Source organism: Pelobates fuscus, chromosome 11 (assembly GCF_036172605.1).
Source record: "Pelobates fuscus isolate aPelFus1 chromosome 11, aPelFus1.pri, whole genome shotgun sequence".
In the NCBI taxonomy this organism is placed as follows: Eukaryota; Metazoa; Chordata; class Amphibia; order Anura; family Pelobatidae; genus Pelobates; species Pelobates fuscus.
In genome coordinates, this window is record NC_086327.1 from 75,172,639 (window position 1) to 75,244,727 (window position 72,089).

The following is a 72,089-nucleotide window of genomic DNA, read 5'->3' on the forward strand; positions in this document are numbered from 1 at the left end:
AAGGTTTGATTTTACCTGATGGTTAACATATAAACATACCCCACCACCCTTCTTGTTTTTCCTATCCTTCCTAAATAATGTGTACCCATTTAAATTAACTGCCCAGTCATGTGTCTCATCCCACCATGTTTCTGTTATGCCTATTATATCATATTGTTTAGTGTATGCTATTGCCTCTAGTTCCCCCATTTTGTTATATAGGCTCCTTGCATTAGTAAGCATACATTTAGTATTATCATGAGTCTTTTGTACTTTTTGTGAATTATCAATATTACATACCTCCTCTGTTCTGAGCTTTCCCCTCCCCCCATCTCCACCCCCTTTGTTCTGAGTTAAAGCCCATCTCCTTTCCATCCTATCTCCATTTTCTAGATTGCTTTGACCCTCCCCCCCTACCACTAGTTTAAAATCTCCTCCAACCTTCTAGCCATCCTATCCCCCAGCACAGCAGACCCTCTTCCATTTAGGTGCAATCCATCATGACTATACAGGTTGTACCCAAGCGCAAAATCGGCCCAGTGCTCTAAAAATCCCAAACCCTCTTTCCTGCACCAAGACTTTAGCCACGCATTGACCTCTCTAATCTCCCGCTGCCTTTCTGCTGTAGCGCGCGGCACAGGTAATATTTCTGAAAAAATTACCTTGGAGGTCCTTTTCTTTAGCTTACTTCCTAGTTCCCTGAACTCATTCTTTAGGACCTTCCATTTTCCTCTGACTTTGTCATTGGTACCAATATGGACCATGACAGCTGGGTCATCTCAATAATCCCTCCACTCTGTCGGCAACATGCCAGACCCGAGCACCCGGGAGACAGCAAACTGTCCGGTTGAGTCGATCAGAGTGGCAGATTACCCTATCTACTCTCTTAATAATAGAGTCCCCTACCACCGCAACCTATGTGGTGCATAGTTCCTTCTAGTTGTAAACGCCTCCAGAAACTGAATAGTTGTAAGGGGAAATCCTGGAGAGTCTCAAAGGGACCATGTACTACCTATACATGACTTTCATTTTTGTCTCAATTATGTTAAGACAATGAATATGTTTTTTAAGTTCTGAGAGTATTAAGTCCCACGCCCTGCTTATAGAGATAGCCATGTCTCTTTCCCACTGCTTCACAGCTGAAATTTTCGGTGTTGGTTGCTTTCACATCTATAAACTCCATTGAACTAATAGCCAATTTTTGGTTTGTGCCATTAAATGTTTTATTAAGTAGGTCAATTATATCCTTATTATCCTTTAATAAATGTTCTCTAAGAAACCATTGGACTCGAAGGCTATTAAATAAATCTCTTGGGCGGAGGTTAATTTTCTGTTTCAATTTATCAAAAGAATGAAGTTGGTAGTTATCACATATTTCACTTATGGTATAATCACTTTGTTTGACCCAACTTCTTAGTTCAATGTTAGGCATAAGTGTCTCCAACATTCTAATATTTGACTCTTTGTAGATCTTATTATTAATTTTTAATTCTTTCTTTCTTTCTTTATACCTTGCCATTCTTTCAAAGTTTGTGAAATTATTAATGATTTTTTCTAAATACTTAGTATTTTTGTTTACAACTATATCATTCCACAATAGATAAGCAAGGTTATCAGAGCCAACTCTGTGTGCTTCCAAATTATACCACGCCTGATCCTTTGAATCGTTGGTTTGTAATTTATGGACGTGGATAATCATGTTCGCCAGATAGATATTTCTAATTACCGGGAATCCTATTCAGGGCTCAAGTCCGGCGTTCCTGCACTTTTTTCACAGCAGAAACAACGTTCCCCCTGCAGGCACTAACCAGGGGGCGGCAATGCCCCCCGTGTTCCCCCTGTCATGGGGGGGCCACCTGATGGGCCCCTCTGGTGGGCACCTGTCTACCTATCAAACGTGGTGGGGGAGCTATGTTCGCCCAGCTCTGCTCCCTCGCTCGCCGTTTGCTGATACCGGGAGCCGGAATATGACGTCATATTCCGGCTCCCGGCATCAGTAGACCGCCTGTGAAGGAGCAGAGCTGGGAGAACATAGCTCCCTCGCCGCGTCTGATTAGACCAACCTGCCGCCTCACTGCTGCCCCACTGGACCCATCCATGCCAGCTTCCCCAAAAGGTAGGGAGGCTGGGTGGGAAATGTGAATTCTAATATTAATAATTTGTATATATATATATATATATATATATATATATATATATGTCTGTTTCTGTATGTATGTGTGTCTATTAGTGTATGTGCTTCTGTTATTGTATGCATGTGTATGTTTGTGAGTGTCTGTAAAATAAGTGAGTGTCATTTAGTGTGTGTGTGTGTCAGTGAACGTGTGTGTGTCAAATCAGTGACGTGTGTGCTTGTCATTGAGTGTGTGTACAATATACAACCGAACAAGACCCTGTTCAAGCCCAGCAGACAAGTGTCAGCACCACTGACACGGGAGCCAGTCTAACGCTTGTGAAAAAACATTTGGTTCCCGATGCTGACCGAACGGGAGGTAGCGTGGCCGTAGCTGTAGCCGGCAGAACAGTCTACCGCCAACCAACAGCCAAAGTACATCTACTTTGGGGTTCCAGATCTGGAATGGAATGGATGTGGGGCTCATGCAAGCACTACCCGTGGATGTATTATTTGGAAATGATCTGAGACCGTTGATCTCCGCCTTTCTCAACCAATGACCGAGGAAACCTATCTTGTGACTACCCGGCAGCAGGCTCGCACCACGGAGAAACGCTCACACTCTGAGGCTCAGACACTTCTATGTTTGGATTTGGAGCAGTACTGAGCCAGGTCGGAGAAGATTGCGGAGGCCAACCCATAGCTTACTTTAGTCGGAAACCTCTGCCAAGGGAGGTGAGCTATGCTGCAATTGAAAAAAGTGCCTGGCTGTGGTGTGGGCTTTGAAGAAGCTTCAGCCTTATTTGTATGGACAGCTGTTCATCTTACTCACAGATCATAACCTGTTGGTATGGCTAAACCGAGTGGCGGGGGGACAATGCCAGGCTGCTGCGCTGAAGCCTAGTGCTGCAGCCCTACGATTCCACCATCCACTACCATCCTGGGAAACAGAATGGCAATGCAGACAGGTTAGCTCGACACACTGAACTAGAAAAGTGATCCTTGAGTACCCCTGGACATCCCCAAGCCAATTCGTTAGGATCAGACTGTGTATGCCGGCTTGTGGTTAAGGGGGAGCTGTGTGGCAGGCCCTGCCTTATTACCCAGACTTTTTTTCTCCGAAAGAGCTGTTTACTGTCCCCCTGGTTCAGTACCTTCCCTTTTCAGAAATGTATTCGTACCGAAAGCTCTCCCCTGGCAGTCATTTGGCCGTACTACTAACCGAATAGTCCTCAGCGGTACTTAGCTGCAAACTCCCTGGAACTCAACTCTGCTATTGGAGTTCGTTATTCTCCTAACTCAATGTATTAACCCCCTTGCGGACCTGCCAGGAGACCACAGGAGCTCCCGCTAGTTGATCGGCTCAAGCCACAAGTATGCTGGAAATATTTTGGGCTTAGCTCTTGTGTCGCGGCTGGTCAAAACTTTACACCTGTGGCAATCAAACAATTCTTCATGAATCCAGGTGCTATTTTGCCAACTTGGGTGCTCAGACGAGAGCTATCCAGGGATGTAGGATATGTGGAATTCTTGTGTGTTTTTATTGTATTTCGTGTTAGGCAGATATTTGGTATAGTGGTCAGAAACTCAATTATCTTCTGGACACTTATACAATGAAGACCCCATGCTGGAGGTCTGTGTATAGAAGTCCATGCCTGTGGAATAAAAATCAGTTGTACCAGCATGATGTGTAATCTAGTTACTGGGGGAGAGTTATAATCACCTTCCAGTGCTTCTTCTAGCTTAGAGGAGGATTCAGCGGAGATACCTAGTTGGGGTATTAGAGCCCCACAACTGATTCCCAACCTGTGGTATGCGTATCCCCGGGGGTACAAACTAGTTCCTCCAGGAGTACGCAATAAAACAAACAAATATCTGTTATGGCGGAATTACCATCAAAGCAGGTTGGGAACCGCAGGCTGAGAGAGCCCATCAGGTGGCCCATGTACTTAGGACCACCCAATAGACATGTGTCATTGCATCTTTCAACAGTGCTACTGGGGCACAGTAATATTACAGCCAATGCTAACTCAGACCAAGCCGCGTGGGAGGCAGAGAGCAGGACCCTAATAGCCCCAGCTGGCAGAAGCCACCCCCCTACAATAAAAGGTAGGAACCTGGAGGGTGGCTATAATTTTGACCTGTATGTGTATCTTTGACTCTGTATGTCTGTGTGTTAGTTTCTCTGTGCAACTGTATATGTATCAGTGTTTGTATATTTGCATCTGAATGTGTCAGTGTTTTGTGTGTCTGTATGTATGTATGTATGTATGTCAGTGTTTGAATCTTTGGGTCTGTGGTATCCAGGAGGTTAATAAATATAATGGTTCCAACAGTCTCTGTCCAACGGTGACTTGTAACGGTCATTTTATCCAGCTACTACTGATGTTACCATATTGTGTTTCGACAGTTTTCTGATTGGAAATATTAAAATAAATATGGAAGGCTGCTATTGGTAAGCTGTTAATGTTTTAGGAATTATTTCACAATGTCTGTGCATCTGCATGTGTGTGTTTATATGTGTATTAGTATTTGTGTGTGTCTGCATGTGTCAGTGTTTGTATGTCTGTGTAACGAAGTGTCATTGTATCTGTGCATCTGAATGTGTGTCAGTGTTCGTATCTGTGCATCTGCACTGTATATCCTATATCAGGGATAGGCAACCTTTGGCACTCCTGATGTTGTGGACTACATCCCCGATTATGCTGGCAAAGCATCATGGGAGGTATAGTCCAAAACATCTGTAGTGCCGAAGGTTGCCTATGCATGTCCTATATGTACGCCCGGTGCAGAGGAGAAGCAGGGGCGCCAAGGGCAAAGAAAAGGGGGAAATGGGGCAGTGAAAAAAATATATAAATTTGAAATAACAGCAACTATTTTAATTACAATCATTTGGTAATATGAGTGGTACAATTTATGGAACTGGGTTGGCATGGGGTACACAAGTGAAAAAATATATTAGGAACCACTAACATAGAAGACTGAAGAAACTTGGTTAATCTAGATGAAACGCTTCTGTTTAATTGGATTTTACAGAATAAAGCATTTTTTAGATTGATACCCGAATTCCGAATTTAATTCCAAAGAAGAAACCTGGAGACAGAAAGTTTTTGTAGACTTAGTCACATGCTGGAAATATATTGGGCTTTTAGCCACGTGAGTGGATTATAAATTCATATACAGATTGTGTTCCATAAGATAACACTGTTACACTTTTTTCTATTTTGCTGAGATTTCCACCATTTGACACATCTCATACCACATTGAAGGGAGTTGCCGCTGAAACAGGCCCAAAGGCTGCTAAAGTTAGAGCCATCTAATTTGCTCTAACCCATGTGAGTGATTTTATTGCGCTATTATAAATTTGCACTTATTTGTTTCATAATACGCTATATGTTAGGTTTATATTTGGTCTATATCGTTTAAGGCAACACAAGAAATTCTCCAGGCACAGGCAGTTTTAATAGAACAAAAGGAGCAGTAAAGTTTCAACTTGCTATGAAGTCTGTGTCACGCTTTATCGTTTAAGTGACATTGTATCACATAAGCAGATTTTTTGTTTGACATAACTATTGCATTCTTTAGTAATTTGTATGAGCACTATTTAGATTGAAGTGGTAGCAGGGGGATAGCAGGAACCAAAATTGACAAGTGATGCAAAACCTCATTAAAAAAAAAAAAAAAAGTCTAAAATAACCTGCATTTTTTTTATTACAATTTTTTCCCATTCTGCTGACCTGCTCGGCCAATTAATGCATTTAAAACATGGCTGAGCTTCATATAGTTATTGCAGAAGTGTAATTTCTCCATTAAATATAACCGAAGGAAGGGGGAGGTAGTGGTGTGGTTATGGTGCCAAGCTTGCTGCTTTAAATGGCACACACCCAAAAAAATAAAAGTAATAATAAAAAGAAGCAAAATAACCGCGTTACTAAAGCCCAAAAAAGCTCAGCCCTTTCGTATCGCTCAGCGCCAATCCCACGAAGAAGACATTTAGGCGCCCAATTTTGTAAAACTTGAGCAGTTGGACGAGCGAGCACGAAGTCGCACAGATTCGACGTCATTCCTACCCAAAGCCGTTGGCGAATCGCGACTTGCCGAGCGCACTGCGCATGCGCGCTACGTGACCCAGTGCGACTTTAACCGTTTGGATCCTGAAAGAAGCAGGCGCAGCACAATGGAGCTCAGCGAATGGGTTAACTGAAGCCCTCTAGAGGTAAATATCAGAGAATAGTAGTTCAAAACGCGTTTACCGTCGCCGGTTTCCTCACCGCGAACCCTGTGCACTTGTTTCGATTGTTTTCACTGCCAATTAGTTTCTTTAATAAACTAACATGCTGCTCGGGGAGGGTGGGGGAGACTCGGCACAGGCCTCGCCGATATAGAGTCCTCTCTGACCCGACCTACCCCGTGTCTACACATGGAGACCACCGCAACCGATTGCCTTGGAGTTTAGCCACTTCGGTGGGGCTGGTTTACGGGGGCCGCCTATCCTGGGCACTCGCTGGCCGGTGTGGATCTCGCTAGTTACCTCTCACGTTCTCACTCCCAGAGGCGGATACTTGGCCACGAGTTTAAACAGACAGACGGTCGTTCGTTCACTCCGACAGTGGAGTTATGTAGAATTCAATGTAAGAACGATTTTTGTTTTCTGACGATTTAGAATGAATCAAGAACCACTTCCTGTTTGGCGGTGGTGTTTTTTTTTTTTTTTTTTACGTGCTATGGAGGTAAAGGGAAGTAATGTGGCTTTTTTACGTACGTGAGGGAAAGCGTTATCAGCTGTGTAATTGAACGCAGAGCTGTTCATCTGGTTACACCAGTGCATTGTTTAACCCCTTAATGACTGACTTATAGCACTCGCCAGTTTCCTTGAGTTTTAGGGACTTTGTTCTGCATTTTTTTTATACTGTACTTTTGTGCTTTTTCCAGTAAAGTTAATTGTTTTAACGGCAAGCATTTCCATAAAAAAATGATTTGTTTATTATAGACGTAATTTCGATTCTTATTTTTTTTTGTTTGTTTTTTTTCTATTTTGTTTTCTTAACACGTACATCCTTTCCAGTGGCACTGCTTACCACTATGATCCAGGCTATGTTGGTGCTGCACTAATGTACCTTCTGCTCCTCTCCTAAACTATTATCCCTGCTTGAAAAACATCACCAACTAGCACACTGGAAATGTCATATTTTGCCAGAAGCATTTGCGTAATTACCCTGGGTGCACTTTTTTCAGTGATGCTGACCTGCTCATTGCGAGCACGTAGGAGTCGGAACGGGTTATAGGTTAAATGAAAAGTCTCTCGTGTAGAGGAAACGTGTTGACATTTCTAATCTGGACTACTCTTATGTATGGGATCTGCCGTATAGGCTCTCTGTGATGGCACAATTGGGCAAAAAAAATAAATATTTTTGTATGTATATAAACACGTTTTTATTAAGGTGAATGTGGAATAAATTTGTCTTAAAATAAAACACATAAAGAACACCTTACAGAACTATACACACTATACAGAAACCTAGAGAGGTGTAAACATAAAATGTAAACCGCGTTAACTGGCAGATTAACCCCTTAAGGACCAAACTTCTGGAATAAAAGGGAATCATGACATGTCACACATGTCATGTGCCCTTAAGGGGTTAGAGAAAGGAGACTCGCATAGCAAATGTTAAATCTTCAGCTGTCATATGCTTGCAACATAAAATACCACTGGATTTTCAAGAAGCAACTAGCGGCTAGATAGTATAGATTGAGAGACTGGTACATGATTAATATAGATTCTACAGGCAGGACAGAGAGGAGAGATCAGCCGATGCCTACTGGCAAAAAAATGTCTGCCACCATAAGGTGCGAGTCCTCTCTCCCCCCCCCCCAGCCCAAGAACTGTCACAATGCACTCACTGATCCAATAGTGTCTGGCGTCTTGATCGGCATCTAGGGATCTTCCCACCTATTGCATCCAATGCTGTAGAGTGGGGATGTCCTGGTGGTGTGACTGTGCACAGGGGCTTCTCCTTGTCCAGATAGTGGCCTAAGTGAGTGGTGGCGAGGCTGGGAACTGGACACTCGGTAATGTGCTGACCACAGCTTCTGCTCCTGTCTCAGCTCTGTGGTACCTTGCTGGAGACACATGGCGTAAGCTTTTACTTGTGGCATCAACAAAGTGAGGAAGGTTGAGTCTGTGGCATGGAGCGTAGGTAAGGTACCAACAGCTTGTTGGCGAAGCGTAGATTAAAATTGAGAGCATATTCAATCAGTGACTTGAGTAAGCAGGCCCAGAGCAGCTACCATCTTGAAGAGTAGGCCTCGAAGCAACCAACTGCGCTGGACTGCAAAAGTCTCTCAGAGGAGGCTAGGTAAGCTAGCCATGAGGGACCAGAATATCCCCTGCTGGTACATGGCAGGAACTAAAAAAAAAAATCAGGCACATCCTGGACAGAGGATCATCTGCCTTCCCCACCTCAAATGTATCTGCAGGCTGCAGAGAAGACCAACACTGGCAATACCCAGTGGGTCCAACTGAATGCAGACCATACATTTGGCTTGGTATTCCCAGGTAGATCAAGATATCTTCTGAAAATAGTGCTTTTTCTCAGGGTAAAAAGCTTAATATCAGGCTTTCCTTCACGAGCAGCAGCTATATGCGACTGTCTCGGTCAGTTGTCAGGCACCTACCCATAAAACTTTTTTAGCCATCTGAGTAGAGACTAAATGAAGTATACGCTATTTAAGTGGCTCTGTCACGTTCTGGAGTGACCACCAATGGTGACATTGCTGCTTGCAGCGGACCGAGGGTACAGGGGAAGGTAGATTTTCCTTAAATGAAGCTGTTCATGCTGGCAGGTATCATCTCCAAATAGGGTATCCTCTTCAACTCCTGTGCTTTATCTGCCAGGAGCCTGTGTCAGTGCTGTACAACACTGATGTCTAAGAAGGCTTCTGTGGAATCCTCCATAGACCATGCCTTTTTCTGCAAAGCCATCGCTAGTGAATTCTGGGGGAATTGTCAAAATCTGACAGTGATAGCTCTGTCTGTTGTAAAGTTTTGTCAAGCAGAGGGAAAATACATAACACAAAGTACGTGATCATTTTTTAATCAATTTTCTGTTTGAGTGACTATAATCATTTCTGTGTCTTCCAAACCATGCAGTGTATGCATGGTTAACTTTATTATTTCTCTTGCTAAATAAAGTTTTTTTTTTTTTTGGACGAGTTCCAGATACACATTTTGGTAACTTACTTACATAATAGCAAAACTATTTATTGAACGTAAATTAGGCCAAACTCATATATGAAAACTGGCACATATGTGAATTGCTAAGTTAGGTTAAACTGCTGCAAGTAATTCTGTATTTATCATCTGAAATGGTTATCGTATATATGTGCATTGATGCTTATTGAGTACTATGCTTGTTTTTCTTCACAGAAGCCACTGGAATTGTGCAATTTAGAAGAAAGTACTAGTCTCAAGCAAAGAAATCCCATTTATTTACTATAGCTTTTGGACTTGCAAAACATGGCACTACAACCTGAAAAGAAAAAAGGCAGGTCTTTAAGCCTTGCAGGTATTGCACAAATCTCAAATGACATCTCAAGGAAGTTCTTGGACCGCAGTGACCTGTCAAGACTTTTGCGTATCACTTCTAGTTCTCTTAAAGACCACATTCAAGTTCTTGCAGAATTGGATAACTTTTTGATTGCTGACCCGCTTGCCAAAATAAAATTGGTTTTTGTGGAGGACACTGTGTTTGTAAAAAACATCTTTGTAATATCCTCCAATATGCAAGACATTTCTCAAAAATTCCCTGAACATCTCTATATAGATCTCTTAAGTAATGTTTGCCCTGGCTTTGACTTGTACACAGTGTCCTGTGAAGATGGTAACTCGGATTGGAAGATATGTGCCACTTGTATATCAAAAGCAAATAATTCTGATGTATTGCGGTTTTTAGTTGTGTCTGTCTTGCAAAGTATTCCTAAAATGAAATCTCAGATCAAGTATATAACAATACATCCAGCAATAAGAGATTCCCTAGACATGGGCACACTTTTACCAAATGCAACAATAAGACACTGTATTTTGTTAATTGTGCAAGTTGTAGAAAAAAAAATATCTCACCTTCAGTTGGCTACCCAGGCTCAAATTAAATCAATATTTAATATTCTGCTCAATACAAGGTCATTGAAAGTGTACAATCGGCACTTAAATGAGTTAAAGGGACTTTGTCCTGCTGAGGTTTTTCAGTACTACCTTGATACATGGCATCCAAGCAGAAAACAGTGGTATGCAAAGGACAACAAGAAAGCGAAAACGGAGAAGACAATTGTTGCTTATGTTATGTCTTTGCATTATACACTTGGAACAGAAATTAATAGTTCATTTTCATTAACCGATTGCCTTCGTGTTATCCTTAATGACACTCGTGAATTAAAAAGCGTGCCAGATGTTTTACCTTCTGTGGAACCTCAACATGTGCCTGAAGTACCTTCAACTGTTAAAGAAGAGGTAAGTTTCAGTGTTGTAAAAAAATGTAAACCCCTTCAAGGACAGCATTTTACACTGTTTTTGCAGCTAATCCCTATTAGATGTATTAACTTATTTGTCTTGATTTTTGGAACAATACATAGTTACATGATAAGCTAGGTTGAAAAAAAGGCTCAAGTCCATAGCCTTCAACTTTTTTAAAAAAAAATTTGTTTACAATAATTGGCAATTGCATTCCCAATTTGAAGCAATGGCAATTTTCCACATAAAGGGGAAACAATCCATTTTGACTCCATAATGGCAATCCGTTTTTTCATTGAATTGAATCAACCAACTGTTAACATACAAGTTACTTATATCCTTGAATATTCTTTTTTTCAAAAGGCATCCAGGCCTTTTTTGAAAAAAATCTTCAGAATTTGATAAGACATCAAGATAGTTCCACGTCTTTATTGTTCTTACTGTAAAAATCCTTTCCTCTGCTGTAAGCGACATCTTTCTTCCAGTCTCAATGTATAACCTCTTGTCTGTTGCATGTCCCTTCTAACGAACAGGTTAACACCTGGCATTTTATACTGATCCTGTATTTATTTGTACAGTGCTTTCATATCCTATCCTATATATATATATATATTTTTTTATATATATATATTCTTCATGAAATTTTTTTTTTCACCCCCTTATTTATTTTATAATTCACATCTACACTTCAATACAATATGTCTTTTTAAAATTGGTGCCCAGGATTGCACCAACTATTCAAGGTGGAGTTTTACTGTTTATTTATAAAGAGGCAATCTTATATTTGGATCACGTGAATCAAAACCCCGTTTTATACTTGAAAGCACTTATTAGCTTTTGCAACAGCAAACCAGCATTGCATACTGTTGCCCAGTTAGTCATCTATAATTGTTCCCAAGTCCTTTTCATTTATTTGTATCCATAACTCTACCTAATTTAATGTATAAGTGCCTTGTAGGTTCCTTATTCCAAAGTGCATTACTTTGCACCAATCTGTATTGAATCTCATCTGCCACTTGCCTGCTCAGTCCCCAAATTTACCAAAATCCCTCTGTGGATACGTGTTATCATGTTATGACTGTATTATCTTACCTAGGTTTGTATCATCTGCAAACACCGACAAATGATTTTTATTGCCCACTTTAGGATCATTTATAAGCAGACTAAAAAGAACTAGACCGAGGACAGAACTCTGAGGCACGCGACTTACCACTTTGCTCTAATTTGAAAATTTTCCACTTATCTCTTTCTGCACTTTGTCTTTAAATGGTTATACCAAACATCATAACTACTTTCAGAGTGCTGTAGTAGCTATGATGTCAGGAGTACCCTGGCCCGATTCACTAGTAACAGGGCACACCTTTGGCTGTAGAAGTTGAGTCGAGTTAATAAATGGCATACTTCTATCCAAGAACAAAATGTCATGTAAACCAACCAATTACAGCTTTAATAGTAGCCTTTTGTGTGAAACTGTACCAAATGCTTTAGCAAAATCTAAGTATTTTGCATCCACTGAAATATTACAATCTATATACCAACTAACTTCTTCATAGAATACGATTAAGTTAGTTTGGATTAATCATATGAATTGAAACTGTAAAACTATGTTGATTCTAACTAATTATATTGTTCAAAATTAATTATTGAATACTTAACCCCTTAAGGACCAAACTTCTGGAATAAAAGGGAATCATGACATGTCATGTGTCCTTAAGGGGTTTACAGCCTTTCAAACAGTGGTATATATTTTACACTAAGCTCCCTAAGTACTCATGGCTGGCTGAATACAATTTGACGGTGGGGCTTTGTTTATATGCACTTTAATTAACTGTAAGGCTTTTGTAAATGATATCCGAATCATAGACTCTTCTTTTCTATATACTGAAGAAATCTAAATATTTCAAATTTCTTCCTTGTTTTGATTTTCTTAAATTAGCAGACCCATCTCAGATTCCAATGGATCAACACTTTTAATTTTCTAGCTTAGACCATCGAATTGCCCGTTTGCAAGCCCTGTTGGCATGCTTAATTTTGTTATAGGATGCTATTGACCAATCTGATTTTAAATGTTCTTTTCTTATTTTTCATGTGAATGGTATATGTTGAGAAGTGTTTTTGTAGAATTCATTTCTACCTTCCATTTATCCTCTGCGAATTTTGTCAGTTAATAATTCTTGCCAGACGGTGGTTTTAAAGAAGCCCTTAAGCACCTCCTGTAAAATGAGCGCTAATATTTATACTTTATTTATTGCAAATTATGTTTAATTTAGAATTTTTTTATCTCCTGCACTGTTAATAGCGAGCTAGACCTGCAGGAGCCTCCTGTTTTTAATTAAAGTTCATTTAAAAACTTTAAAAGTAAATTACATCTGATTGAAAATTAAACCATTTTGCATGCAGGCTGTGTCAGTCACAGCCAGGTTAGGTGTAACTAGGGCTGTATAAACAGAAACAAAAATGATTTAACTCCTAAATAGCAGTGAAACTTTAGAGGCATGGTCTATACATAAAAACTGCTTCATTAAGCTAAAGTTGATTTGGTGACTGTAGTGTCCCTTTCATTGCTTTTGTCAAGCCTATATCATTTTTCTATATAACACTATAAGAATAGGATGGTGCAAGTAGCATAAAAAAATGGGATTGTTATTAACAATGCAGCTGCCCAATCTAATAAGCCCTGGTGATACAACTCAAAACAACAGTATAATTATAAAAAGATTGGTGCGCATAAAAACAATAAATATTATAAAACCCACTGATGATACTTATGTGAAATACTCAGACCCCACACACGTGACACTGGGTGATGAATATTACATGCAGTGATAGTCAAGAAGTAGTGAGACAAACCTATATGCCAATTTAAAACAATGATCTGTGGCAAAATAGTCCTTGTATCTGGCTGCAAGTGTATCCATCGGATTCCACGCTCACCAGGGTCTGATCCCTCCAGAGCCCTAAAGTGGAGTGGTACTTTTACCACTCCAGTCTTGTGAGTCTCCAATTCTGAACATTCTTTTTTTATCAATTGTGATTTTATTTTACATATTGCACTAGTTTTTTTTCTGTCTATTTATTTGTAGATTCAATGACTGTGAAGCTGTTTGTGTAAGTATATTTGTTGTGAATTTCCCAGCACAATTTTGCTACAGATCATTGTTTTAATTTGGCACATAAGTTTGTTTCACTACTTCTTTAATATCGCTGTATGTAATATTCATCACCCAGTGTCACATGTGTGTTGGTTCTGAGTATTTCACATAAGTATCATCAGTGGGTTTTATAATATTTGTTTTTATCCAGACCAATCGTTTTATACTATGTAATTTTTCATTTATTTTTATTAGGTCTGTGACCCTAAATTAAATCAAATGCTTTCCCACTAGACCAACACTAACCAAAACATTAAAAAAAAAAAAAAAAAAAAGTGAAACTAGCAGATATTAAATGTTATTGTTTGTGTGTATTGTAATTGGCTTGTGCAGGGCAGAACGGCACAAAGGCTTTACAAAGCTTTCTCCTGGCTGATAAATTTCACAGGTGTATATTTAATGTAACTTAAATTTTTATTGTATGTATTCATAGTGTCACCTATGTAAAGTGAACTCCTTTGTCACAGCTTTTCTTTATAATTTAACAAACTTGTTGAAATCAATTAGTTCTTAAGAAGGCTTATATATATATATATATATATATATATATGCATACACACTACAAACAGTCGACAAACTTACACATGCACTATCCACAGCCAGCACAAATCACCCTTTACAGACCGCTATGGGGGCAGAGACATTCCAGGTTATTTACTAAACTCTGAATTTTCACAACTCAAATCGGTTTCCTCCTACTTAAATGTCTACCCATAAGGCTTCAAGATCTTCATCTGTATTATTGCTTACCATTTCTTTACCAATTGGATTAAATTCAGGTTTGATTTGTAAACATGCCATTCTCCCTTTTCTATTGTTTTTATCCTTTCTAAATAATGCATATCCATTGAAAGTAACAACTTGAACTTCATAATCTCAAGTGTGTGTGTTTATGTATGTATGTATGTATATGTGTATGTCTCTTTATGGCTCACAAAGAAACTAAAGATATAATTTACCTGTAAATATAACCACTTCTAAGGCTGTAAATGCATCATTTATCATAACATTGAACCTAGCACAGTTGTATTAAACAGGTAGTTTTATAACTTGATCACTGTTTTCCCTCCTTCTGTTTATGATTCACAAAGTATGTGTAAGTTAAAGTAAATTAGTAGTTTTATGTCTTTTTATAGATGTTTGATGAAAATCCACCAAACGAATTGGAACACATGGAGTTCTACAGTTGGGAAGCTTTCCATTCATTCTTGAGCGCCTGGTGTAAAGAGCGCAAAGTTATTTTTGTTATTCGCCATTCAGAGCTCCTCACCAGTGAGGATGTGAACGAAGAGCTGATTCAGTCTCTTAAGTACAGTGCAGTTAATCTTGGATGCACCAGTTACACCAGGTAAATTAATGTAGATTAGCGTTACTTGTGCAGAGCATGTGTTTGCTACTGCTTGCTATGTGTGTATGTATATACTGTTGGCAGTGCAAATTGCCATATTATGCTCAAGGTAGGTACCATATCTGATTTACCAGTGCAATGTTAAAAAGTTGAATTGCTTTTGGGCACATGTTTTTTTTTTTTTTATTTTATTTGATGAGTTCGGGTATTTTGGATTTTTATTTGGCTTTTTTTTTTTTTTTGTAGTGTAGTAGTGGCATAGCGAGTTGGGACATTAGGGAGATTTCAATTTCCCTTATGCTATTGTGGGTCATATTGACCCCCATAGAGTGAGGAAAGACATGGGGGGCTTAGGAAGTGGCAGGGAGCACTGCTCCCTGCCGCTTCTGTTTTTACATATTACAAGGAGGGAGCTACGAGCCTGTAGCTTCCTCCTTGTAATAAACCGAACAAACGAAAAGGTCTTTGTTCATTCATTTGATATTTCTATTCGTGTATTCGTCTTTCTGATGAATGAATAAATGAAATTCCCGTTCGAATACCCAAGTGATTAACTGGGCATGCGCGGGAATTTCACAGTGCTATCTAGTGTGGGCAGATGACGTGCCCCACAGGGACTTCATCTACCCACACAAAGATGGCGGCGCCCAGGACCTAGGTTCAGGCACAAAATAAAGGTAAAAAAATAGGTAGTATGGGGGGCTTAGGGGCATTTGGGGGTGACTAGGGGGACAATTAGATTTAGTGGTGTCGGAAGGGGGGGTTAAAAAACAAACAAACTGGATTCGGCCATGACAGTGCTGCTTTAGGAGTGTTTATATGCAGTATGTGTGGCCATTATTTTCCAACTCTTCTACAGAATCCCACCATTTTGTCCTGCTGTTACTTGCTGCTTGAATGCAGTTGTCTAAATAAAACAAGAACTTTACCATTGTATTATGTTAATCACTTACCAATCCTGTAAAGGAAATTATGGAGAGGGTATCATACGCTGAATGTTTTAATGTTAATATACTAAATGTAGCCATCGTTTGGAAATGCTGATTATGCGCTTGTACACCATCCCAGGGTTTCCCTGCAGGCTTTCTAGTTCATATACGGTGGTCATGCCCATGGCTATACCACTAGTGGTGACAGATTCTCAACTCCTGATACGGAATGTATGCAGTCTCATGTTCGCTCAAATACCTTAGTATTATTACGGTAATTGTTGATGTAACCCAGAGACTTCTCTCCCAAGTTTAGTAGGATCTGTATATTTATTTTGTTGGCTGCACAGCTGTGCTTGACGAGAGCTTGGAAATCAACCATAGCTCCACAGTTGTTGTATGTCATTGTATCTTATAGCAAATTAAGAGACATTTCCTCAACCTCTAATGGTGGGTGAGGCACTCTGTAAGGCCGCTGGTTTTTTTTTTTTGGGGGGGGGGGGGAGAATTGTGTCCATATCCTGGACAGATAAGTGCTTTCTGTGGAGAGTTCTCAATTTAATCTTTCCTGTAAGTTTGATAGCCAGACCCTTCCACTCCTCATGTGATGCAGCAACTCATGTGATGCAGCATGTTCCACTGCTTCATGAATTTTAATAGGATGTTCACCATTGGTATTGACAGTTGGAGACTGCTCATGTCTACCTCCTTTCCTCTCTTTCTTTTTTTAGGGTTTCTAGTGTTTTGTGGTTTGTGGCCCATTTGCAATATATCTATGATAGGAAAAAAAGGAGTCAGGTGTTTATTTTAGTAAAGAGTAAATCCTTTTTGATTGACAATTTGAATGACTACATTATTTCTCTGTTTGTTCTTGATAGGAAACGTTGTCCTGCCACAATTCATTTGAGATTGGGACCTGAAAAGGACAAACTCATAATTACAAAGGCTGACCTCAATCACATCCATGATTCTGAAATTGACCTGCCGTCTCGTTTTACAAGAAAACCAGTGTCTTATGTGGAAATCCCTAAGACGGTATCATCTGATGTTAATGAAGATAAATTTATGGATAAAAATGACTTGACAAAGCTTTTACGCTTACACTCTCCACTTAGTGAATCACAGTTTTTGGATGAACTCGAATCTCTCTTTAATTCAGATCCAACTGTAAAAGTTAAAATGGTTTTCTCTGAGGAGAAATTCATAGTAAAGAACATTTTTGTGATGACTACTGCAATGCAGAATTTGCTGCAGCATTTTCATGAACATATCTTTGTTGACTTCTTTCGTGCTCTAAATCAAGAATTTGATTTATATTCTGTCCTTTGCCAGGATGAAAGTTTTAACTGGAAAGTATGTGCCTACTGCATTGCAAGGAAGGATTCTTCAGAATCTTTAAAGTTTCTCATGAATTCTTTCTTGCAGAGCAATCCTAATTTAAGCAAAAAAGTGAAATATATTACATTAAGTCCAGAAATACTGAATCAAGTTGATACTGAGGTACTGTTTCCAAATGCTACTGTGAGATGTTGTCTTCCACTTGTTCTGGACAAAATGCATCATAAAATTTCTTTTTTAAGTCAAATGGAGCAATCACAAATTAAGAACTTGCTTGTCAATTTGTCCCAGTCCTCCTCGACTGACATATATCGGCAACATCTTGGCAACTTGAAAACCGCTTGTCCTGATGAAGTTTTTCAGTACTATTATGACACATGGCATCCATGTTGGAAGTTATGGTGTGAAAAGGATAATAGAACCTCTGATGTGGAGAACTCAATTTTTGCTTATGTGAAAACAAAACATCAGTATGTGAAAGGACAAGTGGGGTCATTAGTTTCCTTACATCAGTGTTTACAAGCCATTCTTACAGAGGATCAGGAATTTGTAGAATTCGCCGAATCAAACCATGTTGAGATGTCGGACACAAGTTCATGGGGTCTACAAACCACCACACCTGTGGAGTTTCAAGAACAAGAGCTGGTTCCTGATGAAATTACTCCTGGTGCTATTCAGAAGGTAACCATGATTTTTCTTTACGTTTACAAATATTAATTGCTTGTTATATACAACATTTTGAATAATGATTTATTATTAAAAAAAAAACTTGAGGTTCTCATAGTCATCCCAGATGTCGCTTGATTCCAATTGTGCCAGAACCCAGGGTTTTGGGAGTGGTAGTTGGCTGTTTTCTAGGGAATCTGCTATTGCGTTTGTGGGTAAACTAGATGCAGAAACTTGGAAGTTGGGTACATGCTAGAGCATACAATTTGCAGAAAGTACAGTCCGTGTTGAATGTGGTTAACTGTTTAATCAGGCATGAACAAGTGGAGCACATAACATATCCTAATAAATTGAATATGTACCACAAATTATAATCAATTGAATAGTGGAAAATACAAATGGTTTTCACTGTACATGGTACCATGAAAGAACATATGATTTTTCACTTTAACAGGTCACTATTCCCTTTTTAAAGGGATACTCTAATCAACAGAACAACTTTATTTTTAATAAAACATTTTTCATGTATATATCATGACCTCTGAAGTGTAACGGCTCAATTATCTGCCATTTAGGAGGTAAAGAAACACTCCAGACATACAAACCACTTTAAAATAGTATGAAGTGTAAGGTTTCTAGAGCTTGTTAGAAGTTCAGGGAGGCAGCTTGGACAACCAAAACCAGATTTTCTCCTTACTGTGCAAAGAAAAGGGAATGGGCCAATATGTAATAATAATAATAATTAAAAAAAGACCGTATGCAAAATATAGTATAGTAAGTTTGCAATATTGCTGAGCTAAATAAAAAGCCTGCACTTACAATTTTATGGGGCTGATAATTGGCTCCAATTTAAGGCACCTGGGTGGTACAGTTTGCTCAATCTGTATAGCATGGCTGGTAAATTACCCAAGAAGGAAATTGATGTAGCAATCTTGAGGATAAAATCAGGAAGGTACAATGTATGTAGAATCACTAATTTTATTGAAAATTAAGCATAACATGTAAACTGACATGTTTCACCTAATTAACAGGTATACAGGTTTGAAGACCTTCACTGACTCTATAGTTTTAAAAGCATAAAAACAATATTTACCGTATATACTCGAGTATAAGCCGAGTTTTTCGGCACATTTTTTGTGCTGAAAAACCCCAACTCGGCTTATACTCGAGTCAATAGTCTGTATTATGGCAATTTGCATTGCCATAATACAGACAGGGGCTGTGGGGGCTGTCAGAGAGTTTACTTACCTCTCCTGCAGCTCCTGTCAGCTTCTTCCTCCTCTGCGCCGTCCGTTCAGCACCTCGGTCAGCTCCCAGTGTAAGTCTCGCGAGAGCCACGGCTCTCGCGAGACTTACAGTGTGAGCTGACAGAGGAGGTGCACGGACCGGCGCAGAGCAGGAGAGAGCTGACAGGAGCTGCAGGAGAGGTAAGTAAACTCTCTGACAGCCCCCTCCTCCCCCCCACTGAACTACCAATGCCACTAGACCACCAGGGAAGGAGCCCCCCTCCCTGCTATGTATAAAGCAGGGAGGGGGGGCGAAAAAAAATAAAATAAGAAATATTACAAATAAAATAATAAAAAATAAATATTAAAATAATAAAAAAAAATAATTAAATAAAATAATAAAAATTAATCATAAAAAAATATTAAAATAATAATAAAAAAATAAAAAATTGCCCACTCCCCACCCCACCAAGGCTCTGCAACACACACAAACACACACACACACACACACTGCACACATACTCATACACACACACGCTGTACTCACACACACCCTGCACTCATACACACACGCTGCACTCATACACACACTGTAAATAAACAATTAATATAATTTTTTTAGGATCTAATTTTATTTAGAAATTTACCAGTAGCTGCTGCATTTCCCACCCTAGTCTTATACTCGAGTCAATAAGTTTTCCCAGTTTTTTGGGGTAAAATTAGGGGCCTCGGCTTATATTCAGGTCGGCTTATACTCGAGTATATACGGTAGGTTAAGATGTAGTTGTTCTGGTGACTATAGAGTCCTTTTAAATAATGGAGTACACAATCCGAAAATAACTGTCACATGACCATAAATAAAAGACTTGTAAGTGCAATTCTATTTATCTCACCAATATTACTACACTATATTTTGTATCCTGTCCGTTTTCTTTTGTTTTGTTTTTTAACATATTGGCCCTTTTTTAACATATTGGCTCTTAATGTGCTGTTTCCCTCCCCCTTTTATTTACACAAAACACTTTAGCATGCTTTATTTCTTTATGTCTCTAGAGTCTGTCCATTTTATGACATGGTATGATCCGTGACCAAGAAATCTGTGGTACTACAAGGTTGAAACTGCAGTCCATGGCTGGTTTCTGGTCAATGATCCTTTTGGATCATAGCCCATGTTTAGGTTTTAGAAAGTGCTCTGTTTATAGCAATGGTACAGCATTGAATAAAAATCCTTTTCTAAAACATGGGCCATGTGGGACAAGTACATAAATTCGAAGGTGGGATATTCTGAATTTGGAACTGGTCTTGCGTTTGGCCGGGTAGTGTATGATTTTTATTTATTTATTTTCCTTTTTGTGCTTCTCTTGTTTTCTGTTTATAGCAAATGTACGTAAATTGTATGCAATAACCAGAGGAATGGCCAAAGGTATGCCTGAGCTATAGATGCTATTTTAGTACCCTTGTTTTTCTATGGAAACTTGTTGGGTATAATATTTGCTGCCTTATTCTGCTATTGTATAATTGAATGCTCACCCTATTGCAAAATAGTTTGACTAAAACTGCAGTGTTTTACATTGTAGTGTTTAAGGGGACAGGGACACTGCATCCAGACCACTTCAATGAGATGTCATATTCTTGAGCAGGTCAGATAGGAGACTTTGGCCAGGGTTGTTATTTGAGACTTTATTGGTGCTTTTAGACATACTTGAGAAAAAAATGAATTAAGGCAATATGCCACAAAACAGGATACTTGCAAATAATAAAGGAAGTCTGTGATCTCCAGGTAGGGTTGAAACAGAGGCAGGCTGGTATCAAAGGCAGGTTGGTAACAGAGGCAGAGGTCAAAATCATACGTAAGAGTGGAGCAGGTTTGAAGGTAAGCCTGGAGTAGGTTGGTATGGAGCGGGGTTGAAGGTAAGTCTGGAGCAGGTTCACAAGAGCCAGGAACTGAAGTGATTCAGGTAAATCACCAACTTCAGTGTTAGTTGGATGTAGCCTTTTGTAACTGAGGCAAGTAATTAAACATGAACAGGTGAGATTCCAGAACTAGAGGCAAGGGAGGCCACTAGTGGTAAATCATAAAATCAGAGCAGGAACTTGTTTTAAAGGGACACTATAGTCACCTGAACAACTTTAGCTTAATGAAGCAGTTTTGGTTTATAGAACATGCCCCTGCAGCCTCACTGCTCAATCCTCTGCCATTTAGGAGTTAAATCCCTTTGTTTATGAACCCTAGTCACACCTCCCTGCATGTGACTTGCACAGCCTTCCATAAACCCTTCCTGTAAAGAGAGCCCTATTTAGGCTTTCTTTATTGCAAGTTCTGTTTAATTAAGATTTTCTTATCCTCTGCTATGTTAATAGCTTGCTAAACCATGCAAGAGCCTCCTGTATGTGATTCAAGTTCAATAGAGATTGAGATACAATTATTTAAGGTAAATTACATCTGTTTGAAAGTGAAACCATTTTTTTTTTTTCATGCAGGCTCTGTCAATCATAGCCAGGGGAGGTGTGGCTAGGGCTGCATAAACAGAAACAAAGTGATTTAACCCCTTCAGGACGGAGTCAATAGTGCACGTTCTGATCAAAACAAAACGTAAACAAAAACTGGAATTTGCGCTATGTGTCTGTTCACCCGTAGTTCCCCTCTTTCAAATTATATGCACCCACACTTATTATATATCATTTTGTTCAGGAGAAACAGGGCTTTAATCTATCATTAACTATTCATATATGGAACATCATTTATTATGAATAAAAGTAAAAAAAATGTGAGAAAATAAGATTTTTTTTTAAATTTGCATTTCCGTCTGACATTTTAACTGTGAATGTCATAATACTGTTAGGTTTTACTGCAAAAAAAATGCACATATTTGTAATCAGCGATGTCTCACGAGTACAACAGTACCCCCCATTAACAGGTTTTATGTTGTTTTGGAAAGTTACAGGGTCAAATATAGAACATTACATTTTCAAATTGAAATTTGCCAGATTGGTAATGTTACCTTTGAGACGGTGTGGTAGCCCAGGAATGAGAATTACCCCCATAATGGCATACCATTTGAAAAAGTAGACAAGCCAAGGTATTGAAAGTGGGGTATGTTTAGTCTTTTTTAGTAGCCACTTAGTCACAAACACTGGCCAAAGTTAGCGTTCATATTTGTTTTTGTGTGAAAAAAGCAAAAAACGAATATTTGGCCAGTGTTTGTGACTAAGTGGCTACTAAGAAAGACTGGACATACCCCACTTGCAATACCTCGGGTTGTCTACTTTTGCAAATGGTATGCCATCATGGGGGTAATTCACATTCCTGGGCTACCATACGCTCTCAAAGGCAACATAACCAATCTGGCAAATTTCAATGTGAAAAAAATGAAATGCAAGCCTTATATGTGACTCTCTAACGTTCCAAAACACCATAAAACCTGTACATGGGGGGTACTGTTATTCTCGGGAGACTTCACTAAACACAAATATTAGTGTTTTAAAACAGTAAAACATATTACAACAATAATATAGACCATAAAAGTGCAGTTCGCTTGTAAAAAATGCAAAAAACTTCACTTTTACTTAAAATATCATCGTTGTAATACAATTTACCAGTTTGAAACACGAATATTTGAGTTCAGCGAAGTCTCCCGGGTAAAACAGTACCCCCTATGTACAGGTTTTATGGTGTCTTGGAGAGTTACAGGGTCAAATATAGTGCTTGCAAATTAAATTCTCTGCACTTTCTCCCTGTGTTGTCATGCATGTCAATCAAATTTTAATTAATCAAATCACATAATTACGTTAAAAGATTATTTAAATATACATGTAGAATTTTAATATATATGCATTTATAGGTATTTAAATTCTACGTGTATACTGATGTAATCTTTTATGTAATTATATGTATTTATCTATATATATATATTTGCGGTTATTTGCATTTTATATATAGATAGATATATATAGAATGTCATTCTAAGTGTATTTTGTTACCGATATATATATATTAATAACAAAATACAGTTAGAATGAAATTACATATGCATATATAATTTATATTAAATTTTGTTTCAATATTTTATTTATTTATTTTATTATTTAATTTATTTATTATTTTAATTATACGTATTTATATATAATATATATATGTACATCTATTATATATATAATATATATACATATTATATATATGTAATGTCATTCTAAGTGTATTTTAATATTAATATATATACTTATATTAATATTAAAATACACTTTGTATGACGTTACATATATATAATATGTATATATATTATATATATAATATATATACATATTATATATATATAAAAATGCATTTATTTTATTTTTACACATGTCTAATTATTTTTTTTAATTCTTCCCACCAGCAGGGGGACTGTCTGATATTTCAAACAGTCCCCCTGCTGGCATATCCACAGCCAGCTATAGGGGGCCATGTGATCGCTCTTTGAGAGCGATCACATGGCCCCCGGGGGCCTCATTTGCCGTGGGAGGGCTGCCTGGGCTGTGAGGCAGTCCTCCCGAAGCGGATCGCGGCGGAGGTAAGTATAACTTACCTCCTGGGGCTGCAAGCCGTTACGGCGTGCTATGCCGTCATAACGGCGTTAAAGCCCACTTAACCCGTGACGGCATAGCACGCCGTAACGGCGTTAAGGGGTTAAAGGACCACTATAGTGCCAGGAAAACATACTAGTTTTCCTGGCACTATAGTGCCCTGAGGGTGCCCCCACCCTCAGGGACCCCCTCCCGCCGGGCTGGATGGAGAGTAAAGGGTTAAAATTTACCTTTATTCCAGCGCCGGGCGGGGAGCTCTCCTCCTCCGATCCTCCTCCTCTCCTCCCATTCGGCTGAATGCGCACGCGCGGCAAGAGCTGCGCGCGCATTCAGCCGGTCTCATAGGAAAGCATTATCAATGCTTTCCTATGGACGCTTGCGTGCTCTCACTGTGATTTTCACAGTGAGAATCACGCAAGCGCCTCTAGCGGCTGTCAGTGAGACAGCCACTAGAGGATTTGGAGGCTGGATTAACCCATTTATAAACATAGCAGTTTCTCTGAAACTGCTATGTTTATAAAAAAAAAATGGATTAACCCTAGCTGGACCTGGCACCCAGACAACTTCATTAAGCTGAAGTGGTCTGGGTGCCTAGAGTGGTCCTTTAACTCTTAAATGACAGTGAATTGAGCAGTGAAATTGCAGGGGAATGATCTATACACTAAAACTGCTTTATTTAGCTAAAGTAATTTAGGTGACTATAGTGTTCATTTAAAGGAACATACATCTTGTTTGTCAGGATATGATACTGACAGATGAAGTGGTCTGGTTGCCTATAATGTCCCTTTTAAAATGTCAACATTTCAGTTATTAAACAGAATGTTTATCAGGGAAAAACACAGTTACAAAAAACATGTGTGTATACATATAACAAGAAAAGAGTGCTAACCTCCTGGTGTTTGGCATGCATGCCAACAATTGGCGTGTGGCCAAGGCATGCTCCCTCTTCAGTAAGCCAACTCTCACAGCGGCATGCATTCTAACTTGTGATAGCAACAGTTAAGCAGATTTGCGAGTAAAATGCATCGTGGCTCATGTTAATGAACCAGCACATCGCAGCTGCAATGTCCAAGGAATACTGGCTATTGACTAAATATACAAGCTATCATGCTTATTGAAACAGCATCAGCATTGAAATATAATAATGCCGATAAGTGTAAGTTACCAAAGTGAACATACAATTCATCAAGCAGTGATATACTGGCAAAGATAAACAGGCTACTTTGTTAACCGAGACTTTAATAGTATGCATAGTGAAGGCAGTGGATCCTCGTAATAAGTGCGATAAATGTAAACTGCTTAGGTAGGAGCCATAGGGGTTATTGACGGACACGTTCATGCACTGATTATACAGTAAAGTGAAGTGAAAATACATATATGCTTTCCTTGTGCAGGAACGTTTTGTCCAGGTAACCAGATATTACGAGTGGTATATGACAAAGTGCTAATGGCCTGTGAAGTCCTTCACATTAATATAGTGTTGTGGAAAAAAGACAGGGTCGTGCGTGCTGGGCCCTAAGACAATTATGGTAATTGGTACCATTTGTTTCTAATAGAAATAAATCACGGGTCATTTTATCCAGGAACCTACAAAGGACAGCATCTCCATAACAAGGAAATAGCTGGGGGCACGTGCATGGCACATTGTTCCATGTGAAGGAACCAAACCTTCTCCTGCCTGTACATGATAGCTGCTATGCCTTCTTTAGTGAGGGACAATAAAATTGCTCTGAATAAAGGTATATGGGAACCTACTGAGGGCAGGGTACCATATAACATTACAAGGGAATACCAAGGACACACATCACAGATTATGCAATGTAAAGGAAACAAAATCCTTTCAAGACTTCACATGCTGAGGGTCCCTACTTAGAAAGAAACATGTAATTGCTTCAAACCTATAATGTATTGAATGTGAAAATGATTGAAGGGTGCATAGGGTGAACGTATGATTTCACGTACTGCCCTTAAAACTCCATCAAAGTAGTATAAAGAAATATACAGTATGGAAGATTTACCACAATGGCAAATGGTGAAACATATCCACGTGTGTATTTTTGAGGACAAACAGATGGCATCAAATATGTAAAACAATTTACAGTGCTTGAAAAGCATCAAGGGTATTTAAAAAAAAAAAAAAAGACGAAGAGAGTGTGTTTTTATAACCCCTGGGAGAACTGTATCCAACGTTCTTATCTAAATTGATTCTCTTGGTAATTACAGACTGTGAGAAGGCATACGTTTTTTGCTGTGAATTTTAAAATGGGTAGGATTTTTTTTCCAAGAAATGCTTTTTTTTTTACAACCAGTAAATCACATTTGCTGTCTATGTAGTCTGTTCTAATGCTGGATCTGTGATTCTGCTATTCTCTCGCTGAGGGGTATACCTGTGTTTCCAATTTATGCCAGCCCGCACAGACACACCAGTTTGTATACAACAAAGGCTTTCCTTTGCCTTCGACTTAACATCCATTCTTCCAGTCTAAATGCGTAGCTTTGTGTCCTAGGATAGACTTCTTTTATGAATAGACTCCAGACAATAGTTTATTGGTTTATATTGGCCCCAATTATATTTAATCTCTTCTAAGGTGCCATATTTCTAAACTTAACTGAATGTGTTTTTAAATGTGTTAACCTTTCTTCTTAATTAAATGTTCCTTTCCTTTTAGTAATTTTGTAGCCTGCCTCTGCACTCTTTCTAGTGCCATAAAATCCTTTTTTAGAATCCAGAATTGCACAGCATTTTCTTTCCATTGATTTTTCGAATTTTGTTATTTTTCACCTTTTGCTATTGTGGTACATATTTCAACTGTATATTTCCTTTATACTAATTTATAGAGCTTTCTGGGTTATTTACAAAAGTGATAATCCAAAGTGAATTTCAAATTTTAGTCCAGGGAAGGTAGAATAGAAGTATGGCAGACATCTTTTTTCAGTTCTTTCGACTTTAAAGAGACACTATAGTCACCAGAACAACTTCAGCTTATTGTATTCGTTCTTGTGCGTACAATCAGTCTCTGCAGGCTTTTTGCAGTAAACACAGTTTTTTTAGAGAAAAGGCAGTGTTTACATTACAGCCTAGAGATGCCTCCAGTAGCCACTCCTCAGAAGGCTACTAGAGGCGATTCCTGGGACTGTGCTGCACAGTGTGCAGCACTGACATTCAGTGTTTCCACCCTCTGCATTGAGACACTGAAGTTTCCTCATAGAGCTGCAAGGATTCAATGCATCTCTATGAGGAGATGCTGATTGGCCAAGGCTATGTTTGACTTGTGCTGGCTCTGTCCACAGATGGTGGTTTTAATACTATAGGGTCAGGAATACATGTATGTGTTCCTGACTTTATAATGTTCCTGTATATTTTAAAATGACCTTGGACGCTCACCTTGGTGAATAACCCTGTATGTGCAATCCTAATTCCATCCCATGGAACCCTTCTGTCATAATCATTTGTTTCCCATTAAATACATTATCTATTTGAAGCAATTTCACGTTCCTTTCTAAGTCGGCACCGTCAGCATGGGAAGTCTGGAAAATGTATTTACTTTACACTGCATAATCTGCCCTAGGTATTCCTCTTGTGTTATAAAGTTATATGTGTGGTGCTATTTTATTGTTCCTCACTGAAGTAAGCATTCCTAGCATGTATAGACAGCCAGGAGGTTTTGGTTCCTTCACATGACACAATGTGGCATGTGCTCCCAGCTGTTTACCTTGTAATGTCATAAAGAGATTTTTCCCTCCGTGGATTACTGGATACTTTTGCCTCTGACCCATGTACTTTTATTTTTATGTAATTTTTTTCATTAAAAACAAATGGTAAAAACTATTAAAGGAACACTATAGGTTCAGGAACACAAACGTGTATTCCTTGCCCTATAGTGTTAAAAATACAATTTAGCCCCCTTGCCCCCTTTAAACACAGTAAAAACTCACCTTTATTTCAGCAACGAGCAGATCTGCCAGGTGCTGGTTCCGCCCCCGCCCCGTTATGTCTTGCCTATTTGGCTGACATAATCTGAACTGACAATCTCAGTCAATCCAATGCTTTTTCATAGGAAAATTATCTAAGATCGTCGATTCTGATGTTCTCAGCCAAGGATGCGGGGCAGGGTGCAGAACCAAATGCCATCCTGGCCAATCGGCATCTCCTCATAGAGATGCATTTAATCATTGCATTGCTGTGGGGAAATTTCAGCGCCTCCATTCAGCACTGACCTAAGAAGGTACCTCTAGTGGCTAAGTGACTAAGAGATGCAGTGTTTACAGCAAAATGCCTGCAGGGACTGACAATACTCACCAGAACAACTACATTAAGCTGTAGTTGTTCTGGTGACTATAATGTCCCTTTAATGGTATTTGAGCCCAGCAAAGGCCTGCTGTTTTTTGTTTGTTTGTTTTTCTTCCCAAAACACTATACTCGTGTGCAGGAACTTCACAGGCCAATAGCACTTTGTCATATACCACTCGTGATATCTGGTTACTGGGGCAGCAAGTTCCTGCATATATGTGTATTCACTTTATTGTTTAGTAAGTGAATGAAGGAGTCCTTTAATAACCCTATGGCTCTTAAGCAGTTTACATTTTTCACATTAACATGAGGGGATCTCATGCCTATGTTTTTACAGTTCCTGTTAACATTAACTAAAATGTCTGTTTAAGTTTGCCAGTATCTGACTATTTGCTTCATTGTTTGTTCACTTTGCTAGCTTGATTGCACTATTTTTTTTTTTTTAAAGAAACTCATTGCTCATGTTGGTTCAATAAGTTAAATGTAGTCAATAGCCTGTATGCCTTTCTCGTCGTAGCTGCGATGTCCTTTTTATGTTTTCATTTTTTAAACAGGTTTATTGCCATGAACCATCATTGCGTCTTACTTGCAAACCGACTTAACTGTTGCTATGACAACAAGTTTGAACACATGCCGCTATGAGGGATGGCTTACTGAAGCGGAAACATGGCTGTGTTCTAAGGCTTGGCTGTGCACCAATATTCAGTGTGCACACCAAACACCAGGGTGTGAGTACTTTTTTCTTGTTATGGGTGTTCTTTTTGAAACACTGCATTGCCTTGATAAGTTTGTTTAGAAACTGAAACCTTGACATTTTTAAGACACACTTTTATAGTTATTATGAAGTCCTAGACTGCTATCCTTTTGTTATCTTATCTATCTATTGCAATTAAAATAAAATAAATAACATCTTACATAGGTTAAAATGTCTTGTTTTCTTTTATTATTTTTTTTGTGCGTTTGCATCTTCAGGATTGTGAAAATATTTTACGCGAGAAGTTGGATGGGAAAGAATTTCAGAGTTGGGATGATTTCTGTTGTTTCTTGGAAACCTGTAGTAAAGATAAATTCCAGCTACGCGTGTCCTCATCATTTACCGAAGAAAGCAAAGGAGAAATATTTCCAATTTCAGACATGGCTTTGTCATTGAAATACAGCTGGGCTCAGCTTTCCTGCAGTTGGTGAGTTTAACCTGTCCAGGGACTATATTGTCGGGAATTGTTGAGGGTTTTTATTTTGTTTTGTATTTAGTTCCCTCCCCCCAATCTCTTGTCCACTACTTGACTTCTGAGCCGCAGAGACTGGTCCAACAAAATGCCTCTGAATGAGTAGCATCTCATTGAATCTCACAAGGAAAACCAATCCATGCACTGGATTCCAGTAGTGACACACAATGATCTGCACAGTGCATCCTTCTATATACTAAGATTTGCGATTTGCCATGCAGAGCAGTGTGTCTCACTATAGATCATTTGCCATGCAGGTCATTGTCACTTAGGGAGTAATTACTCTGGTTTCCAGAACACATGCCAGCAAACATTACTTACACTAATTGCATAGAGCCAGCATAGATCACACACCACAACATACAATGTAGTCATACTAAATGTAAAATAGCACGCCCTCCCCTCCCACGGAAAATCTCCCAATTTCTGAACATTCTGCACAATTTTTCAGAATGATGGAGGAAATAAACATTGCTAAATACCTGCTGAGGATACAGGATTAGTGTGAAAACACTTGGAAGCGCTGCAGCAGGACGGCTGATGGAATCTAATGCTCATTCCCAGGCAGTACGCTTTCACAGCCAGCACCAGTTCTAGGATGTCATTAGCAACACCGTGCAATATTTTTTTTTTGCATGCACGATTGAATTGCACATGCTCAATTCAACTTTCTGTGATTCCTAGGGATAGGACACTAGCTGGATCAGTGTCCTCCCTAAGTGGGAGTGGAACATTTAAGTAACAAAAAGCATTTGCTTTTAAATGAGACCTTTATCTAAAAAAAAATGCACGTCACTTTTTAAGCTTGCTTTTTTTTTTTTTTCCAGGGAGGCCACAACAGAAAGAGGTACTCTAATCAAAAACCAGTGTTTTTATAAAAAGAGCTGGATCTTATATTTCTACTTATTTCTTGGAATACATTTGGTTGTCACACATTAACTGTCCTAATTAAAACCACATTTCTTTTCCCAGTAAAGAAACCGCATCTATATCCACATGTGTATGTGTTTGTATGTATTTATAGTGTATTTGTGACTTGTGTTAACTGTATATTTTTTTGTTTGCTTTAGGAATGGCTGCTCGGCTTTTGTTGAACTTGCGCTGAGCCCACAAAAAGATAAACTTATTATTACTCAAAGCAATCTGCAGCATACTCATAATGATGAAGAAACCACTCTCAGTCCTCCTGCAAAAAAATGTAAGGTCTCCGCTACAGTAGGTGTGCCAGTGCAAGTTGCAAACAACATATCCAGAAAATTTCTGGAACCAAGTGATCTAAAACGACTTCTTCGCTTTCGATCTGGAGCATTTGAGGACCGTACGCAAGTGCTTGGAGAATTGGACTCCCTCTTTGTTTCTGACCCTAATGCAAAAGTTAAACTTGTGTTTGTGGAAGACAAACTGCTTGTTAGCAAAATATTCATAATGACATCTTCAATGATAGAGCAGGCTCAAAAATCCCCTGATTACCTTTTTATTGATGTGTGTTTACAGTTTAGTCCGAGTTTTGATCTGTACACTCTTTATTGTGAAGAAAAGGGAGCAGGATGGAAAGTCTGTGCCTATTGCATTGCAAAGAAAGGCATTATGGATGTTTTTGAATTCCTTTCATGCTCAGTTGTTCAGGTTGTCCCCGCATTAATCAACCAGGTGAAACATGTTACAGTACATCCTGAAATCGCTGAACCTCTCAAAGTTGAAACCTATTTACCACATGCTTCCACAAGATATTGTATGCATTTAGTTTTAGATGTGCTGTATCAAAAAATTGCACACCTTGATACCACAGTAGTAGCTCAGATTAAGAACTTCCTTCATATCCTGTCTCAGACATGTTCACATAAAGTATACAATGAATATTTGAACCATCTTAAAGTAGTTTGCCCACCTGAGATATTCCACTACTATTATGACATGTGGCATCCACTCAGAAAAATGTGGGCAAAAAAGGATAATAGGATTGAAGAAGCTGAAAAAAATATATTTGAACTGGTGTCAGTGAAACACGAGGCACTCAAAACTGAGCTGGGTGCTCTTCCCTCTTTGCACCAATGCCTGTGTGCAGTACTTGGTGAACAACATAAAGTGTCAGCCATTAATGCTCTTCTTCAGGATTCAGATATTCCAGTATGCTGGGAAAATAGAGACTCTCCTGCTGTCTCTCCATCTTCAAATGACCAGGTAAGTTCAGAAGTGGCAATGGCTACGTGATGCATTACTTAGAAGCGCAAAATGTTTTACTGTTTAATGCAATGTTTATAGCTTTAAAATGTGTGCTACACTGTATTCAATTGTTAAGTCAAAGTAGCAATTATATTGATGGAATAAACATTATGTAAATGATTTTTGGGTTTATCATTCCTCGTATTACTTATATTTTTAATGTAACTTTTCTATGATATCAACGTAGTAATCTAGATTGAAAAGACTCTGGTCCAACAAGTTCCAACTTTCACACATCTTTTTTTGAAGTTTGAATTTGAAGGTATTTCTGTTTGCAACAAATGGGAAATAAAAATTGATTGTATTCCTTTCCTACTCCATTCCTTTTATTTTATAAAGGACTAAAATGATGATTTATTCACTTGAATTAAAGGGACACTCTGACCGCCATAACCACTTTCTACCTGGCACCGACTCACAGTTCAGTGTTTAAACTGTTTTCAAATGGTTTAGCACTGTATGCTCCAGATGCCCACAGCCTGTCCCTCACTGGAGGTATGGCTAAGATGTAGTTCTATTCTGCCTCAGCCATACCATCTCATACCAGTGATGGGTGGTCATCTGAAACTCGCAGCCCATTGCTACTTGAGCACATGTAGAAGCATATGGGAGCCCAGGGATCCTCACTAAGTGTTAAATTGTTTAACCCGAGAGCTGAAGTGCTCTAGGCCCCATAACCATTTTAATGACATGAAGGGGTTATAGTCCCAAATGAGTCCCTGTAATGCACTTATTTTTGCATGACTTCCATTGTTGTCTGTTCTGTTGCCTATAATTATTTTCACGTCCTTCTTATTTACAGTTGTCCCAAGGGCAGCCACCAGTGCTCCTGGGACTTCTTGCAAAATTATTTGCCATTCCCTCTCACCCCCCAACTTTCACACTCATACACACAGCCACATATATACACAAAGCTACACAATGACCCACACATGCATACTGCCACATACACACTGCCATCAACAGAAATATAGATATGATCTACTTGCATTTCGGCATTTGATACAGTTCCACACAAAATGTTACTAGTAAAATTGAAATCCGTTGATTTACACGAAAAAACTGTGTTCTTGGATAGAACACTGGCATATAGATAGAATGCAGAGTAGTTATAAGTGGGAAATTGTTAACTACTACTCAATTTAAGAACAACCCTTTTTAATCTAAGGCTCTAAACCACTTGCATTCAGTTTGCACATTTAGTATCCGTACAAAGTGTATTAAATAAAGCGGTGAACCGTGCCAAAAGTGCTCAAAGTGAATGTAATAAAAAAATATTTTATACATACATATAGATCTTGATAATGTAACAGGACAAAAGTACAATAGAATAACAGTGCAATATGCTATAAACAATATACACGTATGTGTTTAAAATATCGAATAAAATACCAGATAAAAGACTAACTCACAATTTGTATATCCGCCTGGACGATATAATCCCCGTTTTAGGATATGTGGATGTTGACTGTATGGAATCTCCAAACTCAGCAACAATGTATATAAAAAGAAAAACAAAATACAAAATACAATAGTATAGTATGTCAGGCAAAATTGGAAATGTAAGAAGTAGATGTCCTACTTACGATTTCCAGAGCAATGACTTGCTCTGTTGTTGATAGCTTGTGGTGGTATGATCCCCACCAAAGGATATAATGAATTAGCAGGAATCCAGCAGCACCAGGGAGAAAAAGATATAAAACCAAAAGAGGGGTTTGGAAAAAAGGCTATGACTTTAATACAAATATTAGATTAAAAATCAGCTTCCAGTCCCTCACGTTACGAGTTTCGCCCGGGTTTGGGCTTCATCAGACCTTCAGAACCCGAAGCGCGTAAAGTGAGGGACTTATATCCTTTGGTGGGGATCATACCACCACAAGCTATCAACACCAGAGCAAGTCATTGCTCTGGAAATCGCAAGTAGGACATCTACTTCTTACATTTCCAATTTTGCCTGACATACTATACTATACTATTGAATTTTGTTTTTCTTTTTATATACATGGTTGCTGAGTTTGGAGATTCCATGCAGCCAATATCCACATATCCTAAGACGGGGATTATACCGTCCAGGCAATATACAGCAGAGCTCTCAGTAGCTCTGCAAATTGTGAGTTATCAAAGCGGAGGGAGTGAGAGGAGTTCCCCGTAGAAGCGGGGTCCTTGATCTCACTACCGCTACCCCCAATCTTAGTATCAAAACAATAAGAGCAACAAAAATAACAAAAACTTTAATTAGAACAACTTTAAGGAAAAATATAATATCAAAAGACACACCACCTATTAAATCACCCCACTCTGTGAGGGTTAAAAACAATATACTGCAATGCGACTGTAAATGTAGACTGGCGAACCAGTGTGGCTGGGTACGTATGCAAATAGCAACAGCAATCACAAAGAGTACTGGTGTATCAAGTTTCTAGACACAATATAGTTTGTAGAGATACATAGTTGCTAATCTTGCTTCCCTTGGAACCTCAGCCTATCTGTCACTGATTAATGCCAGGAAACAGCACCAAAGCCGGGGGAATCCCCCAATTGCAGTGTTAATTGTGAGTTAGTCTTTTATCTGGTATTTTATTTGATATTTTAAACACATACATGTATATTGTTTATAGCATATTGCACTGTTATTCTATTGTACTTTTGTCTCCTTTGAGGGCTATATCCTGTTTATTAGGATCTATATGTATGTATAAAATATTTTTTTTATTACATTCACTTTGAGCACTTTTGATACATCTATACATCTATTGGTTACTTAAAGGGACTCTATAGTCACCATATAAAAGCAAGAAAGACAGGTCCCCCAGCCTTCCTTCTTGCTTTTATATGAACTTTCATTCATTAAAAAAAAAAAAATCGGTGGTTTTATATTAAAAACTTACCTCCGTTCCAGCGCCGAGCTCCCCGCTAGGCCGCGCCCCCTTTTTCGTCAAAATGACGAAATCGCGGGGCCCAATGGGACGGCTTCGCGCTGGACCAATCGCGTTCTTCATAGAGCGGCATTGAATGCCGCCCTATGAAGAACCTGAGCGCTTTACCGCGCATGTGCGCGGAATGCGCGTTCGCGAGCTGAGCTGTCTGACTGACAGCTCAGCTCGCTTTCTAAAATTATCAATAATAATTTAGGGCCCCCACCCGCCCTGTGCGGCGGGTGGGGGCCCTAAAATTATCAATGAGGGGGGGGACCTACTGTCCCCCCCCCGGCCCCCACCCCTGTGCGGCGGGTGGGGGCCCTAAAATTATCAATGAGGGGGGGGACCTACTGTCCCCCCCCCGGCCCCCACCCCTGAGCGGCGGGTGGGGGCCCTACAATTATCAATAAGGGGGGGGACCTACTGTCCCCCCCCGGCCCCCACCCCTGTGCGGCGGGTGGGGGCCCTAAAATTATCAATGAGGGGGGGGACCTACTGCCCCCCCCCGGCCCCCACCCCTGAGCGGCGGGTGGGGGCCCTAAAATGATCAGTAAGGGGGGGGGACCTACTGTCCCCCCCCCGGCCCCCACCCCTGTGCGGCGGGTGGGGGCCCTAAAATGATCAATAAGGGGGGGGACCTACTGTCCCCCCCCCCCCGGCCCCCACCCCTGAGCGGCGGGTGGGGGCCCTAAAATGATCAATAAGGGGGGGGACCTATTGTCCCCCCCCGGCCCCCACCCCTGAGCGGTGGGTGGGGGCCCTAAATACAAAGGGGGGGGGGACCCTAGTTAACCCTCCCCCCCCCCAAAAAAAAATATCTCCCTACCTACCCCCCTCACCCTAAAAATAATGAGGGGGGACCATTAACTAAAAACCTGTAAAAAAATGAGATAAAATCAACTTACCATTCGATGTTTTCTTTCTTCTAAAATCTTCTTTCTTCAGCCCCAAAAAAGGCCAAATAAAAATCCATAATAACCGACGCAATTAAAAAAAAAAAAAAAAAAACCGAGCGCAAAAAAAAATAATCCATCTTCACCCATGGAGGGCTCCGCGCAGACTGAGCTCCGCAGGGCGGGGGAAGGCTTATAAAGCCTTGCCCCGCCCTGCAATTAGGCTAAGAACACTCTGATTGGTGGGTTTAAGCCAATCAGAGTGCTCTTTGTCATTTTACAAGCGTGGGAAAGTTCTTTGGAATTTTCCCACGCTTGTAAAATGACACAGAGCACTGTGATTGGATGGATTTCAAGCCATCCAATCACAGTGCTCTGTGTCATTTTACAAGCGTGGGAAAGTTCTTTGGAATTTTCCCACGCTTGTAAAATGACAAAGAGCACTGTGATTGGATGGATTTCAAGCCATCCAATCACAGTGCTCTGTGTCATTTTACAAGCGTGGGAAAGTTCTTTGGAATTTTCCCACGCTTGTAAAATGACAAAGAGCACTGTGATTGGATGGATTTCAAGCCATCCAATCACAGTGCTCTTTGTCATTTTACAAGCGTGGGAAAGTTCTTTGGAATTTTCCCACGCTTGTAAAATGACACAGAGCAATGTGATTGGATGGCTTGAAATCCATCCAATCACAGTGCTCTGTGTCATTTTACAAGCGTGGGAAAATTCCAAAGAACTTTCCCACGCTTGTAAAATGACAAAGAGCACTGTGATTGGATGGATTTCAAGCCATCCAATCACATTGCTCTGTGTCATTTTACAAGCGTGGGAAAATTCCAAAGAACTTTCCCACGCTTGTAAAATGACAAAGAGCACTCTGATTGGCTTAAACCCACCAATCAGAGTGTTCTTAGCCTAATTGCAGGGCGGGGCAAGGCTTTATAAGCCTTCCCCCGCCCTGCGGAGCTCAGTCTGCGCGGAGCCCTCCATGGGTGAAGATGGATTATTTTTTTTGCGCTCGGGTTTTTTTTTTTTTTTTTTTATTGCGTCGGTTATTATGGATTTTTATTTGGCCTTTTTTGGGGCTGAAGAAAGAAGATTTTAGAAGAAAGAAAACATCGAATGGTAAGTTGATTTTATCTCATTTTTTTTTTCTTTACAGGTTTTTAGTTAAAGGGTCCCCCCTCATTATTTTTAGGGTGAGGGGGGTAGGTAGGGAGATAAGTTTTTTTTTTTTTGGGGGGGGGGGGGGGGGGAGAGGGTTAACTAGGGTCCCCACCCCCTTTGTATTTAGGGCCCCCACCCACCGCTCAGGGGTGGGGGCCGGGGGGGGACAATAGGTCCCCCCCTATTGATAATTTTAGGGCCCCCACCCACCGCTCAGGGGTGGGGGCCGGGGGGGGGGGCAGTAGGTCCCCCCCCCTTATTGTGAATTTTAGGGCCCCCACCCGCCGCACAGGGGTGGGGGCCGGGGGGGGACAGTAGGTCCCCCCCCTATTGTGAATTTTAGGGCCCCCACCCACCGCTCAGGGGTGGGGGCCGGGGGGGGGCAGTAGGTCCCCCCCCTTATTGTGAATTTTAGGGCCCCCACCCGCCGCACAGGGGTGGGGGCCGGGGGGGGGGACAGTAGGTCCCCCCCCTATTGTGAATTTTAGGGCCCCCACCCACCGCTCAGGGGTGGGGGCCGGGGGGGGGGGGCAGTAGGCCCCCCCCCCCTTATTGTGAATTGTAGGGCCCCCACCCGCCGCACAGGGGTGGGGGCCGGGGGGGGGCAGTATGTCCCCCCCTTATTTTTTATTTTAAGGCCCCCACCCACCGCACAGGGGTGGGGGCCGGGGGGGGACAATAGGTCCCCCCTTATTGATAATTTTAGTGCCCCCACCCGCCGCACAGGGGTGGGGGCCGGGGGGGCAGTATGTGCCACCCTTATTTTTAGGGCCCCCACTCACCGCTCAGGGGTGGGGGCCGGGGGGGGGGGGGGAGGAGAGTAGGTCCGTCTCCCCCCCCCCCCCTTCAACCACTATTGTGGCCAGACAGCATCCCTGTGGGTTCGGGCTTCAGCTGTCAGCTGAAGCCACGCCCACAGCAGTGCTGACAGGCTGTCAGCACACAAAGCGCGTTCACAGTGCTTTGTGTGCTGATAGCCCGTCTGATGCATTCACCCAGAATGCATCGGACGAGAGGCCTTTTTAGGGCCTCTGAACTCGGAAGTCCCTCTGGTGGCCGTCTGATTGACTGCAACAAGAGGTGTTCCAAGCTTCCAATGTAAACACTGCATTTTCTCAGAAAATACAGTGCTTACAAGAAAAAGGCTCCGGGTAGCTGTAGCACTCACCTAAACAACCTCATTAAGCTGAAGTTGTTCAGGTGACTATAGTGTCCCTTTAATAGAATTCATTTGAGTGAGTCTGACATGATCTGTCCTCTGTAAACTCGTGTTGATTAATACTAATGACTTTATTGTTCATAAATGACTCCTGGATATGATCACTTAATAACCCTTTAAACAATTATCTAGCTACCAATGTGAAGCTCACATATTTGTAGATTTTGATCATGTGTTTTTTTTTTGTTTTTTTTTAATTTGGACACATCTGCTTAACGTTGGTACATTTCCAGAAAGAAAGGTTTCCTGAAAGATTACACCCTGTGATTTGGCCGTTAATACACCAAGTTTACCAAGTATTTAAGTGAAAGGGACAGTACATAAAGGGACAGTGTAGGCACCTGGACCACTTCATCTCATTGAAATGGTCTGAGTGTAGTGTTCCTGTCATCTTAACCCTGCAATGTAAAATATTGCAGTTATTGATATACTGCAATGTTTACATAAAAGTGTTAAGACTGCCTCTAGTGGCTGTCTGCAAGACAGCCAATAGTGGCACTTCCTGGAGTTTCACAGATTTGGAATTATTCTGGACGTCCTCGCGCTTTGCACGAGGGCGTTCATAATGTTAAAAAAAATCCCAAAGGAAAGCAATGCTTTCTTATGTGGAAGGCCTGATTCATGCCACACATGTACATTAGGTCTCCCTATCGGCTGACGCCATCCAGCACCGACAGACATTGGTGATGGGATCCGGTAAGTATAAAAGGGTTTTTAAACATTTTATTTACCGAGGGTACTATTGTGTAAGGAATAGAGTTTTGTATTCCTAACACTATAGTTTTCCTTTAAGTGCAAAGTCAGCCCAGTGCTTTATAAACACAAAAAATACATTACAATCAATATTAGTTTTAGACAAAGAGATATTTGTTAACAGAGCTACTTTGTTTGCTTCCTTATTACTAGGACCCATTCTTTAGGAATCTTCATCTTTCAATGGTTTTGTTATTGATTCCAAAATGAAACCTGAAAGCTAGGTCATCTCTAGCTCATCCCAACATGCTATAAGGAACATGTTGAAATTGAGCATCCGTTAGACAACAAACTGTTAGAGGGGTATATTACCTTGTCTGTTCTCTTATCCTGCTGTAAAAATTACAGGCTTTGGCGAAGCTTACACTGTTTTAGCCAATGTTATTCTATTTTTGGGTAATAATTGCCAGAAGATGAGGCTCAAAAATGTCAAATTTAAGGACAAAACAGTTGGAAAAATTGAGCTATGCTTTCAACTCAGCAGCTGTGGCATTAAAGGAGCACTATAGGGTCAGGAACACAAACATGTATTCCTGACCCCATAGGGTTAAAACCCCCATATAACCCCCTGTTCCCCTCATGCCTCCCTAAATTTAGTAACATTTTACTTGTATTCAAGTCTTGAGCTGCTTGCTTTGTCACGGTTTCCTTTGACCTGCCCACTGCCTGCTCACATTATCAAAAGTGGTAGCCTGATCCAATCACAATGCTTCCCCATAGGATTGGCTGAGACTTACAAAGGGGCAGAGCCAGCACAATTCAAATACAGCCCTGGCCAATCAGCATCTCCTCATAGAGGATTAATTGAATCAATGGAAAGTTCAGTGCATGCAGAGGGAGGAGATACTAAATGTGTGGATGCATTTTAGGCAGCCATCTAAGGAGTGGCCAGTGAAGTTATCACTAGGCTGTAATGTAAACACTACATTTTTTCTGAAAATGCCGTGCTTACAGCAAAAAGCTTGAAGGTAATGATTCTACTCACCAGAACAAATTCAATAAGCTGTAGTTGTTCTGGTGACTATAGTGTCCTTTTAAGTTGAAATTTCCTTTGAATTCTCACTTTAGTAATTAATCTTGGCAGTGTAAGACAGCCCAGGGTATACATAGTGCAAGTGTTATTTCTTTAATCGGTTTATACAATTGGTTTAAATAACAAACCTGTCAACATCATGCAATCCTGGCAAAGGAATACATGAGTTATTGTATGTAGGAGTAGTAGCTGAGCCTAGTATGGCGTATTTAATACAGAAGCATACATCGGGTTTATAAAATACATAAAAAATGAAGTGTGATGTATGAGTTTGTGAGATTAATTGAAAACATTCAAGATTGCAAACAATACCTGCTAGGGATAGTAGTAAATTGGCCAAATGATAACTGTCAAAATTCACCTAGGTAAATGTTTGAAAAATCCTACTTTTGTGTTACAGTTTTTCATTTTTGTGATTACATTTAAATGAAAAGTTCAAGCAGCATCTTCACAATAGCCTGCTGTAATGGTTATGGTGTCAGGCGGGGGGAGCAGATACATTTAAGGGATACCCAAACCTGTCCCTTGTGGGTGCCTCCTACTTCCTCTGGAGAGTCTTCTTCAGCTGAAGCACCAGGAACCAATGTCTTGCGTAGTGCAACAATAGATCATTGAAGTCAATGGAGTAACTGCCGGATTCTCCATAGACCGATCCAATTCCCTGCAGCCATCACTGATGTGTCTAGAAATGTGTCTAGAAATGTCAGTTGTAGGATATAATATAAAGAGACAAAGTAATCTTTCACTGAAGTGACTGATTGCTAGGTTCTACTATAAGAGAGAGGAACTGTTACTGTGGGACTAGCTGGGGAACGTTCTTGCTGGTGAATCGTAAATTAAAAACTTGTCACTTTACTGCAAATACCCCCATTTACAAAATCTAAAAATAAAACTGCAAACAATAAAGCTAGTCCTCTGATGCCTTGCAGACAGGAGAAGCTACAAACCCCATCCATATAGTAACTTACAAAAAAAAAAAGTATTTTTGTAGACTTTAGTTAGAGCTAAATGTTTCAGCTCTCTATCAAATAGGGTTCTAATAGAGACAACACGTTGCCATTAAACTCTGAATAGTCTGCAATTCTGGACACAGACCTTTTTTGAAAGATTTAGGTTCTTGCCTTGAACCCTGGACATTGTTTCTCTACCTCTCTGCTTCCCCCTTGTTTTTTCTTTCTGTTCTCCCCTGTAGTGTGATGTGTGTGTGCTGCCTGGATGTAGTATGCAAATAGTTGTACAAACTAGCTGTGTGTGTGTTGTGTACTTGATGACTGTTGTAAGTGTACTGTATGTTGTATTTGTGCGTGTGTTGTTTGCTGACTGTATGTAGCTAGTGTGCGATCTGTATGTAGTAAGTGTGCGTATGTTGTATGCTGGCTGTGTGTAGGTGGGATGTGTGAAGTGTGTGTGTGTGTGTATAATGTGATCTATGTTTTGTCTCCCTCCTGCTTACATAATCCCTAGTGGTCCATGTTGATTAATTCTCTGCCTGATGGACCACAGGGGGAAAAGGGAGTTAACTCTGCCTCGTGGTTCAGCTGGCAAACTTATTTTTTGCACCTCTGTTGTTTTAAAGACATCTGTAATTTCTACCTCATGGTCTGGCGCTTAGATAGTCAGAGTGCAGCCTTCTGGAATACTGGAGGCTGCGCTCTAAGTCAGCGAGTGGCGGACCGATGGTGCAAACCTTTTATTTCCACAGCTCATTCCTCATGGTAACAACTCTGCTACGTGTCTGCTGCAGGGCTAAAGGTTAAAGCAAACTTCCTGTTGTGCCCTGAACTGCATATCCCAGGTGTTAAGCCATACAAATTAAATATCCCTGCATAAATAACTCCATTTTAGTGTTCCTCTTAGCTCCCTGGTAGTTGGCTTTTCTATGGTTGGAAGCAACTTTTACCCTACCAGATACCATGCACAATTTGTAGCATAAACTGGCTCGGAACAGGCAACAGAAGTTACAATCTTCTCCTTGCAAGCTGAGTGCCTCCAAGCTAGCTCTCCCCTTACTCCATGTGGGCGCTCCCTCCATCACAGATGTTTTATTTATTAATTTTTAAAAACCTAATTTCCTCTGCCTCCCATGCCAGCACGTAGTGCATGTACGTGTTCTGAGCTGGCAATTGATTCAATCACAGCGCTGGGGATGTGTATTTGTTTTTTTGTTTGTTTGTTTTTTTGCTTTGATGGCAATTGCAAAATGTCTGAATTTGCAAAGGGAACTTTCATATGAAGGATCTCAGACTGACGAGGCAAAACTTATTAGGCAAATTGTGTCTCTTGTACTCTTGTATCACAAATATACTGGCCTGAATGAGTTTTAAATGTGTGTATGTGTGTATACATATACCAGCTCTAGGCCCCGTCAAGTGTTAGTGCTCCCTTCCACCCATTACACTATATTACCATTTCATATACAACTAGCTATTTACCAAGCATAAACCATGTATACATAAATACACACGTGCATTCTAACACACAATCTCTTACATACATTGACATGCACAATGACACACAGTCTTGTGCATAGACCTCATTCGCAAAGATTTAAACCTCCCACTCCTTCTCCTGCAACTTTCCTCTGCTTACATAATGGGTAAAATCTGAGGCAGCCTTATCACGGTATGCACCAGCTTCCACATCCCTGTATTAATGCACAGTATATAGTTATTATTTTTTGCAGTTTGAAAATAATGTAAGCATTTGAGATTGCATTTTAAGGTGTGCCTCACAGTGATGACTATTGTCTGATTTTGTAACTGTTTTGTCATATTTTCTATGTATTTAAGTCAGAGTATTTTTGTTTAGCTACAGAATTATGAGCAACCAATGCTTGAAGTTGAAGGAAATGTCCACAGAGTGGATTTCTCAGCACATTTAACAAATGAGGTAAGAAGCTGCTAAATATGTATCAAAATTCTGCAAAACTTACTTGTTGACTCTTAGACTAAATCATTTCTTTTAACAGTTTAAGCCAACCAAAACGCAGTGTCATAAACCACTGGTTTTGGTTAGGGTAACCCTTTCTGGGGTGGTCCACCTTCCATCGCCAAGTGCTCCCTGCAGTCCGATTTTCCTTGCCCAAAGTCACCTTTCCTTTGTTTTCTTATTGTACGTAAGCTGAAGTATTGCAAGTACTTTTCTTATTTACTCATGTCTCCTCATCTATGTACATATCAAAAGCAGATATTATTACTACTTATAAATTGCAAACAAATTCTGCAGTATTGTAGACAAGACAGATATTTGTAACAAAACAAGTTGGATGCACAGGAACAGAGGGTGTTGAGCTCAAACAAGCTTACATTCTAGAGGGAGTATGGGAAAAGTAGAGTAGTTTACAATGAAGTCTAATTTTTTTTGGATGACACAATTGCAGGAGAGAAAGGAATGTGGGTTACCAAGGTGTGTCGTGGGAAAGCTTTTAACTTTTTAAGTTACCGTATATACTCGAGTATAAGCCGAGTTTTTCAGCACATTTTTTGTGCTGAAAAACCCCAACTTGGCTTATACTCGAGTCAGAGTCTGTATTATGGCAATTTACATTGTCATAATACAGACAGGGGCTGTGTGAGATGTTACTTACCTCTCCTGCAGCTCCTGTCAGCTCTCTCCTCCTCCGCGCCGTCCGTTCAGCACCTCGGTCAGCTCCCAGTGTAAGTCTCGCGAGAGCCGCGGCTCTCGCGAGACTTACAGTGTGAGCTGACAGAAGAGTTGACCGGACGGCGCGGAGGAGGAGAGAGCTGACAGGAGCTGCAGGAGAGGTAAGTAACATCTCACACAGCCCCCTCTCCCCCCACTGAACTACCAATCCAACTGGACCACCAGGGAAGGAGAGCACCCCTCCCTGCCATGTATCAAGCAGGGAGGGGGGACGAAAAATAAATAAATTCATAATAATAATAAAAAATAATATAAAAAAAATTAAAATAATAATTACTATACAATAAATAATATTATAACAAAAAATGATCAAAATAATAATAAAATAACAATCAAAATGCCCACCCCCCACCAACACATACACAAACACACTCTGCATCACACACACACACTGCACTCATACACACACTGCACTCATATACACACACTGCATTCACACACACACACACTGCACTCACACACACACTGCACTCACACACACACTGCACTCACACACACACTGCACTCATACACACACTGCACACACACTGCATTCATACGCACACTGCACTCATACACACACTGCACTCATATACACACACTGCATTCACACACACACACTGCACCCATATACACACACTGCACCCACACACACACTGCACTCATACACACACACTGCATTCATACACACACACTGCATTCATTATATACACACACTGTAAATAAATATTCAATTAATATAATTTTTTTAGGATCTAATTTTATTTAGAAATTTACTAGTAGCTGCTGCATTTCCCACCCTAGTCTTATACTCGAGTCAATAAGTTTTCCCAGTTTTTTTGGGTAAAATTAGGGGCCTCGGCTTATATTCAGGTCGGCTTATACTCGAGTATATACGGTATGTGCTTTCGTAAAGAAGTGAGTTTTCAAAGATGTTTTGAAGGAACAGAGACTGGGTAGAGTCTGATGGAGCAGGGAAGGGAGTTCCAGAGAAACAGTGCAGCCCTAGATAAGTCTTGAAGGTGAACGTCAAACATGATAGATACAGGTCTACAGCAAAGCATAGAGGCCTTGAGTGTGTATTAATGACAATAGGTAAGAGGAGTGTTGTGCAGAGATCTTTAAGCAAGCACCAGAATTTTAACTTGAGCCCTATATCTTACGGGAAGCCAGTGTAGAGACTGACAGATTGGAAAGGCATGGGCAGGTGCGGGAAAACAGGAAGATGAGCATCACCGCCTAATTCATTATAGACTGTAAAGGGGCAAGTTGGGAACACGTACGATCACTGAGAAGCACATTGCAATAGTCAAGGTAAGCGAGGGCAGCATGCACCAGGCCCTTAGCTGCATCCTGTGTTAAATAGGGCTATGCTTTTGTGATGGAAATACCAGGATTTGGCAATTGACTGGGCATGAGGGGTGATGGAAATGTCAAAGATCATGTAGGCAGCAAGCCTGCCAGGTAAAGCCATTGACTTGGAGGTAGATAAATAAATATCCAGGCACACCTGAGGTTTCTTCTAAAAGACAGTCTTTTTCTTTTTTTATTTGAAACAAGGTAGTGGAGGCAATGTTTCGGCTCCTCTCTGCACATTTAGCAAGTCTGGAGAGACTTAAATTTCTGTTACAATTTCTGATTTCTGATGAAACTCCCCTTTTATGCTGACAGATATCAGGGACTGATTACTTACAATTTACTAAACAAGTCTGGCATGGTTATATGCTAAACACAGAATTTTGTCTTGTTTGTCCACTAAAAGTAACATTTTATATAGGTAAAATGCCTTTTCTGTTCTTTTCTTTGTTTTCAGATAAGAGTGTCTGCCTCTGAATATCCTCCTCAGGGAAAGGTGGATGGATCCAATCCATAGCCGGGCAAAAAGCTACAACACATTTTTCTGATGTTAAAAGGCTCTGTGAGTCTATGAAGACGTGCAGTATATATTTTTAAACAAGGCTGCAGTGGGGAAGCTTTACACCTTGCATAATTTGATTCTGAAATGTATCATGTATATACTGATTCAATTTAAAAACACAATGTCTAGCTCTGTAACACGACAAGTTGATGGAAATTAGTCAAAGGAAGTACTTTTGTTGAAGGCAATATTACTACCTATACTCACACAATGATCTGCAACAGAGATTGCAGATCACTGTATGATAGAGGCAAAAAACCAAAATGATTGTTCAAAGACCTCTTTTACGTAATATAATATTTTCTCATAGACTATCAGTAGATTTGATTAATTTAAACCGTAATAATAATAATCAATCGAACTTTCCTCTGAAGTACAGTTCCTGTTCAGAAATTATATGGATCGATGGGAAGAGGGGACAAGAATAAAGCCTTAACAGCAACCACATCAGGATTAAACCTAGTTACTGTTTCCATAGTTATATATTTTCAGTCTGGTGACTTGGTTGAAATCAGAAATTCTTCAAACAAGTTACAAAATTAATCTTTTGCTTTCCAGTGCTGTGATCTTTAAAGTGGCGTTGTCACCAAAATTTGTCTATGCACCATCATTTTCGACTTTACAAACTGCCTATACCTCATGTTGATCATTTTTACATCTGTTCAGCCATTTCTTCAAAAACTAAATACGAATTCTAGCAAATCTTTACCATGGGCATGTTGGACACTGTATCATCAGTTTTTCATTTTTTTCTGCACAGTGGAAAGCTGGGAAACAACCCAGCGGATTGCAGTTTGTGAATGGCTGTTATCACATACTCTCTACAGCCATTTTTTTATTATTTAAAGCCAGTAGCTATTTCTGAAGGATTGAAAAAAAAAATGTGATGGAATTCCAGGAAGACCATCGCTACACTGAAAAACAGTCTTCAAGTGGTAATTACAGTTACATTGTTATAGCTTGTCATGATAAAAAATATGTTGGGATTATTTTTGCAAACTGATTTATGATATAAAGAGAATTTAATTGACTATGTTCCAGTATTACTGTTTCATGACTTGTGGGCTTTTGTTTTATTTTGACCTAAGTGTTTTGAAAGCAGTTTGGCTTTCTATTAATTCCTCAAGGTCTTATACCTTGAATATTTTTTTTTTTTTTTTTTTTATAAAAGGTAGCATCTCTTCATACCATGCTGTAGAACAACTTGTCTCTGCACTACCACACATCTGCTAGATCAGCTGGTTCATACTCGTCTTACCATAGTCTGATGGTCTCTTGTAGCAAAAGTGAAAAGGAAAGTCTAGGTTAAAAATGCATTTGAAGAAAGACAAAAGGAACACTCCAAACACAACAACCACTACAGTGTTGTGTACTTGTAGTAGTTATGGTGCCAAGAGTTCCTCGTGCCAGTGTTTTGATTTTACTTTTTTTTACCTGACGTCGGCTGCGCAGCATTTGGGACCGCCCCTGACCGCCTCCTTGTCTTACATAGGAAAGCATCGGATTGGCTGAGATTGTCAATTCTGATAATCTCAGCAAAGGAGGCAGAGCCAAATGCCACCCTGGCCAATCAACATCTCCTCATAAAGATGCATTCAATCAATGCATCTCTATGAGGAACGTTCAGAGTTTCCATGCAGGGTGTGGAGACACTGAATGCCGGCACTGCCCCAGAAAACACCTCTAGTAGGTGTCCCTTGGGAGAAATCTCTTTAAAGACTGTTTACTGCAAAAAGCCTGCAAGGACTGCCTATACTCAGCAGAACAAATACATTGAGCTGTAGTTCTGGTGACTATAGTGTCCTTTTGAATAGAAATTGATTATGTAGCATGCTGTTGTATACTCATGCTATAATTACTTTTTTGGAAAACAAATTTCATTAATCCAAGTTAATTGAACTTGTGTCAATCACGTTTTCATAGCTGAAATGTTATCAAATAAACATAAAAATTTCAGAAAATAGACCATAATCCCATTGTTCTTCTGCAAAGCTATGTATACAAAATGAACACCTTTAATTTAAGGGAACAGAATAGTGTTAGGAATGAAAACCTGTATTCCTATAGTTATAGTGTCCCTAATCATATATAAGTCCCACCCTTTTACAAAAAAAGAATAATAAAATACAAGTTGTACTCCCATTTTCACAGTGCCAAAGCCTTTTGTGTCCCTTTAAGTTTTCTCCAAATATAAGCGATTAACATAATAAACTGGAGAGAGTTCAAAATGTATTTCTACATAGATGGTGCATAACAAAATCAGTTCTGACAGAACTGTTACACTAACCTGAAAAGTTATTCTAAACATGAAATCTTCATCTGTTTGCATACATTAAAGAACCATCAAGAATGAGTTTTACGTTTACACGGACTAGTGATTTAAATCTTGACTAAATCAACTTATTGTAAATTAAATCCACCATGCATGAGGCTACTTTGCACAAGCTGGCCAACTAACAGGAAATTAGATAAAGACTTGTAAGGACATCAATTATTATTAACAAGATAAAAAATGAGAAGGAGGTAAGGGCTGTGCCCAGGACTAGTAACAGTAGTATACAGCAATAAATAGAACAAATGGTCTAGATAGTAGTACAACAACAAGTATGCCTATGCAAATAAAGAAAATGGTAGAGAATTAAAAGTCTCACTAAAATAACAGGATAAAATAGGGGTGTGATCCTCAGGAGATGATCCGTCTGGTAGCGCTGACTCTTCCCCCTTCTTGTGTTGTTCATTGTCTCTAATTTCCTCTAGGGCTAGCTGCTTTTTAACCCTTTTTACTATGTCTAGCTTTGATTTTAGGAATAGTTACATTATTGATGTTGAAATGATACAGAGGTTATTAGCACAATCCAAATTAACTACCCTAGTCAAAGCCAACAAGATCTGTTTACAAAACTAGAAAAGTCTCTTACCACAGAAATAAAGTTGAAATGGGAAATAGCCACTCTAAAAAAATATATTGATGAGCAAATTACCCCCTGAGGCCTAAGATTACTTAAACTGCCCACCTCTAACCAAGACGATCTTGAATTTATGGAGGAATGGAATAATAAACTAGAATTATGTACCCTTGGCCTAATGGAAACGTTAATAGTTTAAAAAAAAAAAAAAGAGTAAAAAACTATAATTTTGTACTCCGAAATCAATAAAAAACTACTACCCTTCACTGAGAGCAAGGCATATAAACAAAACTCTATATTGATCCTTCTCATTTTTTATCTTGTTTTATTAAGGCTCTTGAGGGATTCCCTTTTTTGGGTTGCTGCCCCTATCTAGCGCTGACTCTTCCCCCTTCTTGTGTTGTTAATTATTATTAACAACTTACTTATACAGAAGACAAAAGTCTATCTAGCGCTGACTCTTCCCCCTTCTTGTGTTGTTAATTATTATTAACAACTTACTTATACAGAAGACAAAAGTAAATATGCACACACATGTCCAATGACACCGGAAACTCCACACACTAAATGGAGAAACAAATGGGTGGGCTTTAAGTGAAGTAAATGAAAAAGGAATATATGACTATTAGTTATAATTGGAACTAACTTTCCTTGCGCAGACACCACTAGAGTGGATAATAGTGGTTATAGTGTTTGGAGTGTTCCTTTAAACACAGTCAATCCATGACCCTGTATTACTTGGGCACTTTTTATCCTGCATTCAAAAAGAGTCAGAATACAAAAATAATCCCCACTTACTTATATAATTCCTATATTGTATTTATTACTTGGTCCAAAATTAGCTTTTTAGTAACAATTACATCTATTCAATTCCCCACTTGCAAGCCATCAAAATTGTTGCACAGTTATGCTCTTTTGGAACATCTACATGCAGGATTACCTCTGTTGTGTCAGGCAACCTTTTACACACACACATACATACATCATTTTATATTCCTACTTAATCAGTGTCTGATCGATGAAGAGTTTTGATACACTAGAAGTATGAATAGAGAGAAGTAGAACTTTGCAAAAGAAACCTAATTTAATTTCATTTGTAACCAGTAGTAATATATTCTCTTTCATCTTATTTATATAATTAACTGATAGGTTATCCATTTGTTTGTTCCTAATTTTACTTTGTAGTGTGTTGTATGACATAGGGTGGAGGTGTGTGTGCATAACTGCTTTTATCTGCTGTATAAGCTTATTAAATATTTTATTAAATGGCTCAAAGATTGATGTTCTTAATGAGAGTAGGATATTCCCTGTTTCCCCTTTTTGAGTTTTGTAATATTGTTTGGGTTATGTCCTCACTGAGGGATCCTTTTCTTTGATTCACCGAATTGGGTTCATTTAATATTTCATCTTTGAACACACATTCCTAAGGTAGGCTTGAAAATGTAACTTGTTTTCAGAAGGTTTGCAGGCTAGCTGTGTGGCTAGGACTGCAGAAAGTAATTTAACTCATAAATGGCAGTTACCTGATCATTGATAATTTTTAATGGCATGTTATATAGAATAAAGAGGTGAAAATACTTAAAGGGACTCTCCAGTGCCAGGAAAACATATCCATTTTCCTGGCACTGCAGGACCCTGCAGTGCCCCTCTCCCTCCCACCCTCCATCCCATGTTGCTGAAGTGGTCCCCCATGCCCCATAAATGGGCTGCGAAGCTTGAACAAATTGGTAACATACATTGTTCTCAGTTCTTCAAACTAGCAAATCGAACTGGAGAGGCTGTCACTTCAGCCAAAAAATTGGTGAAATCCAGGCATTGTCCCTTTGATTGTTACCTATCATGAATACAAATTCCTATACATTGTGCTAGCAGAATTACTAACAAATGTGTAAATTTCTCTAAAATCAAATCCAGTCTGTACCAAACCTGTGCCAATCAGCACAGAGATAAGCAGGCTGTGCTCTACATGTCTGTTATCAGGGAAATCCTCTTCAGAGTGTCTCTCCAGTTTGAATCCAGACTAGGGGAAAGCAGTGTCTGTGAGGTGAAGTATAGGGAAGGGGCAGGCTCTATGCAAGGAGACAAACAACTAGAATGGTATATTGCAACAGATGTGGACATTTAATCTGAGAATGGAGAGTGAAAACGGATACATTTTATTTACACAAAGCCAACATAAAATGTTGTGCTCCCCAAACAGGGGTATGCAGGAGGTGTGTTATACAGCAAGCTTAACACTCCCTGAAAACATGATTGATTGGCCTCAGAGGAAATAGGGATAATGGAAATAAATTATAACGTGAGTCAAGCCACATGATTAGAAAACGGCAATCATATATCTGTCATGACAGGTTCACTTTAACCCCTTAAGGACCAAACTTCTGGAATAAAAGTCATGTGTCCTTAAGGGGTTAAAGAGTTCGATTAGTGCTTAGTTCACTGCCCTTTTTTATATAAGTTATTGACTCCACTCCAAATCTAAACAAAGAGTTTACTGACCCACTGTTTTCCCTATGCATGCTTTACCTGGATTTTAGAAGATGCCTATATTTCTAGACAGAACTAAGGAGTAATTGCTTGGTTGAATCCATGTTGACATCCCTTTCCACTGTGACCGTGGCAATTTATTAATGTCTTTTCAATTTGTGAAAATACATTAATAAAATGACTGCTAAGAAAAACATAAGCTGCAGTACTTGTTAAACACATCCATGCATGTTATTTTAGTTTTTGGTGGGGGTTGGTCACAGCACAGACTCCCTTCTTGACATCTTATTAGTTAATATCTGATATAATGGCTACTTATGGACAGCGCACATCATTGCTGACAAGCTATTTGAAATGTTTTATTTTTCTATATCACTCACTTCTGTCTCATCTGTGTGTCTGCCTGAACCCTCCTTCCTGTGTTTTCTACCCCTTGTCTCTTGTCATATCTTCCTCACATGTGTCTCTCCACATCTTGTTCCTCATGTGTGCCTCTCTTTATTTCTCGTGTGCGCCTCTTTCTCCCCCATTTTCTATCTCACTTGTGCTTCCTCTGCCTTCATCTTTAACCTCACATCGCTTCTCTTTCCCCATCTCTCCCTCTCCTCACCTCCTCCTCAAGCCTATACTGAAAAGGGAGCGTCAACTTGACGGCCGCGGTCATGTAGTGGGAGTTTAAGTTAAAAACTAAAATATGAACAATTAATATCACATTCAAAGAAAGATGACATTCAATCATTCATATCTCACTTTAGACTGGGGCTGCATGTTTAATGGCCTGTCGACTCTGAGTAGCATGTGGTTATGTCAAAATAATCTCTGCTACTTCCATAGGATGCCAAGAGCTCTAGCTTTCTTTAGACAGTTCAGCATTTTGGCATTTTACCTCTGTATAAATGGGTCCTGGGACCTGTCTTGCTTTTTGAAATCTGCCCAGAAATTTAAATCTGCCTGGCAGACTTTAGGATGCAGGAGGGGACAGAGTATTAGGACCATGCACAAAGCGCTTCACCTGCACTCAGTGTATGATCTGCTTTGGGGACGCAGTCTTCCCCCCCTACTTTACGGGAGGTCCTGGACACTTTTTGGCTGCAACTGCCCATATTACACTTCTGCAGCCTTCTATCTTGCCTGCCCACCACTGTCCCAGAAGGTAGGCAGGCAAAAGTGTCAGGTATACTCTCATGAAGGGATGTTATATACAGATCACTCAGAATTTAAAAGCTGCAAAGGAATAAGGTAGAACACTTAATTTGTATCTCTGCAGTTTAGAAGTATTTTTTATTTTGTAAAGAGGAATCTCCTGTACTGTAATCAATGTAAGAGAATGTCAGGAAAAACTGTGCAAGTGTAGTGTTCGATGGGGAAATGTTATGCTTGTTATTTAAGTCTATAAATAAGTGGCCCACAAGGGCCATGTTGGATAAAAATGGCAAACATTTACTAAATTAATTTGATAAATTCATTTAACAGAAATCAAGCAGTGTCATGACTAATATTAGATCAACAGCCAATCTTTGTAAGTCTTGAGCAAGCTTGTTTCCATATACACAGAAATAGCAATGTGTATTATAGTGTGTGTGTGTGTGTGTGTGTGTGTGTATGTATATATATATACACAATATAAATACAAATGTAAAAAGTTCCTAAACTCTAGTGGTGGTGCTACAATCACCTTCGTGGGCCACACTACCACAAATAAATCAAGTGAACAATAAAAACAAATAATGGTGAGAGCACTCAAAATAAATAAATAATTATACCCACAATGCAGTTAGTCAATCTAAAAGGATAAACCAAGAGAGAAAGATGTAGGGTGATATAGTTTGGATAAAATAATTAAAAAACAGGTGTTGGTCTCACTCACATATATAGAGCCACTTAACAAGCTGGCTCAAACTGCATGCCTTGAATAAATGGTTTAAAGGGCTTCTGGCAGGAACTTCCAAATATTCTTTATCTGGTACCTCCAAGTTCATTCAGGACGCAAAATGTTTAATTTATTTCCTATCAATTGGAACAATACATTTTTTGTAACCCCCCTACATTCTGCGTCGTGAATGAACTTGGAGGTACCAGTATAATAAAAAAAAAATATATATATATATATATATATATATATACACACAGTTAGGTTCGGAAATATTTGGAAACGGACACAAGTTTTGTTATTTCGGCTGCTAACCAAAATAAATTCAACTTACAGTTAAATAATGCATATGTGCTTATTTGGCTGTAATTTGAGGGTATTCCCACTCAAATTGGAGGAAGGGTTTAGGAATTACAGCTCTTTTTTCAAGCAACCAAATGTAATTGGACAATTGACTCAAAGACTGTTTCATGGACAGGTGTGGGTTATTTATTTATTTCTTTTAAATTAAGCAGGTAAAGGGTCTGTAGTTGATTCCAGGTTTGGCATTTGGAAGCTGTTGCTGTGAACCCACAACATGCTGTCAAAGTAGCATTCAGTGCAAGTGAAACAGGCAATTCTTAGACTGCAAGACCAAATAAATCCATCAGAAAGATAGCGGGAACATTATTAGTGGCCAAATCAACAGTTTCGTACATTCTGAGAAAAAAGTAATGCATTGGTGAGCTCTTCAACACAAAAGGGCCAGACATCCACGGAAAACTTCAGTGGTGGATAATCATAGGATCATTTCCATGGTATTGAAAATCCCCCTCACAACATTCAGACAAGTGAAGAACACTCTCCAGGAGGTAAACATATTATTACCCAAGTCTACCAAAAAGAGAAGACTTCACAAGAGCAAATGCAGAGGGTTCACCACAAGTGCATTCATAAGCCTCAAGAATAGACGCCAGATTAGACTTTGCCAAAAAACATCTTAAAAAAAAAAAAAAAAGCCAGCCCAGTTCTGCAACAGCATTCTTTGGACAGATAACACTAAGCTCAACCTTTACCAGATTGATGGGAATAAAAACATATGGTGAAGGCTTGGAGTGGCTCATGATCTGAATCATACCATATCAGCTGTAACACACGGTGAAGGCATTGTGATGGCATGGGCATCCATGGCTTCCAAAGGCACTGGGTCCCTAGTGTTTATTGATTATGTGACATAAGCAGTCAGATGAAATGTGAGGTTATAGGGATATATTGTCTGCTCAGAAAAATTCTGCAAATTTGATTGGACGGCACTTCACTTTACAGAAGGACCATGACCCAAAACTTATAGAAAAACCAGCCAGGAGTTTTTTAAGGCAATGAAGTGGAATAAGGCCGAGGCAATCACCTGATCGAGCATTAATTTCACTTGCTGGAGACAAAACTGAACACTGAAAGACCCACAAACAAATAACAACTGAAGACAGGGGTAAAGGCCTGGCAAAGCATCACAAAAGAGGAAACTCAGCGTTTGGTAATGTCCATGTGTTCCAGACTTCAAGCAGTCATTGCCTACAAAGGATTCCCAACAAAGAATTAAAAATTTACATTTTATTTATGATTGTGTTAATTTGTCCAATTACATTTGAGCCCTTGAAGGTTTCATACGATATTTATGTTCAACCCCTTGAATTGAACCTGAAGGTGTGCACTTCAGCTGCATCTCTATTGTTTCATTTCAAACCATTGTGGTGACATACAAAGCCAAAATTATGAAAATTATCCAAATATTTCCAGACCTAATTGTGTGTGTGTGTGTGTGTAGGTTTATACAAAGTTTTATACAAGGGGGGGGGGGTCGGGGGGGGGGGGGGAGGACATGCATACGTTATAGGGTGCTGCTGGGGCCAAAATATACAAAATACACAATCCAGTGCACTTACTTATTCACTAAACAATTATTTAAAATCTTACAGATTGTAGTAGTTTTATTTAAAAACACCTCTGCAAAAAAGAATGGGGGTTTAGTTACATTACATGATCATATATGGCATAAGCCTGCCTCAACATCAATGTACCCCATTCTTGGCAGGTCATACTCCATTAGCAATACATATACCAGAGTACTGATCTGTATTGCTTCAGACCTGAAAAAGAGGAAAACTCTTGAAAGCTTGTCTTTGAAATATTATGCTAGTCCAATCAAAAGGTATCATTGCATACTGCAAAAAAAAATGGTATTGTGGCATCTTGTCTATCGAACTAATACGGCCAATCCAGTCTACACTATATATCGATTTATTAAAAAAAATGCTAATGAGTTTTGTGATTATTTTTTTCAAATGTTTAGTAAACTTTGACAGTAAATTTTACTTGTTGTTTCCTTGAAAAAATATTGGGAATGCTTTGTAAAGTATTATTGCCGAAATATATTCATGTACTGTAAATCTAATTTTCAACCTGTTCCAACAGAGTTTTATGGACCAAATGTTCTAACTGATCCCTCGTTTGCTTGAAGCCCCATTCTCCGCTTGTCGTGTCAACCTACTGGACAGAAGTATGTTGAGTGCAGTGTGTCTTCACTCAATTTCTCATTGCATTAAGCATTATATTTTTCAGCCTGATACAGCCAATATCCGATATCTTCATACATGAACTTTACCGTACATTTCAATACTTGCAGCACAAATATAATTGAAACATTTTGTCTTATTATTACGAAGATAAATCCTTTATGTGAAATGTAGTTTTGAAAGCTGTAAGAAACGTGTCTCCCTTCTTCCAGATTATTAGCGTTCTGCATTTCCAACAGTATTTCTTTCATTATGTTTTGTTTTTCTGATCTCATCTTTTTATTTTTTTATTTTATCTTACAAAATATTTATTTTGCTTCCATAGGTTTATGATAGAATTATGAGTGTGAAAGCAAGTACCAAAGAGAAAATGTTGCTTAGGTTTACTCCAGAGCCTCCCATAAATTATATTCGTATGTGAACCATGTAAATTATATTTTCAACACAAATATATACATACATGCATGCTATGTAAACATGTCTTATAAAACATCTGTTTATGGAATCGTTTAATTTTTCTTGCTGACAACTAGAAAGAAAGGGAGCCTTTAATCTGTTTCTGAATATAAATAATATTGGATAAAATAAATGACTGACATTTTGTTCACTTGTTTTTAAAAAACCCAATTTAAGCATTTGCGAATTATGAGTCATAACAAATTACAGTTTGTGTATAAACTTACATGGGATACTGCTCATTGCTAACCACTAAATTGCATGGCTTCATTACTCTCCTTATTTTTAAACTTTTAAAATACCTTATTGATTAGCAAACCATACACTGATGTCTAAATAAAGTGCTTTGGATGAAAGCTTGTAATGTGTGATCAACCAACAGGTGATCAATTTGAACCCCGATATCACATTTAGGCACATGGATTTCTACAAGGTCAATAAAACCATAAACTATGGCTACTTTAGTTCAACGCATATCATTACTCCCAGGTACGGCATAATATAATTCATAGAATTGAGCACCAAATGGATAACTATAAGACATTCTGCCTTAAAGGGAAAATTAAAACAAAATTATGTTTGAATATAGTTAAGCATCCTGTTATATCTTGTTTCATATAGATGTCACTTTCCACAATATTTTAACTGTCATATTCTTTGAATAAACCAATTATGTGGATGATTTTACAATTCTTGTATTTCCTGTCATTGGTTTTTGCACACTGTAGCTTTAGGAAAGCTCTTAATCAAGATGAAAATATCATGAACAGCTAATAGAGAAGTGTGATATGACTGAATTTGTATTTCAGCCATATGGAAATAAAACTTAAAGGATCACTATAGTGTTAAAACCACCATCTGGGCCCCTCATGCCTCCATAAATATAGCAAAATCTTATTGTATTCAAGCCTGAATCGGTAACTGCAAGCTGTATGCCTCAGAAAACAAAAAGCAGTCTGCTGACATCATCAGAAGTAGTAGCCTGATCCAATCACAATGCTTCCCCATAGGATTGGCTGAGACTGACAAGGAGGCAGATCAGGGGCAGAGCCTGCATGATTCAAACACAGCCCTGGCCAATCAGCATCTCCTCATAGAGCTGAATTGAATCAATGAATCTCTATTAGGAAAGTTCAGTGTCTGCATGCAGAGGGAGGAGGCACCGAATGTTTGGATGTATTTTAGGCAGCCATGACCCAGGAAGGATCTCTAACAGCCATCTGAGGAGTGGCCAGTGAAGTTATCACTAGGCTGTAATGTAAACACTGCATTTTCTCTGAAAAGACAGTGTTTTACAGTAAAAAGCCTGAAGGTAATGATTCTACTCACCAGAACAAATTCAGTTGTTCTGGTGACTGTAGTGTCCCTTTAAGCTAGAAAGAAATTAATGTAATGAAATGAATAATGGGGAATGGGTGCGTTGAAATTATGTAGAATGTGGAGAGTCATCTAAAAAGAGGAAATGTCCAGAGATAAAATAGATGGTGAATAAATTCTTTTTTTCTGATCAACCCATGGCAGCATTAACCAATGGTTAGTTCCTCCCCTCACCATGGACTTATGCATTAACACATTTCTGCTTTCCTTGTCTCTGTGTAAAATCAGCTGCTGGGAATACTCAAAGAAGTCACACCAGTTCAGATGGATTATCAATAAGCATTCAAAGGTTTTAATGTGTCGTACATTGTATATATAAAATGGCATAAGTCTACTGCGCATGTGTACATGAAAACAAAGGACAATTACTTTCTACTTGAGAACGTCTTATCTAAGCTATGCAAGGTTAAGAAAAAGTAACATTTCATGAGAAAGAGAAGAAGCAGCTTCAGAAACTGCTGACACAAATAATTTAGCTTTTAACCACTGCAGACGCGGAAGGACTAGAGCGAAGGTTTTAACCCTTTATTTACTTTTATCTATGACAATTCCCCTCTTCTGACACCACAGGTGATAGTTCTAGGCAAGGTATATCCAGTTATACCTGTGGGATTTGAATTAGATCTTCACCTTCGTTCCCTTGCAATCTCACACCAAATGAGCCATCAAGGAAGACTTGTCCAGATATCTGTGGGTTACATGATAATAATATGTCTCACGTCTCATTTTGTAAAATATCCATAGGTTAATATATATATATATATATATATATAGCTCTGCATGTCTAGGGGAATATTCACTAAGCATGGCTTAGGAAAAAAACTATTCATTTTCCATCAGGATATAAAGCAGAAGTCTATAATATCATATATATATATATATATATATATATATGTATATTATACTATTTTTTGTAACAACTGTTAGTTTGCTTTCTAACGTTAAGGGAAATTATCGTAGATTTTGAAAAAGCTGAAGGCAGTTACTAGGGAAATTTAAAATCTAGAAACTTTAGCTAATCTGGATAAAAATAATCTAGAATAAAAAGATACAGTATGTGTACAATATGAAAAGAAACAGTGACTTTGTTAAGTTTCAAAACACAAACTGAAGGCATGTTGTCAAAAGAAAATTAAAAAATACAGAATCCTTTACTATTTCTCCTACTACAGAGTATTCTAAGAAATGCAGTGCTTACAATTTTAGGAGAGATTATATATATATATATATATTTATTTTAAGGCAAAATAATAAGGAAGAAAAGTGAAACAAAAATAAATCTGTGCAATTTAATCCTCCCCTTATGTTCAGGGTTATTATTTTAGAGAAGGGGCCAGAATGAAGAAGAGGGCATATAATTCACATTTTCTCTCCAAATCTCCTGAGAGTAGATATGAGCAACAGGTATGCCCCATTGGGGGACTGGAATGCTCCAGGGAAGAGACTGAGGGTAAGTGGAGACCTGGAAAGTATACAGAACAACTAATTCAAAAAGAAAAAAAGTTGGACATCTTTACAAAGCTGCATTCCTGGCACTATAGCCCCTCTGCCATCTCCCTCCCTCGCGCACCCCCCTCCTCAGTAAATAAAGGGTTAAAAAAAGCTTTATTTACTTACCTTATGCCAGCGCCGATGTCCCTTGGTGCCGGGTTCCGCCTCCTTTGACGATGTTTGATGAGGGGGCTTTCCTATAGTTAAACATCTGATGCTGGATGTCCTCATGCAGAGCGCGAGGACGTCCAACGTCAGATACCGGACCAGAGGTCCATTTGGATGCAGAAAGTGTCTCCAGTGGCTGTCTGTTAGGATTAAAAGCGATGTAAAGGTTCTAAGCCACCAGGTGCCAGCCACCTACCGAAAGTTGGCGAATCCCATTTGGATACTCCCACCAAAGTGTCGTATGTCAGATTATGCTCTAGGTGTCATCCTACTCTGCAAACACTTCCAAAAACACCTCACAAACCAGTCAAATGATTGTAAAGAGTCATCCAAGGGACACCTTTTCTGTACAACTGGAGTTGGAAGCCATCTTGAAACAGTAGAGCATATGTTCCAGTGATGGAGAAAGTCAGATAAGATCAATGCATAGATTGCCACCTTGCTGCTTGCCCTGCGTTGGGGAGGCTCTGTAAATCAGAATGTCTATTCCAAAGCAGGGGATTGTTCTCCTTCCCCACTCAGGAAAGGCAAGTAGCTTCAATTGTTGAAACTTAGTGAGGCCTCCAAAGACTCTGGTAAAGCTGAATCCACATGTTGCTCTCTAGTGGGTAAATGCACATTCAGTACCAAAAAAACTGAGCAAAATCTGGGTTTCTGCACTCAGTTTAAAAGATTAGCTGAGGAGCTTCTCTGACATGTAACCTTCTCAGTCAGCGGTCAAACCCCACTCCCAGTAAATGACCCCTTTTAAATTTACTAAGATTCCAGTCTGATACTTCCAGGCCAGGTAAAAGACATGAGGAGTCAAGCTCAAACAGCTTATCTGAACTTCATAATCAATCAACGTAATTTAGACTGAAGAAATGGGTGAACATGGTTAGCTCTGGCCTAGCCTTGTATTACATTCTAACGGAAGCAACCGAAGTCCCTAACATATCAGAGGTTAATGAAACCGACATCTATGTCAACTCCTCTAGACAAGCGATTACTTCCACACACCTTGTTACACCAGCAGTTAGGGAAGACATCTTAGATGGAAAAGGCATTAACTTGATGTCCCTACTCATTGCAAGATGTCATAGATAATATTCTTAGTGCAAGGATGGCTAAAAGATAGATCCTTAACTATCGTGGAACTCTTACAATGCTTTGCTAGCTGGAGATATACCATCTCCCCATCCCTGCAGCGTTGTTTTTGTGAGCAGTGTATGTGTGTTTGTTGTTCATGTAAGCATGCTTTTACATGGAGTATGTGTTTTTTTGAATGTAGTAGTCTGTTTGTACGCCTTGTTACCATTGAATATAGCTGTGAGTTTGTATGTAGTGTTGGCATTTTAATGTAGGTGTGAATTTGTGTGTAGTGCTGACATTTGAGTGAAGGGGAGTCTGTGTGTTGGTCTTTGAATGCATGAATGTGTTGGCATATACACAAACACTGCCACACACAGATACACACACATACTGACACAGATACATACATTGACAAAAGTACAGCTATACATACACACTGACACAGAGACAGTCACATACTGACACGGATGCACATACACACCGACACACACAGATACACACATACTGACAAACAGATACACAGATATACATATAATACAAAAATTTACACTTTAATACAAATAGATGACCACCAGAAAACCGTGGGTAAAGAAAACTAAATAGTTTATCCTATAGTTGATAGATTGTAAGAAGACTCATCGTGTCCTCATTAAAAAACCATGTACATATACAATCTAAAAAATATAAATAGAACAAAATACAAAATTGGGTAATATTGGAAAATCACCAAAAGGGAGTGGGGTAATTATTGCACTCACAAAGATACAATTGATAGTAGGCACGTAAAACAAGCTTTATAGTGGAAAGACCTTCTTTTTTCTTTTCCTCACGTTCAAAACATGAAAGGAAAATGGAGAGACAAACACATAGTGTAGCAATTTAAAAATGCAATAAATAGCTTTATTTGATTGCACTTACAGGATAAAAGACCAAATCAGCCACATCAAAATCTCTCTGAAAACAGAATCTTGATGAGGGTCTTGGAGGATGATCATGCAGCAACAATTGGTAAAAATACAAATAAACAAAAAAACTATGGATGTCTCTCAGCCCTACACATTTCATCCAATGCAGTACTTCATCAGGGCAATCTGTAGTTGGAGTAAAGATCTCTCTGGTTTAAAAATCAATTTTCGCGCCTTTATTTAAAAAAATAAAATAATTATATCCCTTCTTACCTTTAGCCTGGGAGGGGAGAGTGGGGGGGAGCCATGCTGCCATCCCTGGTGGTCTTGGTGGTGAGAGAGAACTCTAGCCTGCAGGGCTAGATTTCACTCTCGCGAGATCTGAGCGTTGCTGTGGTAACCGCGGCAACGCTCCGACCTCATGAGAGGAACCGGGCGGAGCTGCTGGCTAGAGATCCACGGGTCCTCTCCTGCCTCCCTCTGGCGCATATCAGTGCCTGTGAGCCGGTAAAGGGAGATCTTTGATTTTCCCACCGGCCCATGAAGGCACACAGCAGGGCCAGTGCTCGGATAGTGCCGGCTCTGCATGGGCCGGCTGGAGAGATCCTGTAATCTCCCATATTGGCCTCAGCCCATGGCCATTGCGGCCCACTGGGCATTTGCCCGGTATGCCCGATGGCCAGTCCAGGCCTGGTTGTGACCATAAAGCACTATTTTGGTCTTGTCACTCCAAATTAGAGTTTGCCAGAAGCTGTGAGGTGTGTCAAGGTGTTGTCGGGCATATTGTAACTGGGATCTTTTGTGGCATTGGCACAATAAAGGCTTCTTTTTGGCAACTTGACCATGCAGCTCATTTTGTCATATTGTGCCATCTTTTCCCAGAGCATCCTGTATTTCTCCTGAGGTTGCCTGTGGGTTTTTATTTGTATCTCGAACAATTCTTCTGGCAGTTATGGCTGAAATCTTTCTTGGTCCACCTGACCTTGCATTTTCAAGGCTTTGGATATTTTTTTTTTATCCTTTTCCGTCTTTATAAAGTTTCATTACCTTGTTACGTAGGTCTTTTGACAGTTATTTTCTGCTCCCCATGGCTCAGTATCTAGCCTGCTCAGTGTATCCAGGTGAGAGCTAACAAACCCATTGACTATTTACACACAGACACTATAATATACTTATTACTATTTATTGCAATTTAAATAGCAAAAGGTGTGGAAACTTAACTTTTAATTGCCATTTTACCTGTGTGTGTCATCTTATGTGTCTGTAACAAGGCCAAACATGTAAGGGTATGTAAACTTTTGATCAGGGTCTTTTGGGTGATTTCTGTTATCATTATGATTTAAAAAGGAGGCAAACATAAATGGCTTCCTATGATCACTATCCTTCAATAAAAAATATTTTTTTGCATGTTCAGTCATATTTTCAAAATCAACGCCAATATTTCACAATTTCTGCAAGGGTATGCAAACCATTGAGCACAACTGTAGGTGTTTTACCCTAATAGTCTTATTTTGTAAGTATTTTCTTTGTGGTATGCATTTGGACTTTGAATAGGCATAGTTTGACCTCTGTGTAGAAGGGTTGGTGCCTTGAGTAACTGTGGGATGTATTTTTAAAATAATTTATAATTCAAATTCCTACTGTTTGGGGTTATTGTCTTGTTCGAGTCATTTGATTTTTTTTGCCTACTTGTTTGTCTTTTATGTGTTCTTTTATTTTAAAATTTTCCCTTCATTTCAATTTTTGCAATCTTACTCTGCATTAGCACCTCAGAGCATTGTAGGAATAGCATTACTGGCTGTGAAAAGCATTCTCTTTCTAAGCATTTGTTTATTGCATAATAAAAAACCTAGGTTCTGAAATTCTGTGGTATCCAAAAATGCAATAAACCACAGAGAACAGGAAACATTAGATAGATTTTTGTAAAACATATATATTATTAAGTGTTCTTGCATAGCAAGACCACTTACTGTTATCTCAAAAATATATTATTATTATTATTATAGCCAAATTTGCCACCCTAACTCCTCCCACAGTTTTTACACTACATAGACAAAAATTTACCAAAACGTGCAGATTGTTCCCGATCGGATTGCTATTACTTTGTAGAACGTTTCGCCGAATGGTTCACGGAATATCGTCGTTCTTGTGGCGAAATTTGTCCCATAGGAATGAATGGCAAAGCTAGAGTGGGAGCTGGCAAAAGCTGAAAAAATCAGGACATGATTTCTAAACTGCCACCACTCCCTCATTTTCAGGCCCACCTACACAAATCTTATATCAAAACGTTCAGCTATCCCTGCTGACACTAAAAATGTCAACAGCTAAGCCATAGCCCCTGTAGTTTTCACAATATGACCATTTGTTTGCAACTCACGCAGTCCATTGACATTCATTGAAACTCCACTCTGCAAAGCTCACATTTGAAGGGCAATTTCTAAACTGCGACTGTGCCTTCATTGTTAATATCTCAGAGACATACTATACATCAAAATGTAGGTCTGGGTCTTGTGATTCTCACAATATAAAGCTCTTCACTGTAGGATTTATATTTTTTAAAATACAACAGTTTGAAGATGGCAACCGCAAAAATACTCTGACCTGTGCCAGGCTGCAGCAGCAAGTGATGTCATAGACAGGGTCTTTTGCACATCTGCTAATGTTTTTATAAATGTATGGTTTAACCCGTTCGCGCCGTTACGACGTGCTATGCCGTCACGGCGTTTATGGGCTTAAACGCCTTCACGACGGCATAGCACGTTGCGGCGTTTAAGCCCACCCACATGTTCCCGATCCCTCCCAAACTGCAGATCGCGGTTGGGGGACCTGCCTGGCAACCCAGGCAGGTCCCCTGTGGCCAATCCGCAGTGATCTGCAGTTTGTGATCGCAGTGACAGCCAGTCACTGCGATCACTGTTACAATGTGTCAGCCAATGATTTTAAATCACTGGCTGACACATTGTCTCTGCCCCTCTCCTCACCTCACTTCGATCTGAGAGAGAGAGGCAGAGAGATCGTTGCTGGAGAGTCCTGTGTCCTGAAAATTGTTAAAAAGAAAGTAAAAGTAAAAAATAAATAAAAATTTTAACCCTTCCAGTGCTGGTCACAGCATTTTACACTGTGATCAGCCTGTTTAGGGATTTTAGTACATTTGTACTATTATTCTTTTTTTTTTTTAGGGTCAAAAAAATGTTGTACATTTTTTTTTGACCCTTTGTCAGCCGCAGCAACCCAAATCACCCTTAACCCTTTCCCCGCTGCCGTGATCACTGTACTGTACAGTATCGCTACTGTACAGCATTGTACCAGTGATCACTGTGATCAGAGGGCTCTCTGATCAGGCTGACTTTTTTGGGGGGTAAAAGACAGAAAATAAAATAAAAATTAACCCTTTCTGTACTGGTCGCAGCAGCCTAAACTGCGATCAGTACATTTATTTTATTTTTTGTGGGTTTTTGAGGGTGGGTAGTAGGGTGTTAGGCAGGTAGGAATTTAGTAATTTCCCCCTTTTTTTTTTTAAATTAATTATTGAGTAGTCCCCCCCCTAGAATGGCACGACACTACTCGGCCGAGGAGGCGTACGCCATTCTGGCAGGCAGTGATAGTGACACTCTGCAAGATAGTGACACTATCACTGCCTCTGACATTGAGGCTATGAGTGACTCCTCTAGTGATGGTGCCCCACCACCACCACCAAGAGGACGCTCAGCAACCCCAATGCCAGATGGAGACTGGGTGCCCCCAAACCTGACGGCCCCAGATATTCCCCCATTTACGGCGACCCCTGGCATCACGGTTATAGTGGATGCTTGGGAGCCCCTCAAATATTTTGATTTGTTTATGTCAGAGGACGTATTTCAGTTATTGGTTGAGCAAACCAATTTATTTGCCAACCAATATCTGACTGCGAATCCGGGGTCACATTACAATCGGCGTAATATGTGGCACCCCACGGATCTCGCAGAAATGCGCAAATTTTGGGCCCTAACTCTAGTTATGGGCATTGTCAAAAAACCGAGTATCAGGTCCTACTGGTACAAGCACCCCATCCTGGCGACCCCTCTTTTCCCTGGGGTTATGAAGAGGGATCGCTATGAGCAGCTGCTGCGTTTCCTCCACTTTAACGACAACACACTGTGCCCCCCAAGAAACGACCCATCGTTTGACAGGCTGTACAAAATTCGGCCCCTAATTGAACTCCTGTCAGACAAATTCTCCCAAAATTATGTCCCCGAAGAAAATATTTGTATAGATGAGTCCTTAATGAAATTTAAGGGCAGATTACTTTTTAAACAGTATATCCCTTCTAAACGGTCCCGATACGGTGTAAAATTTTATAAACTGTGTGAATCAAAATCTGGCTATACATGGGCGTTTCGTATTTATCAGGGGAAGGATAGCCATCTTGACCCACCAGGATGCCCTGATTCTGTGGGTACATGTGGCAATATAGTATGGGACCTAATCCTTCCCTTGTTAAATAAGGGATACAGGCTATGGGTCGACAACTATTACACAAGCATAGAGTTATTTAAAACTCTATTTTGCTTTGAGACCGTAGCCTGTGGCACAGTGCGCAAGAATCGTAGAGGTTTCCCCCAAGCCCTGGCAAGAGGTAGACGCAGTAGAGGCTCCCTTTCAGCGCTCCGCCAGGATGAGTTGCTTGCCCTTCGGTTCACCGATAGGAAAGATGTGTACATGTTGTCTACAATGCACGACGAAACTTCAGTGCCAGTGTCTGTGAGAGGTGGAACTGAGCAGCTGGAGAAGCCGAAGTGCATTGTGGATTACAGCAAGTTTATGGGGGGAGTAGACTTGGCTGATCAGTGCATACAGCCCTATCTGGTGAACCGGAAGAGTAGGACCTGGTACAAGAAAATTGCAGTCTACATAACCCAGATTGCAATTTTCAATGCCTATGTGCTTTATAAAAAGGAAGCCATAGGTAGACCATGCCCATTTCTAGAGTTTATGGTCCAAATTTTGTCCCAAATTATATTTGCCCAGACCCCAAATCCTAACCCTCCTTTGGAATCAGAAGATGTCCAACGACTTACCAGCAAACATTTCCCTTCCCGAATCCCCCCGACATCCTGTAAAAGGTCACCCCAACGAAGATGCCGTGTTTGCTGGAAAAGAGGAGTCCGAAAGGACTCCAGTTATTATTGCCCCTCCTGTCCATCCCTACCCGCCCTCTGCATAACAGACTGTTTCAAAGTCTACCATACAGAGCTGAACTACTAAATCACTCTGTATGGTACTTTGGCAGTTTGTTTGCTTGATTTCCCTGGATTCCCTGACCTCGGCTTGTCCTGACTATGCTTCGTTAGCTGCCTGTACCGACCCATTGGCTTGTTTTACCGACTACTCTGATTTCTGGATTCCCCTGACCTTGGCCTGTCCCTGTTTATGCTAGCCATTCTAAAGTGGCTACACCAAACAACTCAAAATACTACATTTGTAGTACTTGAAATGTGCCTTCTCAAAAAAAAAAAAAAAAGCAAAAAACTAATCACAGGGTTAATGCTACAGTATCTGAGTCAAAGATCTATCTGCCTCTCTCTGCCTTCAGATCAAAGTGTATGTGTACTGTACTATTCCTGTGATATACTAAAAACCTGGAAACATTGTACATGTAGGTACCGTTATATTCAGAAGACAGTGTTAAATCAAAATACTGAGGTTTTAGTGCACTAACTAATACCAGGATTATGACATTTCTAGTGAAAATGCAATTTATGTGATTAAAAAGACAAAAATAAAAGTAGAAATTGCTACATGGGCCCATCATTTCTGTTAAAATGGCTAAACCAAACATCTCAAGGTCTGCCATTTGTTGTACTCTGGGTTGCCTACTTTTGAAAATGGTATGCCATAACGGTGGAAATGTTATTACCCAGGCTGCCATGCTCTCTAAATAGCCACATAGGCCCAGCAAATAACTTTGTCAAACTTACAAGCTAAAAGGACATCTAATATATTTCGCTCTGTACTTATCGGAAAGAATCTGAAATAATGATACGTGGGGGTACCGTTATATTCAGACGACAGTGTTAAATCAAAATACTGAGGTTTTAGTGCACTAACTAATACCAGGATTATGACATTTCTAGTGAAAATGCAATTCATGTGATTAAAAAGACAAAAATAAAAGTAGAAATTGCTACATGGGCCCATCATTTCTGTTAAAATGTCTAAACCAAACATCTCAAGGTCTGCCATTTGTTGTACTCTGGGTTGCCTACTTTTGAAAATGGTATGCCATAATAGTGGAAATGTTATTACCCAGGCTGCCATGCTCTCTCAAAGGGGAAATAGGCCCAGGAATTAACCTTGTCAAATTTCCAACTTTGAAATGGACATCTAATATATGTGTCCCTGTGACTTCCCCCAAAAAACAGAAAATCCGGTACATGGGGGTACCGTTATATTCAGGAGACAATGTTACAAAAAATTTGTGAGGCTTTGTTGCAATAACTCATACCAGGAATAAGAAATGTCCTGTGAAAAGTGAGTTCATGTGTGGAAAAAAGCACAAATAAAACTATTACCGCTATGTGGGGCCTTCATTTCTGATAAAGTGGTTAGATCAAACATCTTAAAATGCACCATTTGAAATACTCTGGGTTGCCTACTTTTGAAAATGGTATGCCATAATAGTGGAAATGTTATTACCCAGGCTGCCATGCTCTCTCAAAGGCGAAATAGGCCCAGGAATTAACCTTGTAAAATTTCCAACTTTGAAATGGACATCTAATATATGTGTCCCTGTGACTTCCCCCAAAAAACAGAAAATCCGGTACATGGGGGTACCGTTATATTCAGGAGACAATGTTAAAAAAAATTTGTGAGCCTTTGTTGCAATAACTCATACCAGGAATAAGAAATGTCCTGTGAAAAGTGAGTTCATGTGTGGAAAAAAGCACAAATAAAACTATTACCGCTATGTGGGGCCTTCATTTCTGATAAAGTGGTTAGATCAAACATCTTAAAATGCACCATTTGAAATACTCTGGGTTGCCTACTTTTGAAAATGGTATGCCATAATAGTGGAAATGTTATTACCCAGGCTGCCATGCTCTCTCAAAGGCGAAATAGGCCCTGGAATTAACCTTGTAAAATTTCCAACTTTGAAATGGACATCTAATATATGTGTCCCTGTAACTTTCCAAAACCCCATAAAACCTATACATGGGGGGTACCATAGCGCTCGTGAGACATCACTGAACAGAACTAGGAGTGTTTCAGGGCAGTAAACTATATACTGACAATAATATTCTCAGTAAAAGTACAGTTTTTATGTGAAAAACGCAAAAAAAAACACGGAACACTAACTTTGGCTAGCATTTGTGCCCAAATGGCTACTACAAAAGACTGGCCATACCCAATTTTGAATACCCTGGGATGTCTACTTTTTCAAATGGTATGCCATTAAGGGGTAATTTTGATTTCTTGGCTGCCATACGGTCTCAAAGGCAGCCTAGACACAGCAAACTAATCTGACAAATTCCATTGTGAAAAAGCATAAATGGATAAGCCTTATATATGACCCTGTAACTTTTGAAACCCCCATAAAACCTATACATGGGGGGTACCGTGGCGCTCGTCAGACATCACTGAACAGAACTGGGAGTGTTTCAGGGCAGTAAACTATATACTGATGTTAATATTATCAGTAAAAGTACAGTTTTTATGTGAAAAACGCAAAAAAAAACACGGAACACTAACTTTGGCTAGCCTTTGTGCCCATGTGGCTACTACAAAAGACTGGCCATACCCCATTTTGAATACCTTGGGATGTCTACTTTTTCAAATGGTATGCCATTAAGGGGTAATTTTGATTTCTTGGCTGCCATACGGTCTCAAAGGCAGCCTAGACACTGCAAACTAATCTGACAAATTCCATTGTGAAAAAGCATAAATGGATAAGCCTTATATATGACCCTGTAACTTTTGAAAACCCCATAAAACCTATACATGGGGGGTACCGTGGCGCTCGTAAGACATCACTGAACAGATCTGGGAGTGTTTCAGGGCAGTAAACTATATACTGTTGTTAATATTATCAGTAAAAGTACAGTTTTTATGTGGAAAATGGAAAAAAAAGAACCTAACATTAACTTTGGCTAGCATTTGTGCCCAAGTGGCTACTACAAACGATTGACCATACCCCATTTTGAATACCTTGGGATGTCTACTTTTTCAAATGGTATGCCATTAAGGGGTAATTTTCATTTCTTGGCTGCCATACGGTCTCAAAGGCAGCCTAGACACAGCAAACTAATCTGACAAATTCCATTGTGAAAATGCATAAATGGATAAGCCTTATATATGACCCTGTAACTTTTGAAACCCCCATAAAACCTATACATGGGGGGTACCGTGGCGCTCGTCAGACATCACTGAACAGAACTGGGAGTGTTTCAGGGCAGTAAACTATATACTGATGTTAATATTATCAGTAAAAGTACAGTTTTTATGTGAAAAACGCAAAAAAAAACACGGAACACTAACTTTGGCTAGCCTTTGTGCCCAAGTGGCTACTACAAAAGACTGGCCATACCCCATTTTGAATACCTTGGGATGTCTACTTTTTCAAATGGTATGCCATTAAGGGGTAATTTTGATTTCTTGGCTGCCATACGGTCTCAAAGGCAGCCTAGACACAGCAAACTAATCTGACAAATTCCATTGTGAAAAAGCATAAATGGATAAGCCTTATATATGACCCTGTAACTTTTGAAACCCCCATAAAACCTATACATGGGGGGTACCGTGGCGCTCGTCAGACATCACTGAACAGAACTGGGAGTGTTTCAGGGCAGTAAACTATATACTGATGTTAATATTATCAGTAAAAGTACAGTTTTTATGTGAAAAACGCAAAAAAAAACACGGAACACTAACTTTGGCTAGCCTTTGTGCCCAAGTGGCTACTACAAAAGACTGGCCATACCCCATTTTGAATACCTTGGGATGTCTACTTTTTCAAATGGTATGCCATTAAGGGGTAATTTTGATTTCTTGGCTGCCATACGGTCTCAAAGGCAGCCTAGACACAGCAAACTAATCTGACAAATTCCATTGTGAAAAAGCATAAATGGATAAGCCTTATATATGACCCTGTAACTTTTGAAACCCCCATAAAACCTATACATGGGGGGTACCGTGCCGCTCGTGAGACATCACTGAACAGAACTGGGAGTGTTTCAGGGCAGTAAACTATATACTGATGTTAATATTATCAGTAAAAGTACAGTTTTTATGTGAAAAACGCAAAAAAAAACACGGAACACTAACTTTGGCTAGCATTTGTGCCCAATTGGCTACTACAAAAGACTGTCCATACCCCATTTTGAATACCTTAGGATGTCTACTTTTTCAAATGGTATGCCATTAAGGGGTCATTTTCATTTCTTGGCTGCCATACGGTCTCAAAGGCAGCCTAGACACAGCAAACCAATATGACAAATTTCATTGTGAAAAAGCATTTATGGATAAGCCGTAAATATGACCCTTTAACTTTGAAAAACCCCATAAAACCTATACATGGGGGGTACCGTGGCGCTTGTGAGACATCACTGAATAGAACTATGAGTGTTTCAGGGCAGTTAACTATACACTGACAATAATATTATCAGTAAAAGTACAGTTTTTATTTGAAAAATGGAAAAAAAAAAAACGAACACTAACTTTGGCTAGCGTTTTTGCCCAAGTGGCTACTACAAAAGACTGGGCATACCCCATTTTGAATACCCTGGGATGTCTACTTTTTCAAATGGTATGCCATGATGGGGTAACTTACATTTCCTGGCTGCCATACGGTCTCAAAGACAACCTAGGCCCAGCAAACCAATCTGTGAAATTTCTATGTAAAAAATAAATAAATAGACAAGACGTATATTTGACCCTGTAACTTTCCAAAACACCATAAAACCTATACATGGGGGTTACTGTTTTACTCATGAGACATTTCTGAATACAAATATGTATATTTTATTGCAGTAAAACCAAACAGTATTGTGGCATTAACAGTTAAATTGACATGCAGAAATTGAAAAATATCAAAATTTCTTAATTTTACAAACTTTTTTAGATTTTATTCATAGAAAATGGAGTTCTATATATGAATGTTTGATATGGAATGAAAGCCCTGTTTCCCCTGAACAAACCGATATATAATAAGTGTGGGTGCACTTAGTATGAAAGAGGTAAATTATAGTTGAACAGACATAGAGCCAAATTCTGTGGTTTGTTTACGTTTTGTTTTGATCACAACTTGTACATTTGGCTCCGTCCTTAAGGGGTTAATGTAACTGTGCAACAACATTGCAATTAAATGTGCTATATAAATGATAACAGTTACTCCGCCCACTCCAGTTGTAGACTACTGGTGGAGGCAAGAACACTTCACACAATTTCCCCAGAAATTGTAGCTTTTCTAGTTATTAAGTGTTCTTGCATAGCAAGACCACTTAATGTTATCTCACATATATATAAGTGTTCTTGCATAGCAAGACCACTTAATGTTATCTCACATATATATTATTCTTATTCTTATTCTTATTATAGCCAAATTTGCCACCCTAACTCCTCCCACAGTTTTTACACTACATAGACAAAAAATTACCAAAACGTGCAGATTGTTCCCGATCGGATTGCTATTACTTTGTGGAATGTTTCACCGAATGGTTCTCGGAATATCGTCGTTCTTGTGGCAAAATTTGTCCCATAGGAATGAATGGCAAAGCTAGAGTGGGAGCTGGCAAAAGCTGAAAAATCAGGACATGATTTCTAAACTGCCACCACTCCCTCATTTTCAGGCCCACCTACGCAAATCTTATATCAAAATGTTCAGCCATCCCTGCTGCCACTAAAAATGGCCACAACTAAGCCATAGTCCTGATAGTTTTCACAATATGACTATTTGTTTGCAACTCACGCAGTCCATTGACATTCATTGAAACTCCACTCTGCAAAGCTCACATTTGAAGGGCAATTTCTAAACTGCGACTGTGCCTTCATTGTTAATATCTCAGAGACATACTATACATCAAAATGTAGGTCTGGGTCTTGTGATTCTCACAATATAAAGCTCTTCACTGTAGGATTTATAGTTTTTAAAATACGACCGTTTGAAGATGGCAACCGCCAAAATACTCTGACCTGTGCAAGGCTGCAGCAGCAAGTGATGTCATAGACAAAGCCTTTTACACCTGCTAATGTTTTTATAACTGGATGTTTTAATGTAACTGTGAAGCACTTTGGGCAACAACATTGCAATTAAATGTGCTATATAAATAAATAATAACAGTTACTCCGCCCATTCCAGTTGTAGACTACTGGTGGAGGCAAGAACACTTCACAATTTCCCCAGAAATTGTAGCTTTTCTAGTTATTAAGTGTTCTTGCATAGCAAGACCACTTAATGTTATCTCACATATATATTATTCTTATTCTTATTCTTATTATAGCCAAATTTGCCACCCTAACTCCTCCCACAGTTTTTACACTACATAGACAAAAATTTACCAAAACGTGCAGATTGTTCCCAATCGGATTGCTATTACTTTGTGGAACGTTTCGCCGAATGGTTCACGGAATATCGTCGTTCTTGTGGCGAAATTTGTCCCATAGGAATGAATGGCAAACCTAGAGTGGGAACTGGCAAGAGCTGAAAAATCAGGACATGATTTCTAAACT

The 72,089-nt window shown here is 39.5% G+C and overlaps 1 protein-coding gene across 3 annotated transcripts; it reads left to right on the top strand.

Moving 5' to 3' along the window:
• Positions 1 to 6,225: 6,225 nt before the first annotated feature.
• On the top strand, positions 6,226 to 56,056 carry ZSWIM9 (zinc finger SWIM-type containing 9). Of its 3 annotated transcripts, none has more exons than XR_010086059.1 (9): positions 6,226 to 6,308; positions 9,519 to 10,598; positions 14,887 to 15,098; positions 16,906 to 18,046; positions 29,084 to 29,292; positions 30,408 to 31,518; positions 42,352 to 42,432; positions 44,999 to 46,038; positions 54,818 to 56,056. XR_010086059.1 is itself a non-coding variant. In XM_063436707.1 (9 exons), exons 2-8 carry the CDS (start codon positions 9,609 to 9,611, stop codon positions 45,056 to 45,058), a joined length of 3,804 nt encoding a protein of 1,267 aa, XP_063292777.1. In that variant the 5' UTR covers positions 6,226 to 6,308; positions 9,519 to 9,608; the 3' UTR covers positions 45,059 to 45,103; positions 54,818 to 56,056. The 3 variants fall into 3 exon arrangements, 2 of the variants coding, with proteins under 2 accessions (XP_063292777.1, XP_063292778.1); XM_063436707.1 differs by having other exon boundaries at positions 44,999 to 45,103; XM_063436708.1 differs by lacking the exon at positions 54,818 to 56,056 and having other exon boundaries at positions 44,999 to 46,811.
• The last annotated feature ends 16,033 nt before the right edge of the window (positions 56,057 to 72,089 follow it).

What these genes read in the sequence shown, in the direction of transcription:
- ZSWIM9 (XM_063436707.1), top strand. Translation starts at nt 9,609, where the DNA reads ATGGCACTACAACCTGAAAAGAAAAAAGGCAGGTCTTTAAGCCTTGCA. An exon ending in GGATGCACCAGTTACACCAG is followed by an intron (nt 15,099 to 16,905) that starts GTAAATTAATGT and finishes TGTTCTTGATAG; the next exon opens with GAAACGTTGTCCTGCCACAA. An exon ending in GCTCAGCTTTCCTGCAGTTG is followed by an intron (nt 29,293 to 30,407) that starts GTGAGTTTAACC and finishes TGTTTGCTTTAG; the next exon opens with GAATGGCTGCTCGGCTTTTG.